The sequence below is a fragment of the Vitis vinifera genome, chromosome 18 (assembly GCF_030704535.1).
Source record: "Vitis vinifera cultivar Pinot Noir 40024 chromosome 18, ASM3070453v1".
In the NCBI taxonomy this organism is placed as follows: Eukaryota; Viridiplantae; Streptophyta; class Magnoliopsida; order Vitales; family Vitaceae; genus Vitis; species Vitis vinifera.
In genome coordinates, this window is record NC_081822.1 from 23,674,756 (window position 1) to 23,746,844 (window position 72,089).

The 72,089-nt window shown below is 30.7% G+C and overlaps 4 protein-coding genes across 4 annotated transcripts; all 4 read left to right on the top strand.

Moving 5' to 3' along the window:
* The first annotated feature begins 4,410 nt into the window (after positions 1 to 4,410).
* Positions 4,411 to 26,299, top strand: LOC100264082 (protein S-acyltransferase 8). The gene is made up of 5 exons (XM_010666859.3): positions 4,411 to 4,813; positions 16,045 to 16,230; positions 23,616 to 23,915; positions 24,057 to 24,290; positions 25,380 to 26,299. The coding sequence occupies exons 1-5, from the start codon at positions 4,775 to 4,777 to the stop codon at positions 25,902 to 25,904; spliced, it is 1,284 nt and encodes a 427-aa protein (XP_010665161.1). The 5' UTR covers positions 4,411 to 4,774; the 3' UTR covers positions 25,905 to 26,299.
* A 1,253-nt stretch (positions 26,300 to 27,552) lies between these two features.
* LOC104882694 (putative invertase inhibitor) lies at positions 27,553 to 28,098 on the top strand. Its single transcript, XM_010666880.1, has one exon. It carries the CDS (start codon positions 27,553 to 27,555, stop codon positions 28,096 to 28,098), a length of 546 nt encoding a protein of 181 aa, XP_010665182.1.
* Positions 28,099 to 34,072: 5,974 nt separating this feature from the next.
* On the top strand, positions 34,073 to 34,633 carry LOC100253768 (putative invertase inhibitor). The gene has a single exon (XM_002264390.1). The coding sequence runs from the start codon at positions 34,073 to 34,075 to the stop codon at positions 34,631 to 34,633; it is 561 nt and encodes a 186-aa protein (XP_002264426.1).
* Positions 34,634 to 46,162: 11,529 nt separating this feature from the next.
* LOC100265854 (putative invertase inhibitor-like) lies at positions 46,163 to 46,711 on the top strand. The gene has a single exon (XM_002264517.1). It carries the CDS (start codon positions 46,163 to 46,165, stop codon positions 46,709 to 46,711), a length of 549 nt encoding a protein of 182 aa, XP_002264553.1.
* Positions 46,712 to 72,089: the final 25,378 nt, after the last annotated feature.

The window sequence follows — 72,089 nt, forward strand, 5'->3', positions numbered from 1 at the left end:
AGGGGCATGTTAAGGAATATTATTATAATATGTGTTCCTAGGTTTGTGTAAATCAAATTCCAATGAAGGTGGGTGATGACTTTTGAGCCTTAGAAATAGGCATAATTGAATAACAAACATGTGTTTGTACTACTATTTACTTTCTTTAGATATTTGCTTCACTTGGGTAGCAAAAGATGTTCTTAAAGAATTATAGCCCAACAAACTATATTTGATGCAATATGAAAATTTAGGATGTGTTTGTTGATATTTTTTAAAAAAAAAATTCTCAAAAAATAGTTTTCGGAAAATAATTTAGGCTTTGTGGGAAGTGTTTTAAAAAATAATCCTAAAATACAAGTTTTAAAAAATGTTTTACGATATTTTGTAGAATAAGAGTCTATTCGATAAATAAAAACGTTTTTAACATGTTTTGATTCTTTTTAAATATGTTATAAAAATTATTTTTATTTATAATGTTTTATTTTTAATCATTCTTTCATTTTATAATTATTTTTAAAACAATGCTCAAATTTTATTTATTTTTATAGTTTTTAAGAATATAAACTTGTTTATATTTTTTTAGTGTCAACCGTGTTTTTATGTGTTCTTGTTATAAAGAACAGAAAATTGATTCAAAAAATTATTACTAAACAAAGTGTTATTTATTTGAATAATGCTATATGAAAATATTATATTTTTCATTTTTAAGAATTGAAAATCCTTGTTTTTTCTCAAACATATTTTCCTATTTTTCATTATAGAAAATAAAAAATAATTTTTTTTTTAAGAATAGAAAACAATTTTAAAAGTAATTCCTAATTAGGCTCTTAAGTTCTAAAACAAAGACCATAACAAAATCATGCTAAAACATCTGTAGACTCCCATTTGGGGCTCATCTTTTCTACAGCTCGTTTTTTTTTGCCAGGTGGAGCAATCTTGGAGGGGTGGATGGTTGTTGACGAATCAGATAGTGGAATTGAGAGGCAATGAAAGGTCGACATGTGGCAAGAGGATTCCAAAGAAAAGATGCAGGCCGTTGCAAGGGACCCGGGGGGGGATTCTGGCAGCTAGAGAAAGAGGTGCGTTTGGAGATGTTTCGGTTGGGGGGGAGACATTTTTTAAGGAGGAAGCCAGAGGGAAAGGAAGGAAAACGAGAGGAGATATTTTCTGGATTTTTTTTCTGTTGTTTGAAAAGGGGAGAACCAGAGTGAGAGGTACGGGGTTTACAGAAAAATATGGGGGTAGCTTGAGGAAAAAGGGAGCTAGGGGGAAGAAGAAGGTATCAGTGGGGGTAGTTCACGGATATTCTAGAGAATTTTTGGAGCCAAAACAGTGAGAAACCCATCACAAATTTGCTGGGGAGAAGCATTTTTCAAGTACATTTATTGCGTATTTCCCATCCACTTCAACTGGTATGTTTTTCTTCTCATTTTTCTGCTGATTCTGGGATGATGTTTGTTGGTTGGGAGTAGCATGTTCACATCTCTCCTCTTAATGGTTTTTGCTGCAAATCCGTTTGTCCTTGTCTCATTTTCCCCATGAGATATCTGTAACCTTGTTCTGTTTTTTTTTTATATAGTCATTTGATACCACCCACTCTCGTCTAAGCCTGTTGATTCAAATATGAAGCATGGCTTGTACGGGTTTTTTATTTTGTTCCTACCCTTTGCTCTCTATTTGTAGTTTTCTATATTCTTGGTGTTCATCCATGGTGTTAATGGGCTATGTTTATTTAATTAAAAAAATCAATGAGATTGGAGATCGAGTGGCAGCCATGGAGGATTGATCTGGTGACATGTTTGTTGTTGAATTAAAAATTCAAAGTGGCCGGTCATAGAAGTCAAATGGAATGTAGTTTTTGTTGTTAATATGGAATCTTGAAATCAATGCAATCGGTCATGAGTATGTGAAATATTAGTGCTTATTTATGTGAATAAAAAATTCAATGTAAAATGGGATTGGTAATGTTAGTGGTTGTTTGTCTTAATAAAAAGTCAATGTGAATATGTTATGAGAGAGAACAACACTTGCCATCATCAACCTCACAGTACAATGCCGTATGCACCCCCGGGGACCCACTTGTGTATGGTTTGCATTGGCCTCATTAGGCTACGTGTCATCTTCATTTTCTTCCTCTTTGATTTTAAAAATAATTTTTTTTTTCCGAATCCCATTTTTCAAATAATTCTTTAGATTTTAGTTTTTTTTTAAATAATTTCAAATCTCCCATTTTTCATCTTTAGCATTTTTCTTAGGTTTCGAAAATCCATTTTTCAATAAAATTTGCCGTCATTTTCTTCCCAACGAGCCTCATTTTCACATCTTCCATGTTTTTTTTTTTTTAAATGTTTTAAAATAAGCAAGAATCCAATTTCGTAATTCCAAGTGATGAAGTTATTGGAATTGATTCATGCAAAATAAAATGGGCTTTGATGGGGGGCCCACATCAGAGGAATAAAAATAAACCTGAGTGAAGTGCAAGATTTGTCATTGGTGACTTATTACACTATTTAGTGACACATGCGTGCTATATTTTATGTTTATTAATTGTGCACTAACCTTACTTCTTGATAGTGCATTGAGGATTCTCTGTGCATGTTCTGACTCTCATACGTGCATGATTGTTTTGGATATTAATTGATTTACTCATCAATTGTCATGATTGTTTCATTTTATTAGTAGAGACTCGACTTTAGGGACTTAGAAGGGTGCTACGGTCTTTACCGTACCTTCCCGATAAGTAACCTGACCTCCGAACCCGATCCGATTTTTCACATACCACATTTTATAGAATAAAGAGTCACACTTAGGGTTTACTTTCTTATTTTGTTTACCTTTTAAAAATAAAACAAAAATAAGTGGCGACTCCAAGTCATTTTCTAATAAATAAATTCATTTTAAAATAAAAATCGAGCTTGTCATCGAGTGGAAACGCATGAGCCGAAATACGGGATCCACAATATCATAATAACCGACACACAACAAATGAAATAAGAGAATATCTCCAGCAACTAGGCCCCTTAAACCCCAAAAAGGGATTCTTAAATTCTCATGGTGAGCCCTGTGCAACAAACCATACCTGATCTATATGATGAATAAGGGTTTACAAAAAGGTGGTCAAATGATTAATTTGACTATGAAGCACCATTAAGGGCTTATCATGTGGTGATCATCTTCAACAATGGAGGAGGGTGTGGGCCCTCCATAACCCAACAAGTTACCAATTTTGCTTCAACAATGCCGGTCATATCTTTATCCACACGTGGATTAAGCCTTATTATAAAACATGTAATAAAGTTTATGTTAAGTTCATATTATTTGAATCTAATCCAAATTGAGTTTGAGTTCAAAAAATTTAATACAAATCAACTTGAATATTGAAAATATTTACTCAACCCTTTCTAAACATTGGAGTCAGTTCATATTGGGTTAGACAAATCTGTTCAACTTGCACCTCGACAAAAAAAAAAAACTAAAACAATATAAAGTGAAATATTTTAAAAAAATTCTCATAAAATAAAGTTTAGAAATAACACATCCCTTTCTTATTTGGATCCACATTTTCTGTGTTTTTTTTTTCTAACTTTTATTTAAAATTTGATAAATTACATTATTAATCACATTTTTCTTAACAAATGAATTTGGGATTGCTTTTAGTTTTTTTTTTCTTATTGTTTCTAATAATCCATTTTCTTTTGGGGATGACCTAATATTTTTTTTTATTAATAAGTTAGTTCGAATGATCTATTATTTTTCTTAGCCATTATTTCTTATAGGTGCATACCTATTTTTGTTGAAATAGTGGTATACCTATTTCAAAAATAAAAAATAAAAAATAAAAAAATAAAAAAATAAAAAAATTTGAATAAGGTCAAATTGTTTTTGTGAATAGAATTTGAGAAAAGTCAAATTGGGTCTTTGAAAAATATTATTTGTAAAAATATAAATTAGTCTTTGCATTGACAAATCCAATTTATTTTTCATTTTTCATTTCCTTAAAATAATAAATGGAATTAATAGAAAAATAATTGAAATTTACTTAATTTTAGTTTTTCTTTTTAATAATAAAAAAAAAGATACATAATTTATTTTCAAATATTTTATAAAAATCTTATTACTAAAATTAGAATTCTATGGCATGTTTCAAAGGGTTGTCTTAAAGGTGTTTTTAATTTGATGGATTTAATATTTGAATATAAATAAAAATAGAAAAATAGTGTTTTGAACGTTATTTTTGGTAATTTCAAATATTTATTCTTACAAGGGAAGTGATATCACCCTCTCGAGGATCAATTTCTAAAAAGGCAATTAATGATGGGAATTAATCACGCAATTATTATTATTATTATTATTTTTAAATTTTGAAAAAGGGGCCCGTTGGTAAAAGTTAAGGAATAGAGGGCAAGGACGGCAAATTTGGAAGACGAATACAAACCAAAAATGAGATTCGAGATGTGACGTGGGAAAAGGGTAAGGAAGTTCAGTTTTCACTTTTCCCTTCACTATGTGTCCGTGTGAATAGTGGAACAATCCTTCCCAAAAACGTTCGTTTCATTTCCCACTGACACTCTTCCAAATTCCCAAAACATCAAACATCCCATTTCAGATCACCCCACCAGCCCAATGCCATTTTCTTCACCAAATCCTCCCACCCCACCACCAATTTCCCCGACTACCACCCACAATCGAGGGTGATTTCACTGAGATTTGGGGTTTTGAGGTTGAAATGAACGGCCACAAGTTCCAAATCTTCGATTCTGTTCCTGCCTAGTGAGAGCGCGTGGTTTCTCCCATGGCAAAGCGAGTCTATCAAGTGTGGCAAGGAAGCAATGTGAGTCTTTTTTTGTTTTCCCTCCTTCTGCTCGTGGTTGACAAATTTGAATATGTTGTTTGTTTTTGCCATCTGGGTTTGGTTTAGATTTGTTGGGTTTGTGTGAGAATTTAGTGGGTTTGTGTGAAAATTAGTGGGGTTTTCTTGTTTCAGTGTTTTTGTTTGTTTGGAGTCTGAATTAGGTACACTTTTGACCCAATGGTATTTATACTCTGTTTGGCTGCTGAGAGAACGAGCAAGGCATAAGAGAGCAAACTTTTCTGTCTTATTTCTGGGACATGTTTCTGCTGCTACTAGGAGCCCGTGGTATTCAAGTATGGGAAGGTTTTCTGGAAATTAATCGAGTGATGTGGCCATTTTTCCTATAAATGAAAAGGAGAAATGTTGGTCGGGTACTGGTAATATGGTTTTTCAGCATAGGTGGTTAGCTTATATAGACTTGTCTTTTCCTTTTTGGTTGGTTGTTTCCAAAGAAACCAGAAAATTGAACTCTGACTGACCAAAATGGTTGAATTGGGTGGAAGGTTATTGAACAAACAAATAAGTGAAGATGGTAGCATATTTCGTATTGGAAGAGAGAAATTTTCATTAAATCTGTGTTTTCTTGGCCTAGGGTTATCATGGGGGTTGATGATGTTTCTTTTCTAGACTCTTTTAGTTTCAATAGGGCTTAGGGTGGTGCTTTCTGTTGTGTAATGCATGTTTTCCTAGTTTGTTGGCTGTTGCACTTTGGTGCTCTTATATATGCGGCCTTGTTAATAAATTTTCCTTTATTATAAAAGAGAGCTAAATATATTTTTCCTGAAAAAGGAAATGGATAATTGAAATTTGGCATGTCTTTTGTGCCCCAATTAAATAAAGTTAGCAATTTCAGCAATATCTATCGAGAAGCTGGGTTGGATGGCTTGATGATGATCTTTATATTAGAAACATTCTACGGTATCATCTTTCTGCTTTGCACATAGAAAAGTAACAGAGACCTTGGGTGACAAAATAATGCTTCTCGGATGTAGTGGTGGAGAGAGTTTACTACAAGTTCTTCCCATCTAGAGATTGCATTTTGTTAAAGCATGGTTATTAGTGTGTTATTCATGTTTGTCCATTTTAAAGTTTTTTTTAGTTCTTTTTTTTAAGGGCACTTGATCTCCATGGCACTTCACTTAGCTTGGGATTGGAATGAGGGGATGAGCGTAGTTGGCTGCAGACTACACATTATTGGCTCATTTTCGTTATTTTTTGTCTCGTTTACTTAGGCAGTTCCTAACAATCAGCTGATGGTTTGAATGTGGAAAAATATATACCTCTTAACCAGAAAGTGTCAAACTAGTTTAGACCTCAAATAAGCATATGCGTATTTTTGCAAGTGTTCTGGTGCTGTTATACTGATTATTTTTAATATTCTTTTTAAGCTTCTTCCCCTTCCTTTTTTCCCCCAAACGTATAAAGTAAGTTCCGTGTATTCTACACTTTTTCATCATAATTGAAACTGAGTTGTTAGCAAATGTTTTAAATTGCACGCTGTTGAATTAATAAAGTGTTCTCTAATGATTTAAAATTAACTCTTATGGCATTGGGAATTACATGAAGTATTAGAATAGTAGGAACTTGCATTATTTTTTGCTAGGTTGCTTGTGTGTTGGGAGCTATGGTTGCATTACAATCTCTCTAGCATTGGAAATTTTGTGTGCTCATTGGATATGTATGGTACCAAATTCTGATAGGATATAGGATAGAGGACAAAGCTGCTTCTTCACAGTTCTTGATCAAGTTTGACATTCCACTTGATTAAGGTTGAGGAATGGTCTGAAGGAATACATGTGTTAGTCTCATTCTTAGACCAATCCTGTGTGTTAGTCTCATTCTTGGACCAATCCTGTTGTATGAAGAAAAAAATGTTTAATTTGCTTTGTCATCTGATATAGAGTAGATGTTTTACATGTTATCGATCAAAGAATGAGTCACAGTTATGTTGTTAAAAATGAAAGTTTAAGGTAAGGCCTTTTATTAACATGAAGCAATCAGTAACCCTTTTGATTTTATTATTTATAACTGGAAATGGTAAAAAAGAGAGGAAAATAACGAAAAAACCCGACTCTTTTTTTATGTTTTTTCAATTCCCACCACTTTTCTACTATTTTCCTCTAGAACTTGATAAAAGCAAGTAAACCTTTTTCCTTTTAATAGGCAGCCTTTTGTTGTTTTCTCTATTGAAATCTGGAACCTCCTGAGCTCCTACATCCGCACCCTAAACCTCTTGCCACTTGAGTTAGGCATTGAGTAAACCTTTTGGGATTTAATTCTTTGAAATAAAGCTTATTATAGGAAGCCTGTGAAGTGCATGAGCCTCACAAACTGAGGCCTTAAAATGCATAAATCTAAGATTGTAGTGATAAGGGTTTGGAGCTCCATGAACAGTAAAAGAGGTGCAAAGTACTGAACATTAGTTGTGCAGTTTGATGCCTACCGGGCCTGGCCTAGTGGTGAGGGCAAGTGCCAGGATGTGTAGTAGAGGCGCACGGTTTTGGATTCAGTTCCTGCTGTCGGGAATCCATAGATTACTGGAATCTAGTTGTGGTAGGTGCAGTTAGGCTCCCTGTGTTTGGGAACCCTGTGAGGGTCCGAAGGGCCTTGCCATGATGGGGTGTTGTGGTTATATATATATATAAGTTGTGTAGTTTGATACTTGGAAGAATTGCAATGATGGCCACGGTAATGTTTATGAGGTGGTGGCATTGTGATAGTAGAGTTGGGTGATGATTGTGGTTTTTGGGTTGCATTGGAGGTGATAGTAGGAGTGTTGGGATCAAATTGGTTATGATGGTGGTTGTAGTGGTGGCAGCAGTTGTACATGTAACGACTATGGCAGTGGTTGTACATATAAGGAATGTGGTAGCAGTGCAAGAATTAGGCCCTGGAACAAATTGAATCTTTAATAAGTTACTTAGTCCTTTTCTGGAGTGCCTCTAGAGTCCTGAATTCCTGTCAACTTCATACCAAAAAGGGAACTTGATTATATTTATGGTTATGTCATCAAGAATCTCAGGTACTAATGTTTAATTTAGGGTTCATTATGTTCTCCTTAACCTCTGATGTTTTCCTGGCTGCAACATTCCTGTTCATTAATTAATGGAGTGTTGGGCTTTTGTTCTACCATTAAGGACCTAAACTCATGTTTGCGTTATTTCCTTTTCTTTTTTTTGATGGATAAAGAAAATGTATTATAGAGGAAAGAGGGTATACACGATGTATGCAAAGCAACAAAAAAAGTGGTGCGAAGACACAAAAACCAGCAAACACGCCCTACAAAGAGCCTAACCAATCCACAAAATCTACCATTAACAAAGAACCATCCTTAATATACAATTTAACCCAATTCCAAAAAAGGTTCAAGAAAGAATTTTTAATTGTTTGGTCTAAGTTTTCACAATCAAAGTTTTACGAAAGCGTAAGACGAGACGTTTTTGTGTTTGTGAGGCGAGGCATAAGCCTCGAGGCGTTGAGGCGTAAGCTTTTTGAGCCTCACATTATATAATTAATTAATAATGTAAAATATATAAAATAAAATAAAATAAAATAGCATAAATAAAAACATGAAAACAATTCATTAGAATCATAAAAAAAAAAAAGCATACTAGTTCCCTACTTTCATAAAAAACCATAACAAAGTCATAAAATAGAAAATAGATTCAACTATACTAATAGTTTCAAACTTTAACAAAAAGCCATAACTAAGTCATGAAATAGACGAAGAAGTTCATGATTTTTTGTAAATGTTCTCATCAAGCTAAGAACCCAACTATGCCCACATATGAACTTCACTATTTGCCTAGCTCGAGAAAGTGTAGTAGCATGAACATTTAGCTTTCTAATATCCTCCAACATCAAATCAATACAATGAGCAGCACAAGGAGTCCACCACAATCTTCTCCTTTCCATAAGCCTCATTCCAACATTCATATAATTAGAGGCATTATTAGTGATGACTTGCACAATATTCTCCTCTCCAATTTCTTCAACCACCTCATCAAGATATTTAAACATTAATTCCCCATTTTTTTTATTGTATCAGAAGCATCAATTGATTTCATAAACCAAGTGCCAATAGGACTATTCACCAAAAAATTGATAAGACACCTATTCTTTTCATCTGTCAACCATCAGATATAATTGAACATTCATATTGTTTTCAAGCTTTTTTTTGATCTTCCATAATGATACTTAGGTCATTCACCTCTTCTTTAAGAATCCATGTCCTCAATTCGTACATAGATGGAGGCTTAAACCCGGGCCCAAAATTTGCAACAACATCCATCATAGGAAACCAATAAGGATCATTCATAGTGTTGAATGGGAGACCTTTTGAATACATAAACCTATCAATTTTTCTACACACTTCCTTCCTTTCTTCTTGCTTCCACTTTGAATTCAAAGTACTTTGTCTAGGTTGTGAAGTGGTAAATTTATTTATGGGTCCCCTAGGAATAGGTTCCCCACTCCCACTCCCTAATGTCCCTATTGTTTTAGACAAGACACTCTCATGCATTGAAGTTGGACCCATACCAATTTCTTGGAGCAATTCATTTCTTTTCGTTTTTTTATCCTTAAAATTGGTCAATGCCTCTTTGCATTCCAATCTAGCATCTTCACTAACTTTGTTGCATGGTTTCATACCATGATGAGTTCCGACTAAGTGATGCTTGAGTCTATTCACCCCTCCCGCGCATCTTTGATTGCAAAATTTACATCATAAATATTGCTCCCCGGAAACTTCAATAACATACTTCCACACAAAATCTTTTCTTGAATTTTTCGAATCAGAGGAACTCATTCTAAAAAAAAACACTATTAATAATATTCAAATTTCTATATAACAATATAATTGACTAAAAAATAATAACAAGACATAATTGAAAGGAATTTAAAAATGAAATATGGAATTTAATTGGTTTAAATTTAAAAAAACCAATATTTTTTTAGAGGATTTTAAAAATTATACACATAAATTTTAATTGGAATTTAATAATGAAATAAAGAAAATTTGGGTGGAAATTAAAATTAAACCAGAAATAAAAAAAATTTTAAACAGAATATTTAAACCAATTTAAAAAGAAAAAATGGATGAAGGGAGAAACAGATAACGACTTACTGGCTGAGAGCTCCAATTGGTCAAAATGATTTAAATAAATATATATATATATATATTTGATGAAGAGCCGATTGTCGAGAGAGAGAGACGAGCCTCTGTGTCGACTGCCGAGAGAGACGAAAGGGGAGAAAACCATGGGAGATGAAGCCGAGAGGGGGAAAGAGATGAAGAGATGAAGAGAGGGGAAAGCATGGGAGACAACGAGAGGGAGATCGCGAGCTCGCGACATACTTGGAGTTGAACGAGAGGGATCGCTGCCGGAGAAGATGCACTGCGGTTGGTCGTTGCTTGAGGTTGAGCACTCCGTCGCCGCTTGAGGTAGGGTTTTGTTTTGAGCTTTTCTCCCAATTTGTGTTTGCCAAAGTCTTCAATCGGGACTCGGGTTGCTGTTTCAAGGATTTTTTAGGGTTTTTTTTTTTTAATTTATGTTCATGGCCACATCAGCTCCCACAAAGCGTACGCCTTTTTCTTGGAGCGTAAAGGGCGCGATCAAAGTGCGCCTCAGTCACGCTTCATTGGAAAAGGCGTATGCCTTTCAGGAGTTGCGTTTTATTTCTTACGTCTTAAGGCGTTTTGGCCCCGCCTCGCCCTAAGGAGTGCCCGGGAAACGCCTTTAAAAACTTTGTTCACAATTATCAGAGGCTCTCTTATTTCTCTCCTTCCATAAGGTTTAGAACACGCATGGCAGAGCAACTTTCCAAACCTTTTTTCTTTTCTTCGAACAAAAGAACCAGGCTAGCTTGATAGAAATCCCCTAATTGAGAAGTGCATCACCCATTGAACATTGAACAAAGTAAAAACCAACTGCCACAAATTGTGTGCTTTCGTGCAATGAAGGAGAATATGATCCTCCATTTCTTCATTTTCTTTGCACATGTAACATCTGTCAAAGTTTTTAAAGGCGTTTCTTGGGCACACCTTGAAGCGCGCCTCAGGGCGAGGTGGGGCCAAAATGCCTTGAGGCGTAAGAAATAAAACGCAACTCCTGAAAGGCGTACGCCTTTTCTAGTGAGGCCTGACTGAGGTGCGCTTTGATCGTGCCTTTTATGCTCCAAGAAGGCGTATGCTTTGTGGGAACTGATGTGGCCATGAATAGAAATTAAAAAAAAAAACCCTAAGTAATCCTTGAAACAGCAACCTGAGTCCCGATTTAAAACTTTGGCGAACACAAATTGGGAGAAAAGCTCAAAACGAAACCCTACCTCAAGCGGCGACGGAGTGCTCAACCTCAGGCGGCGACCAACCGCAGTGCATCTTCTCTGGCGGCAATCCCTCTCGTTCATCTCCAGGTATGTCGCGAACTCGCGATCTTCCTCTCTTCGTCTCCCATGCTTTCCTCTCTCTTCATCTATTCATCTCTTTCCCCCTCTCGACTTCATCTCCCATGGTTTTCTCCCTCTTCGTCTCTCTTAGCAATCGACACAGAGGCTCGTCTCTCTCTCTCTGTAGTCGACTCTTCATCAATTTTTTATTTTATTTTATTTATTTTTATCAAATTAACTCTCAAACGGCCTCTTCATCCAATATATATATATTTAAATCATTTTGACTAATTGGAGCTCTCAGCCAATAAGCCGTTATCTGTTTCTCCCTTCATCCATTTTTTTTTTTTTTTAATATTTTGCTTTTTTTTTTTTTTTTTAATTTCTGGTTTAATTTTAATTTCCACCCAAATTTTATTTCTTTCATTATTAAATTCCAATTAAAATTTATGTGTATAATTTTTAAAATCCTCTAAAAAAATATTGGTTTTTTAAAATTTAAACCAATTAAATTCTGTATTTCATTTTTAAATTCCTTTCAATTATGTCTTGTTATTATTTTTTAGTCAATTATACTGTTATATAGAAATTTGAATATTATTATTGGTGTTTTTTTTTAGAATGAGTTCCTCCGATTCGAAAAATTCAAGAAAAGATTTTGTGGAAGTATGTTATTGAAGTTTCCGGGGAGCAATATTTAAGATGTAAATTTTGCAATCAAAGATGCATGGGATGGGTGAATAGACTCAAGCATCACTTAGTTGGAACTCATCATGGTATGAAACCATGCAACAAAGTTAGTGAAGATGCTAGATTGGAATGCAAAGAGACATTGACCAATTTTAAGGATAAAAAAAATGAAAAGAATGAATTGCTCCAAGAAATTGGTATGGGTCCAACTTCAATGCATGAGAGTGTCTTGTCTAAAACAATAGGGATATTAGGGAGTGGGAGTGGGGAACCTATTCCTAGGGGACCCATGAATAAATTTACCACTTCACAACCTAGACAAAGTACTTTGAATTCAAAAAATGGAAGCAAGAAGAAAGGAAGGAAGTGTGTAGAAAAGTTGATAGGTTTATGTATTCAAAAGGTCTCCCATTCAACACTGTGAATGATTCTTATTGGTTTCCTATGATGGATGTTATTGCAAATTTTGGGCCCGGGTTTAAGCCTCCATCTATGCACGAATTGAGGACATGGATTCTTAAAGAAGAGGTGAATGACCTAAGTATCATTATGGAAGATCACAAAAAAGCTTGAAAACAATATGGATGTTCAATTATGTCTGATGGTTGGACAAATGGAAAGAGTAGGTGTCTTATCAATTTTTTGGTGAATAGTCCTGTTGACACTTGGTTTATGAAATCAATTGATGCTTCTGATACAATAAAAAAAATGGGGAATTGATGTTTAAATATCTTGATGAGGTGGTTGAAGAAATTGGAGAGGAGAATGTTGTGCAAGTCATCACTGATAATGCCTCTAATTATGTGAATGCTGGAATGAGGCTTATGGAAAGAAGGAGAAGATTGTGGTGGACTCCTTGTGCTGCTCATTGTATTGATTTGATGTTGGAGGATATTGGAAAGCTAAATGTTCTTGATACTACACTTTCTTGAGCTAGGCAAGTAGTGAAGTTCATATATGGGCATAGTTGGGTTCTTAACTTGATGAGAACATTTACAAAAAATCATGAATTTCTTTGCCTATTTCATGACTTAGTTATAGCTTTTTGTTAAAGTTTGAAACTATTAGTATAGTTGAATCTATTTTCTATTTTATGACTTTGTTATGGTTTTTTGTGAAAGTAGGGAACTAGTATGCTTTTTTTTTATTTTTTTATTTTATGATTCTAATGAATTGTTTTCATGTTTTTATTTATGCTATTTTATTTTATTTTATATGTTTTAAAATATTAATTAATTATATAATGTGAGGCTCAAAAATCTTACGCCTCTATGCCTCGAGGCTTACGCCTAGCCTCACGATCACAAAAATGTCTCACCTTACACTTTCGCCTTTAAAAACTTTGACATCTATTAGGGATCCTCTAATCCCTCCTTTTGAGCTGATCCAAAATCAAAATCCTCAGCCGAATTAGCTTCCCAAGCAAAGAAGCTAACTCTCATTGGATCCAATAATTCCAAACTATACCATGAGGGAAAGACTCTTGTCTCCCACTAGCCAATGAGGAGTAGAAAGACTTAATCGAGAAGTTACCATTCTTTGACCCCAACCACACTATAGAATCCTCAAAGGCCAATCTAATGAAGTGATCATATAATCTCCTAAAAAAATGCATCAACCTCCTCTAGCTCTTAGTCATGCAGCTATTTAACGAACCTAGGGCCTCAGCTACCACCCAAGCATATTTCAAGGAGACTATAGAATAAATAGCTGGAAACGATTCCCTCAAAGGTGTGTCCCCACACCACTTGTCTATCTAGAACTTCACCATGTTGTCAAATCCAACCCTAAAGCCTATTTTGTCTTAGAGCGCCTCCCATCCATCTCTAATTGTCTTCCATACACCCACACCATACCCCTCTCTCACTTCTTTAATGTGCCACCCCCCTTCTTCTTGTCTGTGCTTTCTTGTAATTACTTGTTTCCAAAGGGGATTCATTTCACTCACAAATCATCAAGGCCATTTTCCCAACAATGCCGTATTAAGGATGGATAAGTTTCTTATGCCCTAACCCTCTTTTTGTTTTTCCATGCAACAAACAGACCCTCACCAAATGTGGCTTGTGAGTCAAAGCCTCCCTTTTTTATAAAAGATCTTTTTGAATCTTTTCCAATCTCATAGCTACCGTCTTTCGGATGGCAAAGAGGGACATGAAATAAACTGGTAAGTTGGACAAAGTGTTTTTTTATCTAAGTTTGTCTTCCACCCCTTCCCAAACCCTATGGGACTTGTGAAGGGCTCCCAAAGGTAAGCTTAAATAGGTGGTAGGAATAGTACCCTCCTTGCAACCTAAAGTCCTAGCAAGCTTCTCCATGTTAAAGACATTCCCAACAGGGATCAACTCACTTTTCTCCAAGTTGATCTTTAGCCCTGATATCGATTCAAACCACATAAAGATTCAGCTCAAGTACTCTAGATTCTCCTTGCTAGCATCACAAAGAATGAGTGTGTCGTTTGCAAATAAAAAATGGGATATCGCCACCCCCAAACCACTTCTACCCCTTACTAAGAAGCCATCAATAAAACCCCCTTCTTTAGCCTTAAGAAGAATGCGGGAGAGAGAGTCTCTGTTGCTTGAATGAGGGGTAAGGGGACAAAGGGTCTCCTTGTCTCAACCTCCTAGAGCTTTGGAAAAAACCCTTCGAGAAGAATGTGTTGTAGAGATACACTATTTAATCCAACTAATCCACTTGGGTCTAAAACCCATTTTCTCCAACAAAACAAGGACAAAACTCCACTCAACATGATTATAAGCTTTTTCAATGTCAAGTTTGCAGATGATTCTTGTCAAGTTGGCTTTAATTCTAGAATCAATGACTTCATTTGCTATCAAAACAACATTCAATATTTGTCTACCCACCACAAAAGCATGTTGGAAATCCAAGACTAAGTTACCCACCACTCTTTTAAGTCTGTTTGTAAGGATCTTAGCTAGAAGCATGAACAACCCTCCTACCAAGCTAATCGATCTAAAGTCTTTTAAATCTTTTGCCCCTCCTTTTTTGGAACAAGAACCAAAAAAAGTGGCATTTAAACTCTTTTGGAAAGACCCTATGTTCATGGAATTCCTTGGAGAACCCCATAACCTCTCTTTTCACAAATACCCAGCAGCACTGCTAGAAAGCCATGGTAAAGCAATCCGAACCTGGGGCTTTATCCCCACTTAAGCTGGACAAGGCAGCTAGGACCTCCTCCTCGGAGAAGGGGATCTCCAATGCTTCGGAGTCCACACTAGGCAAGGCGAAGACTTTATGCAGGTTATGCATGCGGCACTTGTTGTATTATAAAATGGAGGAGAAAAAGAGGTTTTCTTTGGATGGTAGTGAGATTCATCTTATAGTTCTCTTGAAGGATATCTCATTGTTCGCTGTAGTGATTTTTCCTTCCATCTAATAAAATGTTATTTTTTTTTCTCTTAAAAGAAGAAAAAGAAGGATATTGCATCATTATCTGTAGTAATTCTTCATTCCATCTACTGAAATTTTATTTTTGTCTAGAAGAAGAAGAAATCTAGTAGAGTGGAGAGAGATTCTTTGGCAGTGAGATTAGTTAGTAAAGGGTTGACGAGGAGGGGAAACTGATATTTAAAGCTAGATTTCAATAATTTAGTTAGGTCTCTATGCCTACAAATTTTAAGTGAATTGATGTTTCTCATGCAAGCAAAAACACACAGTGCAACATATAAAATTACCAAATTGAAACTTGTAATTTGGCTGGTTGTTTGTTTATTTTTAAAATAATTTTTTAGTTTTTTATTTATAATATCATTGTCCTAGATGCTATTATACTTGGCCAACTATTATACGTTCAATATTGGCTCATATCAGAAAAATGAAAAATGCTTTCTTAAACTCTACATTTGCTTATAACCCCTGAAATAATATTTTTATAGATGTGCGCACGCACAAATGTCTATCCACTCAAGTACACACAGATCCATAATTGTCATAAAATATATGCTACGAGATCTAAGGACCTATCTTCCATTTGTAATATGTATATTGTTTCTACCCAGGTACAGGGGGTTTTGTGTATTTATTTTATTGCTTATTTGTCAAACCATGATTGGTCTGAATCGATCTTGCTTTGTGGTCGATTCTGCAATTTAACTTCTTATTTTATCCTTTTGCAGAAGTTCTTTCTTCATGGGCGGTTCATCTTTGGGCCGGATGCTAAGTCATTGCTTGTCACTTTATTGCTGATCATTGTTCCAGTTACTATTTTTTGTGCACTTGTTGCAAGGCATCTTCGCCATGAATTTTCGCCATATAATGCGGGATATGCAGTTCTGGTGGCTGCAATTGCCTTTACCATCTATGTTAGTTTTCTTGATCCTTATTTTCTTTTTGTCTTTTTGATCAGAAACAGAAATTTATTGATGAAAATAAAAGTACAAGAGAAGGATGAGAAGTCCTTCCTTGAAAATACAAAACCTAATCAAAGGAGTGCTTACACCCCACTATACAAAAACTATACACGGAGGCTAATTTTTTATCCTTATTTTCTTTTGCAATTGGCATTTATATAATTTTATATTTTATATGAACTCTTTATGATGCTATGAGCTCTTTGATAACCATATAAAGTGCTGAAAACTAAAACAATATGTCGTTCCACTAACCAATGTGTTTGACAAGGGAAATTGTTTACCATTTAAAAGATTCATTGCACTTAAAATGGTCTATGATTTATAGTCGTACATACGCCACTAAACACTATTAGTGGAACTTTAATTTTTATACCTTTAAGATATCATCGTAGCACTTTTTTTTCCCTTTCAAAGCCAAACCTTTCTGCTCCTTTACTTATCCTTTAAATGAAAAACAAAAAATAAATTTTGATTTAGGATTTTGGTTACTTTTCCTCTTCCTTTCTGTGGTAATGAGAAATTTTTTGATTATGGGTTTATGAAAATGATTATATTTTGATTGGATTTGAATTTCTACAACTACTAAGGAGAATGTGTTGGCTGTATGTGGTGATTTGAGATTAAGGTTTGATTGTAATTAGTTTTGTGAATGAGTGCGGATTATTTGTGGATAATTACATTCTCTTCTTATCCCCCATTACTCCCTCCGTGCCAGGATTCTTTTGATAAAACCTCAATGAATACTTCTTAATAACAATTGTGTTTGTGTGAATGAGGGATTGATTAGTTTCCACTAGTCACTCCAAAATATTCCCACATGGTTTCAAGAGGAATATAAAAACTATTTGCTGTGAAATTCATTACAATCTGATGCCCTTTTTTTTTTTTTTGGTTTTGTTTTAATTTTATTTTTCTAATTTGATAAGATTTTATTTTTCTTATTTTATAAGATAACTATCTGTCATCTAAGACCTTGTTTGGAAATGGGGGTTTGTTTGGCCATTGTTTTCGAGAACAATTTTCCATTCTCCATAACAAAAAAACAAGAAAACATAAACTGACAACTAAATATTGTTTTATGTTTTCTATTTTTAAGAACAGAAAGGAGAGTGTTTTCAGAGAACATCTTTTAGTTGTTTTCACTTGTTTTTTGAGGGTTGTTTTAGAAAATAATCATATAAACATGTAGAATGATTAAAAATAAAGTACTAGATATAAAAATTATTTTTAAAACATATTTAAAAATATAAAAAACAAGTTAGAAATATATTAGGTTCCCGAACAGATTTTTGTTCCACAAAACATCAGAAAACAATTTTCAAAAACTATTATCAAAAATTGTTTTTAAGAACTGTTTTCGAAAATAGTTATGAAACAGGGCCTAGTTTTCTATTCTTAAAAATAAAAAATGAGGTGTTTTCAATGAACATCTTTTAGTTATATTTAGTTGTTTTTACTTGTTTTCTAAGAGTCGTTTTAAAAAATAATTACACAAATATGGATAATGATTAAAAATAAAGCATTATATATAAAAGTTATTTTTAAAATATTTAAAAACATAGTAAGCAAGTTAAGAACATTTTAGATTCGTAAACAGACTTTTGTTCTACAAAATATCAAAGAATAGTTTTCAAAAAATTGTTTTAAAAAATTGTTGTTTAGAACTATTTTCAAAAACACTTCCCAAACAAAGTTTTTCTTTTCTTATTATTTGACTATTTTCTTCCTTGGAGTTTCTAAAGAGGTTTCACTACTCAAGAATATCATCTCTGCATGTGGTTAAGAACCTATTATATCCTTATTGAAGATTTTTAAAAGGCCCATAGGAAAAGGATTTTATGACATATAAATGCTTTGAGATTTGATAAGAACATCTTTGAGGTGGAAAAGAGAAAGCATGGTTTGTTCGATGAAGATTTTGAGGTGGAAAAGGAGATCTTTGAGGTTAGGTTTGAAGGCTACCATGAGAGGAGTTGGATTTCTATTACTAAAAGGATTCAAGGTGTCGCTTTCTCTATGGCTTTTGAAAGAGAAGAGATTGGCTGGCTGTTGAAGCATTCGAAGAAGGCATTGGAGCCAGAGAGGCATTTGGGCTTCAACAAAAAGTTTAGAGAAGAAACAAGAACACATTTCCTGGAGATTTGTTTTAATAGTAGAGGTAGGTTCATCAAGTTGTTGAAATTTGCTACAAATTGAAGAAGCTCAACAATGATAATTCCTAAGGATGATAAAGGTAGAGGATGAGAATCCACAGGAAGGAGATATCTTTAGTAATGGAAATCCTGTTTTAGTGTTCCTTTGGTTAGACATAGAGGTGTCAAATGGGTCAGACCTCCTAGTTTGGGTTTGGACATGCTAAAAGAATGGCCTGCCCAATTACTGTAGCGGGTTGTGTTGGGCCTAAGGGCATGATCTGTTGTGCCATTATGTTGGCCCACCACCAACCCGTCGTGCTAGCCCATGGTACCCCATCGCCTGTTTTGTCGGCTCACTCTCATCCAAAGGCTATTTTTTGCTTTTTTTTTTTTTTTTTTTTTTTTTTTTAACTTTTTTCATGCCAAATGTTATCAATGCCCCTCCCAACAATTTTATAATAACTAGTTTGAGGGGTAAATGAGTAAATCAATCACTATTTTTTTTTAAAATTTTTCATGCTAAGTGCAATCTTACCTCTTTTTTTTTCATGTAATTTGTTGAAATCTTCAATAAAAAAGATTGTGTTTTCTATATCGCATCTTCTTTTGTGTTCCAACATTTTTAATTTATTATTGTTATGATCAACAATAAATTCACATATGTTTTTTTTTTTTTTCTATTTTTATGGAAAAAAAATTTAAACAAATTTTATAATTACAAACTTGATAAATATAAAAAATACAAAATGTAATTGTTTAAGATGTTTGAAGTAATAAAAACCAATTGCACTTAATAATAAATATATTCTAAGACAATAGAAATAACGGCACGATAAAGAGTGAGTTGTTCTTCCTACTTGTGGGGCTTCAGGAGGGGTTGTGATTATTTGGGACACATTCAAGTTTAGATGTTTAGAGATGGTTCTAAGGCTTTTTTCAATAACAATTAAGCTATATTTAGATAAAGAGTGGATTTTTTTAGCTCACCTTGGTTAATGGTCCTATTAATCCAATCTCAAGAAGGATTTTTGGATGGATCTACAATACATTTCTTGGTCTAACTTTTCTAAAATGGTGTGGTTGAGGGGTGGTGTTTGTTTAATGTCATAAGAAGAATCTTAGAAAAGTTGGGTTATTCTAGTTTAACCTTGACCATGAGGGATCGTAATGGATTTATAAGAGAAAGGGAATTAATGGACCCTCTTAGAAATGCATCTTTCACATGGTGAAACATGTAAGAATTTCTTGCAAGAGGTTGGATGAATTTTTATACTCAAATGAGTGGGAGCAAAGGTTCCCTCAAAGCCTCTAAGAAGTGCGTCCCAAATTGACCTCTGATCATTGTCTGATCATCCTAGACACTAATCCATTTAAGTGAGGACCAACTTAATTTAGGTTTGATAACATGTAGTTGCTACACCCAATTTTCAAGGAGAAATTTAGGCTTTGTTTGGGAAATGTTTTTGGAAACAATTCTGAAAAACAAGTTTTGAGAACATTTTTTGAAAACTGTTTTATAATCTTTTGAAGAACAAAAATCTGTTTGGGAGCCTAAAATGTTTTTAAATATGTTTTAAAATAACTTTTATATGTAGTGCTTTATTTTTAATTATTGTCCATATTTGTATAATTATTTTTTAAAACAACCATAATAAAACAAGTGAAAACAAGTAAAAACAAATAAAAGATGTTATTTGAAAACACCTTATTTTTTGGTTGTCGAATGTGTTTTCCTGTTTTTTTTTTTTTTGGATAACAAAAAATTATTTGAATAAACAATTGCCAAATGGGGCTTTAGTTTTTCGTGGAATATGTGCCATGTTGTAGGATGGGAAGGTCATAAATTCATGAAGCAATTATAGTTTGGCCTTAGGATGTTGGTAAGGCCTTAGCAATTACAGTCTTTCCCCATTCCTTTTCACCATTGCATCTGGTGTCTTAAGTAGAATGCCTTATACTAAGAGTAGAGGAGAGCGGTTTATTAAAGGGTTTCCTAGTGGGCAAAAGTAAGATTAGAGTTTCTCATTTATAATTTGTAGATAACACCATATTTTTTTCTAGAGCTTCTTTGGAAGATTTGCAAAACCTCAAGCTAAAATCATTGGTTTCTGGGCGCTTCTCAACACTTTAAAATCAATTTAAACAAGAGCACTCTTTGTACTATCAACACAAGTTAGGACATGATCTTGGCTTTGATGCTTGAATGTGCAATCTTTGATTGACCTTTCACTTACCTTGGTCTTCTATTAGGAGGGAACTCGAAAGCAAACACGTTTTAGGATCCGATGATTGATAGAATTTGAAAAGATTAAATGGGTAGAAAAAAGCCTTTTTGTCATTAAGGGGTAGAATAACTTTAATTTAGTCTTGCCTGTCTCACATCCTGAGCTATTTTTTTTATCCGTTTTTAATATTCCAACATCAGTAGCATTAAAGGTTGAGAAATTTCAAAGAAATTTTCTTTGGTCAAGGGTCATAAATGATAAAAAGGATCATCGTATTAATTGAGACTTAGTGTGTAAACTTAAGGAGTTTGGAGGTTTGGGGTTTGGGAAAATTTCTTTGGGGAATTATGTTCTATTAGGGAAGTGACTTTGGAGGTTCTCTAAGGAAAGTTATGTCCTTTAGCGTCATGTTATTTTGAGCATTTATGAAACATCCTAGTCAATGGAATGCCAATGTTTTAGTTAGATGGTCACATTGGTACCTTTGGAAGGCCATTGCATAGGTTTTCCAGTTTTCCCTACCCACGTTCGTTTTGTTGTGACTGATGAGGTGGGAATTCTTTTTTTGGAAAGATCAGCCTTTGTGTTCACCATTTTTAAGTCTTTATAGAGTTGTTACAAATTAGAAATCTCTCCATATCAACTACCCTTAGTAATGCCTCTTCTTTTTTCTGAGAATCTTAATTTGCATCACAATCTCATTGACTTGGAGATTGAGGACCTTGAAATATTCATGCTTCTCTAACTCATGTGCATTTGTTTCTATCCGTTCTAGATGCGAGAGCCTAGGCATTATCCTCTTTAGGCTTATTCTTAGTAAAATCATTCTTCTTGACTTTACCTAATATATCATATTCAATTTCTTTTTATCCAGCCAAATTTTTATGAAAATCTAAAGTCCCATCTAAGGTCAAGGTTTTTCCTTGGTTAGTGGCATACAAAAAAGGTAAATACCAATGACATGTGACAATTGAGAAGACTTTTCAAATCCCTTATTCTTGATTGGTGCATCTTGTATACAGGGAGTGGAGAGATGATTGGCCATCTCTTTCCACACTGTTTGATAGCTTTGGCATTATGGCAGTCTTTTCAAACATGCCAAGATGAATTGGTTTTAACCTAGGAGTATATGAGACATGATGATCATTTCATATTGGAGTTTGGAGATCTCCATTAGAGATAAGACCCTTCGAAAAATCGCTTGTTTCACTTTGCTTTGGATTGTGCGGTTAGGGAGAGATTTTAGAATCTCTGAGGATAAGTGGAAGATGTTAGAAATGTTGTCAAATCTACTTTACTTATAGACAATTTTATGGGCATTCCTCTTAATGTTATTCAATTCAATTGGCATTGGGTGTGTAGATCAAAAGGGTTGGATTAGCGATGAGAGAAGCTTAGCTCGGGTTTGAGGAGATGATATCTTTGTTCATTCTTATATGGTCTATTCCATTTTGTATAGATCTCCTTGTATAGTAGAGGAGTTCAATTATGTTTGGATCGGTTTTATGTATTTATTTGGGGGATTCCTCATCCTTCTCATGAACTCTTTATCCATGGTTAATAGATCTCTTGTTTCTAATATATATGTTACCTTAAAGTTTCTAAGAAGAATAAATTATAATTGCAGTACAACTAAATTGTACTCTATAATAGATTTTACCCTATAAATATCTAATGCTGATCAAATATTGAAGATTGTTTTGATTATGGTTTTAGTTATCACTCTTTCCCAAATTTAAGTTGAGGTTTTGTTGATTAATTAATTATTTAGTTTTTGTCCAACTTCTCATTTTTTTTTCTCCTTCCGTTCTTTTCTTTAAATCAACAGCTCTCTACAGAAATTGAGCTGCTGATTCCTGTGTACTAGGGTGTGCCCCCTTTGATAGGTGCTTTTTATTCAACATCTTATCATTTACCTATAAAGAAAATAAAAATAGCACTGCTGAAATGTGTGTTATATATTTAAAACTTTGTATGTAGATATCATTTGGAGGATGCCATCGGAAGTGTAATGGCAAATTGTAAATTAAGATCTTATATAAAAAGAAATTAAACTACAAAACTGTCATGTTTCATAATTTTTATTTAGCATCCAAATTCTACAATTGAATTGAATTTAGGACTGGAAATTTAGATGATACTGGTATATTTTTCACTTCTACAAATTCAGTTCTTAAAGCCTCAGTTCTAAAATTTTTAGTGATAAATTTCAATCTTATCAGACAGCTCTTTGTTCTTCTTAATATCCTATAAGGATACCTTAAAAAATTGGAAATTACATAATTTTCATTTTTCCAAATTTTTATTTACCACAAAAATTATACAATTCACTTGGAGGACCTACATGCCTTTTTTTTTTTTTTTTTTTTTTTTTCTAATAGGTAATTTTTTCCCCCCTTTTTTATCCCTGTTGGGATTAGAACCTGGAACCTTCCATAAACCCACCCCAATCATTTGCCACTTGAGCCAGGCCTCAAGGGTAGGACTAAAACATGCTTTTCACTTCTACAAATTCAACCCTTTAAGCATTTGTAATGAAATTTTTGTGATCTCAATATTCAAACACCTTTTAGGACTTTTTAGTCTCCAGTAAAGTTAAGGCACCATATTTGTGTATGTTAATTCTGTTTAGTGGACCTAGATCTACCAGTGACAAGGTTGTGAATTTGTTATGGTGAATAATTATGACAATGAGATGTATAACTAAATTTTGGGAGTGATGTGAACCTGTACAATTTACAATTCACAATTAATGTTCTGATTGTAAATTGAGATTGGATACTTCCAGAAGTTTCTAGTACTCATGTATAAGAGCTCCACCACCTTCTTTATGTCCTCTTTTGGTTTTTAGAAAATTTCATTTTATAGCTTTCTCATTTTGTAGGTTACCTTGGGAAAATCTCTTCTGTAATTTCCTATCTTTACGGGTCAGTTGTGGTGTGCCTTATTTTGATATCTTTATTGGTTTGGATAGGTTTTGCTGCTTCTTTTTCTTACTTCGGCCCGAGACCCAGGTATAATTCCACGTAATTCCCATCCACCTGAAGGAGAGATTCGATATGATTCTTCAGTTGAGGCTGGAGGAAGACATACACCAAGCCTACAATTCCCTCGAACAAAAGAAGTTATGGTCAATGGCATTGCTGTAAAGGTGAAGTATTGTGAGACGTGCATGATATATCGCCCTCCTCGATGCTCGCATTGCTCCATTTGCAACAATTGTGTAGAACGTTTTGATCACCACTGCCCTTGGGTAGGCCAGTGCGTTGGACTGGTATGCTGTTCAGTTTACAATTTATGGTAGTTGTTTCTATTTGTTCTTGTTCCATTCCTTCTGTCTGGAGCTGTTTTGTGTTCCCTTCTATTTGGGAAATGTTATATACAAATTCATCTAACTTCTTGTTTTTATGTGCAGCGCAATTACCGTTTCTTCTTTATGTTTGTTTCTTCTTCAACTCTTCTTTGCATATATGTCTTCGCCATGTCAGCTTTCTATATTAAGGTTCTGATGGATAATCAAAATGACACAGTTTGGAAGGCCATGAAAGAATCTCCTGCATCTGTGATACTCATGGTATATTGTTTTATTTCTCTGTGGTTTGTTGGTGGACTCACAGGCTTCCATTTGTACCTCATAAGCACAAACCAGGTCTGTTAACTTTCTTGTTTGTATATCTTTGGCTACAAGATGTATTGCAGTTGATTTTTAGCTATTCCAAATTTCATTGAGCTTGTTTCTCCCAGGTCTGGGAGAAACACATGGTTAAACTTCGATCATAGGTCCTACAATGAAAAAACAGCTCTTTTCGATGGCCTATCATTGTTAGTCAGGATTTTAGTTCCATGATCTGCATAATCAATGAGCATAACAATTTTGTTTATGAAAAAAAGAAGGTTATTGCATTCTTTGACCGGTTACCACTCACAGAGCACTGGTTGGCTGTTGCCGAAATTGCATGGACAAAATCAACCCCGAACTCACTAGAAAACATTAAACAAACCAATCAAGAACATAAGTGTGGCAAAATTTGTTATGCTTGCAGAATATAAAATTATCGTCAGCCCTGATAATGGGTACAAAATACTGTCCTGAAGATAACAAGGTTTATGTGGTTTTGTGTGCATACATTGAATGGAGATGATAAATCTTCATGATTGCTGTGATAACTGTTACAGAGAGGGCGTTCCTCCTGGTATTGTGGTTAAATGTGTCTTGGAGAATGGCCATTGACTAGATGCAATGCAGCTACAGAAACAGACTGCCTTTTGGTGTCACTTCACCAAGAACTGAGTGCTTATTTTAGTGATTCTCCTGCTTAGAATTGACTGAATTGGTGTTACTGTCTCCTTTCTTGGATTTGCAGCTTGTGATGAAAGACTATTTGCCAATTTCTATGGTTGTTAAATAAAAAAAGTGATATTGCAGAGAACATAACTAATCTAGGTATTTATTACTTTTTAGAGTTTTGATTGACATGGCTTTGCCTCCAATGCCTGGCATTTGTGATAAGGAGTTTGGTTGGGGATCAGGGTGTTCCAAATAAAAAAAATGAAAAGAAAAAATTAATAGGTGGTCCCTGAACCATGTATGGTGTGGGAATATTTGCAATTTACATACTTTCACAACCTTTGAGCATCTAATATTTATTGATGTTCTCTTCTAGTGAAATGTTTGGGTTTTGTTAATCCTTTGATTTTTTAACTCTTATCAGTTGAGTTAATGCTATATATTTTACAGACTACCTACGAGAATTTCCGGTACAGAGCTGACAACAGGATCAATGTGTATGACCGTGGGTGTGTGAATAATTTTCTTGAAGTATTCTGCTCAAAGATAAAACCCTCAAAGAACAAGTTCCGAGCTTATGTTGAAGAGGAGGTCCAGAGGCCTCCTTTAGCATCCACACATCAAGCAGCAGCAGCAGCAGCAGAAGAAGAAGATCTGAATGCAGATACACGTGAGAAAGTAGAAGATGATCTAGGGATAGGCGAAGACCTCTTGAAGATCTCCCAACGTCGTAATATTGAAGAAATTGATGGGGAATTATGTGACAGAGGGAGCAATGGGCCTCACCATAATTCTTCAGAGGTTGACTCTGTTTTGGATTCAGATTTTCGTTCTCTCACCATCCAAGCGGAGACTCGGCACCCAAGCTGGGGTAGGAGAAGCAGCAGCTGGGAAATTGCACCCGAGGTCCCTGCCACAAACTCCAGAGTTACCGAAAGCAGAAGCCATGTCACTGCAAGGGAAGCAAACCATTAGTTTAATATATTGGATCTTAGCTTGGGACTGCATGGGTGGTGGACTGTGAATATTTCAGTGTTCTTTTCCTCGTCTGAAATGGAAAATTCTGTTCATTAGAAAATAACATTTATGCAATGGGGAGTCAATTTCACTCCCCTTTTACGTCTAAATTTGTATCACCCACTTTTTTTTTTGGTGGAAATTACCAGCTTCAATTCCTTACTAGAAAGCAGTGAATAGGAATGCCTGTGTGTAATTGTTTGAGCAGATAAGGGGAGAGTCTGATTCTGTTTTCCATTCTTTTCTTTTGTCCTCTCCCTCTTGTGGGTTGTTGGATTGGATGTCTATTGCTGGATTTAGTCTGTGTAAAAACTGCCTGAAACTAGATGGACTTTCTCCATTTTCTCTTTCAAGTTGTGATGTCAAATTGAACTTTTCCTTACCTTCCCCTCCACCTAACAAATCTTAATTGCCCTTGTTCTGAATCTATTGTCATTTGTAGAAAGGGTAAGGAGGGGGACCTAAATAGTTAGATATTTTGACTTTTTCTATTCAATTAAAGTAGTATGTTGATATTAATCAATATAATTAAATTAAATCTATTAGTAACAAGTTCACTTTGATTGACATCAATAAGTCATCTTTAACGGAAAAAAAAGCTAAATGTTTTATAATCCTTTAATCAAATTCCTTTAATGAAAAAGTATTCTTATAAACCAAACAAATTCAGGTTAATTAGAATTCTAACAATTTTTATATTAAAAATTTAAAAATAAATAAAAATAATTATCATAATATACATATAAGGATATAAACTTAAAATTAAATAAATAACACAAAAAGTTAGACTTTTTATTTTTTTATTTATTTTATTTTAAATATATGAAACAAGAAATCTTGGAAATAAATTGAATAGAATATATTAGAATTTTAATTTTATTGTATTATGGAAATACAAATAAATAAAAATAATTATTTTAATATTTATATAATGACACAAAAATTCAAAAATAAATAATAAAAAAGTAATTCTTATAAATCAAATAAATAGAGATTATTTAGAATTTTATTTCATTTATTAAAGAATTAAAATGAATAAAATTAAAAGGTTTTATTTTAAAATAAATTCATTAGAATGGGTATTTTTAAATCTATTGAAATGGGTATTTTTAAAATTTGATTTTATTGTATTAAAGAATTGATAATAAAATATTTTAATTTAAAAGTGCAGTGAATTTGATTTAATATATAAAAATAATTTATCAACTTTAGATTATTATTTTATTTTATTTTTTCCTTTTATTAATGAATATATATATATATACATTTTATTATTTTTATTATATTTACAAAAAGAAAAAAAAAAAAAACCAAATTTGGAGAGATCACTTATGAAAGGAATCTAAGACTTGCCGAATTAATATTTGGGTTTAAAAGATGGGACCTACACAGCCAAGAACAGTTTCCCATATCAAACCACTTTGCGTAACTGAAGGAATTAACTACAAAGAGATAATTACTTTTGAACAAATTTTCTTACCCAATAAGTATGCCAAAATCTTGATAACATTCCTTCAATTTTCCCAAACCGGCCTGTTATTGTGGCTATAAAATCAACACCCTTAACCTATTCATAATCTTAATAATAATAATCAGTACTACTGCAATGGCAATGGCACACCCAATCCCTGTCTCCTTCTTCCTTGTGACCACCCTTCTGTTTTTCTTGAACCATTCTCTTTCTCCAGCCCATGCAGCATCAGAACTAGTGGAAGGAGTCTGCCATGAGTCCCAAAGCTATTCATTCTGCATTCAGGCTCTGGAGTCGGATCCCAAAACTCCTGCAACGAAGGACTACATGGATCTGGCCGTGATTGCCCTCAAATTGGGGATTTCAAATTCAACTGCCACTCGCTCTTACATTAGTCGCTTGTATAAGAACCCAAAGACGGATCCCAGAAAGAAGCCTGCTCTCAAGGGCTGCTTATCTGGTTATGATGAAGCGGTGGAATCCTTCAAAAGTGCTTTGGGGGAACTGAAGGAGGATCCTTTGACTGCAAACTATGATGCCAAGGTTGCTAGTGATGGTGCAGTGCTTTGTTCGGATTTCTTGGCTTCTGCTGGGATTAAGGATTCATCAATTTCTGATGGGAATCGTTTCACTTCATCTTTCAGTAATATTGCATTTGTGATTACAAACCATCTGGGCTAATTAATTAATAGCTGCTTCTGCTTCTGGTTTTTCTTTTTCCTTTTTCTTCTTTCCCTCTGCATAGGAGTTTATGCATTTCGATTAGGGCCATATTTTATGGTTACGATTCTATCATGTCTTTTTCATTCGGTTGAAGATCGATTTTATGTGCTTATGACCTCCAAGGCCATGAGAGCGCGCTTCTGAGAAGTGCAGTCACTTCAGTATACCAAATCACACACCATTTTAGAATATGCTTCACGTCAGAATCAGTCGTATCAGCGCTCCTCAGCTTGCTAGAGATGAGACTGGGTATGTGACACATTGGCAATACTCAACTCTTTTGCGATTCTGGACAGACTGGGGAGATTATAGGCTAATGGAGTTCTGGGGTCTGATTCAGAGTCTCCACACAAAATGTCCGGTCTGAAGTTTTGCTGCAGACCTTTTGGACCAATTCTAAAGAAATATGATGATTAGGAACAGTAGAAATGGAAGATGTTGTAGCCATTGTTGCAGTTGTGGTGAAGGAGAATGGGAAAGAAGACAAAGAAAAACAAGAAAATTGTTAGGAAAAGCAGAAGTATGGGAGAATACATGGAAATTAATGGGAATGGTTGTTGTAGAGGTTGTTTGGCATTTATTTATTTCCCTTTATAAAAGGGCCAACCGACGGACTGTCATTATGTTCATTGATTAACACTTAAAAATGGGCGTTTTTCAAAGTATAGAAATATCTTTTTGAATAACGTTATATATGCTAAACCCCAAATTCAGGACTAATATTTTATATCTAGCTAAAAGTGTAAGAAAAAAAATAGGAATTTTGATACATAAGGGTGGATTTCAATCCTATTTCAATGTGAGGGAGTTAATTCAGATATAGTGATTTTGGGGTGTTATTAGAATGGATTTCAATATTGGTCAATACACAAATTCGATGACAAGATGTCATTTCAATACAAGAAATACATTTCAATACCATTTTGATATTGTTAGCCCAATGATTCTCCTAAGCACATTTTGATGACGACAAATCATGGTTAGAGTATTCATGACTTAAAATCAAGATGAGTTTTAGTTTATATTTGAGAAATTCAAATAGAAATTCAAGATAATCATCAACGGATCAAAGGAGTGCAAGTTCAAGTATGTATGAAGACTGTTTAAGCCTAGGAATTATCTAAGGTGAATACATAGGTGCATTCGGGATTTTTATAGAAAATCATACATCAAATTCATATTTAATTAGTTTATACATTAAAGTTAAAATTTTATTAAAACCCAAACATTCTCTCATGAACCTTAAGCAAAAAGTTTTAACCTTAACCTATTAAAGTACTTATAAACCTTGCCTAAGTCTTAGAAGAAAAAGGAAATGCAAAATATAGGTTTTCAGAGAAAAGCTAATCGACTAATCCAATTGGGAATCTATCAAACTAATTCCCCTTTCCCAGTCAGGTCAAGGGGGTGCACCTACCTTCTTTCTTTTCTGGAAAGTTTGCTTTCCCTATCAAAGGGACCATTTTCCTGGTTAAGGTCCAATCAAGCTCCAACAATCACTTGTCATGCATTTAATGCTCAATGAGATTTAATTCTCACAATAGGATAAGAGTAACAAAATACAAGGAAATTTTAGAAATATATAATCATCATGAGATTAATATTGTAATGTGCTAATTTCTATTCAATGTCTTAGTAGCACTTCTTTTCATCATTAAATCTTCAGTCATAAATTGTACACGTAATCAATCAATTTAACACTTTTGTTTTTGAATTATCTCATATACAACAAAACCTTAACCCTATGTTCTCGATCATAGAATATTTGTTATTGAAAGAGAAGGGCTAATGAAATCCATTATTTTTAGCAACTTGGCAATAAAGTCAACAAATCCGAGTCCTAAAATAATATTCCTCAACTATAATTCATAATTTGTGACACATTATGCCACAATACATACTTTGATACAAGATTGTCATATCTTTACATAATATTGTTCCTTTACATTATCTTCAATTAATAGGAATAAATAACGAAAATAGACTTTCAACTATCATTCATCATAGTTGAATTTGAAAGTAAATAATTTTACGTGATAGTACTTATGAATAAAAAGCATGCAACATGAAGGTTCCTCTCTCGTAATACTTTTAATCCATTAGATATCTCAAAATCCATAAATATATATTTTATGCAACAATTTAACAATTTATGTAACTTTGCATAGGATATATTATCCCATCACATAATGTTATCTCTTTTATGTATTTTACCATAAAATTTTGAGATTTTATTTCATAACCTAATGTAATAAATAGAAATATAATAATAACTAGCAAGACATTATCAATATATAAAAAAAAGTTTTCTTCCACTGATTTTTGGATATTTTTACTAAATGATATTGGTTTTCTTAAATTCAAAGAACATTATGACATCATAGAGCTTAAGATATCACAAAAGAATATTAAGATTTGTATGTAGAGTTTAATTGACTATCAATAGTTGTTTTAATTGACAACAAGTTTATCTCTTAAATTTACTCAATCATTAAAATATGAGCCACTTAACGAACATATGATATTCTCCCAATTGGCTCACATTTTACATTAATTGAGAAACAAACTTGAAGTAACAAATAAAACTAGAAATCAAAATTTTCATGCTAAACTCTAACTCGAACGATCTTTATGTGGTTATAGAACCACATGACTAATACTTGGAATAATGTATATCTTTCTCTCTTATAAGATTTTTTATTTTAGTTTTATTTTTAATGTCATTCCTAATACATAAGATGTCTAATTAACTTCATTTAAGAGTGATTGATAATTTAATTGCTACTAACTAACTTTAACCCTTGTCAATAGTAAGCAACATCTTTAGAAGTTATAAAGTTAAAGACAACTTTACTATGACTCCTTAGGTGACCATATTTCATGGTACTTACCACTCCCACTAATATAAACATTCTTAATGAACCACATATTATTGGTTTTAACAAACGCTCATGATACTTTGGTTTGGTTGTAAATCTTATACCCTTTGAGGTAGAAAGAGATACTTGACATACTCCCAACTAAGTTGCATTGAATTACAATTATACTTGATATAACATAAGTATCAAGTGTATAGAGAGTTTAGTAGCAATTATATATAACATTTACCACCTTAAAACATAATTGACTAACTTCATACTTTGATTCTATTTGCTTTTGAATCTCATTTGTAATCATAAATGTAGTGATTTTTTTTTTCTAATTAAAACATGGTAAGCTTATATATATATATCATACTGATTTCAAGCTTAAACAAAAATGTTACATATTAAAAAAAATAAAATTCAAAACATAAATATTTTACATCATGTTGGAAACATAATTATTGGTATTAAAATCAATTCTTAAAAGGAAAATTTTAATTAAATATGATTTTAATCATACAAAAGAGCAAAACTTAATTATTCTTTTAAATTATAGTTTACAATTTGTGCAATCCTTCAACTAATCATAATTTTCCAATAAAGTGACACTCAACATTTTGAGTTTCCTTTTATGATTCTTGATAATTTAACAAAAATCATCTTTTTAATTGGTTCATTTATAACTCTTGTAGGCCTTAATCATTGACCTCTTATAAATTTCTTAAGTCTTCAAAGGAAATGAATTTTCATCTATTAATCTTGTTTCCTTTCAAATAAATATGTTGTGGAATTCAATCATAATACACTCATTCTTAATGGTGTTTAGGATCGGTTTGAATTAGTCTATATGAAAACAAGATTACATAATATGAAAATTCGTGAATTAGTCCCAAGATCTTTAGTTTTGTAGTTATACTATTTTGAATGACTCATTTCTTATGTATCATCAAATTTCATGATAATATTAGTTAGTTCTCAATCATGGATATTCTTTATTTAGAGGAATAATAATAAACTTAATATTGTAAAATAATTAGCAAATTTGGGGTCAATATTGTAACATAAAATGTCATGCTTTTTTATGAATAAACTTGATAAGCTATAAGCAAAAAACATAGATTCAAACAAATAATTTAGAAAAACAATACATATATACTACAACTCTCCTTTGGGTAGATATTACAATATATAATAACTTTATGATACTTTTATCCAATAATATATATATATATAGTTTGACTAACGCATATGATTTATCCTATCATATTCGTTATTCATAAAGTAGTTAATTTACCCTTGGGTAAATCCTTAAATATCTTAAGATTAATGTACTTCAATGTACTAATTCTACAGGTACTTAAATATGTTGCAAACATACATAAGTAATGAGTAATTGAATAATGTGAGTATGTATTACTCAATCAGAAATTCATGAAACACTCAAGTTCGACCACTTTTAAACTATTATCGAAGCATAAAAGACAATTTGCCAAAAAAGTAACTTATGATCCCAATTTTTACAATATCCATAAACAAAATCATACTTATGATTCAATCAAAATTGATAAATCGATTTAGTAAATTTCATGAATCAAGCAAACCATTTTATATATTAACCATTAAACATATACTATATATAACATATCGAAGATTGATAAAATCAAACTTTGATTATCATAAATTTCATCACAATAACATTAAAAGTATACATATCACTTAATCGTTAACATATATAAGTGGTATTATATGCTCACCAATGAAATCCATAATGTATATAATATCACTGATATATGTTAACGATTAAGTGACATGTATGCTTTTATGGTATTGTGATGAAGTTATCAAAATTTGATTTGATCAATTTTCAATATGTTATATATAGTGTATGTTCAATGACTAATATATAAAGTGAATGCCTTTCTTGATTCATGAAATTCACAAAATTGATTTATACATCAACTACTTTTGATTGAACCATAAGTATGATTTTGTTTATGGTATTGCATCTTCATCATTAATAGATATCCGTAGATATGTGAATTATGTATGTATGTTTATATTCTCCAATAGTAGTTATTCATAACAATTTGAATTCATTAAGAACTTTTGCAGAAAAAGATAAACAAATCAAACATGTTCAAAAACCTAAAAATCCCATCAAACAATGATTGTAATTCATATAATAACTTGAAGCCATCATAAATGATTTCAGAAAAAAATTGAATACAAAATATTAAGAAAACATTTTGATTGTAGTGAAAAAAATACAATCAATAAATTTAATTCTCTCATCATAAGTTCTTGAATTATCGCTTTGTTTCCATGTGTAATTCTTTAATTATGCAAATCAACTCCTAATTTTGCATAAATCATAATATGCAAGAATTTTAGAACAATATGATTTTCATAGTTCCATTATTGAGAAAAGACATACTTTTAATTCATAGAGAATTCTTGAAAAGACCAAACAATGAGCATAGTTATTATAAGGACGGCACTTTTCATCAAAGTGTCTTTGATTTAAGAAACTAACTTCACGAAAACTAACCAATAAAATTTTAGTTTTATTATTTAATAGACAATAATATTTATTCAAATTTATTTTGATATTTAAATAAATATCATATAATATACATGTGGGCTGCATAAAATTCTCACAAATTCCACTTTCTTTATTAATTTTTTTTTGGACTACATTCTCACGTGGCTTTGCAGCCATTCATATTTTTATTAGATTTACAATTACAAATTACCAAATTTTGACGGATATCTTAATATAAGGAAACCAAGATTTTCTGAATCATGAGGGCTTAAAAAATGGTAGGTCTGCATAGCCAAGAACAGACTGTCCATTCCCATATCAAACTGCTTCGCATAACTGAAGGAATAAACCAGGAATCATTAATATATAAGGACATAATAATTACTTTTGGCAAAACTTTCTAACTCCAAAATCTTAATACCATTCCTAAATCAATGCACATGAAAATTTTCCCAAACAGGCGTGTTCCTATGGCTATAAAATCAACACCCTTTTCCTTTTCATAATAATAATCAGTAGTACTGCAATGGCAATGGCAATGGCAATGGCACACCCATTAATCCCTGCCTTCTTCCTTCTGATTACCCCTTTGCTTTTCTTGACCCATTCTCTATCTCCTGCTCATGCAGCATCAGAGCTAGTGGACGGAGTCTGCCATGAGTCCCAAAACTATTCATTCTGCATTCAGGCTCTGGAGTCGGATCCCAAAACTCCTGCAGCAAAGGACTACATGGATCTAGCCGTGATTTCCCTCAATTTAGGGATTTCAAATACAACAGACACTCGTTCTTACATTAACGACCTGTATGAGAGCCCAGAGACGGATCCCAGTAAGAAGCCTGCCCTCAAGGGCTGCATATCTGGTTATGATGGAGCGGTTGGATCCTTCAAAAGTGCTTTGGGGGAACTGAAGGAGGATGCTTTGACTGCAAACTATGATGCCAAGGTTGCTGGTGATGGCGCAGTGAGTTGTGAGGATCAATTGGCTTCTGGTGGGGTTAAAGATTCTTCAATTTCTGCTAGGAATCAGTTCACTTTATCCTTGAGTAATATTGCAGATGTGATTACAACCCACTTGCTTCATTAATTTATGGTTTTGGTTTTTCTGCTTTTTCAATTTCCTTGTAGGAGTTATATTTAGGATGGGAATGAATTAAAACAGTTTTTTTTTTTTCTTTCTTGAATTTTAATAATACAAATGTTGTGATTTCCCCAAGCTAATAACTTAATGTGATTTAATAGCTTAATTTAAGTTATTAAGTAAATTAAGTATGATAAAATAACTTAATAGTATGACTTAAAAAATAATTTTAAATATAAGTAAAATAACATCTTTGTTTTACAATTTTTACCTTTTTACCTTCATTTACTTTAATTACCTCTACCATCTCTTTTACTACTTCATGATCTCCATTATTGATCTCCTATGATAAATATATCAATGTGATAGTTTAGAATAAATTTTAAATTAATTTTACCAAATAACCTTAATATTTAATTTAAAAATTAAATAATAAATTTTAAGTTAACAATTTAAGTAAAAATTAACTTAAAAATCAACTTAAGTTATTAAGTAAAAATATTAAATTTTACCAAACACCCTAATCCTAATCTTTTATCAATCTTGATCGCTCTAAGAAATTTATTAGTATCATTATTTATTTATTTTTATATAAATATGAAGAGTCTTTGTATTTACATCCATTAAGCATCTTTATATATATATCCACTTAAATTAATAATTTTTTTTTGGATAAAAATGACTTAATAAAATAAGTTTGAATTTATTATTTTATTTATATTCCACTTTCTTAAAGATTTTTCATACACTTTTTAATTTTTATTTAATTTTAAAACACTTTGAAATTATTCCTAATTTTTTTTAACTATCCTTGCAACAATTTTTTTATTAAAATTTATTTAATTCGTATAAATAAATAAATATATATATAAAATATTGGAATTAACTTTGAACTTATAAGATATCTCAAATAAAAGAATTTCTCTCAAGTTCAAGTATTCAATGATCACCATATATCTAATAGAATTCAAATTCAAAGATCTTTTATCTTCTTAGCATAAAGAATAAAATCTTAATGTTAAAATTACCTCTTTTCTTCAACCTCCCAACCCATTCATCAAAATCCTACTTCTATTTTATATCCTTTTCTCTCTCTTTTTTTTTCTTTCCCATTCATCTTTTTCCTCAAAATTTTGACATCAAGATTTAATAAATCATCAAATATAAATTAATAAATTAATTTCACTAATTTTGATTGTGACGCACCAAATTCTAAACTTGTATATCTCATAAAAGAGCAAATATGATTACAACCAAAAAAAAAAGAAAAACATTTACATCTTTGGGGATGTTTATCAAACTTTCTAGTATAGTTACTTTGGTGACTAAATACTATAAATGATATGAACTTCTACTTGATAAAATATCATATAAACATTACTTTGTGATAAATCAATAATTAACTATTATTATAAACACTAATTAAACATATAAGTTTATTGGAAAATCATAATATTACAACAAACATAATTAGAATTGTCAAACATAAAATAAATAAATAATGAGACTTCATAAATAGGGCAAATATCATAGACTTTCTATACACCAATAATAATTCAAAATTATAAACATGCAAGACATGTTACTATAACAAGAATCTAAGATTATATAAAAATTCTCACATAATTAGTTTCATCTATATTTATGTGAATTCTAATTCAACAGCTCATAAGTGTCAATATGCATTACATTGACAATAATATCCATAATGAATAATTCATATTAATAATTGCCCATAATAAAACCTTCTACCAAATGGTCTTAAACCCATAACAATTTAGTCATTCTTATGTGCCATTATAACATCTCATTTATAAACATTACATAATAAGTAACCAATAATAATATTATACAATTTGATAGACACGATTTTAAGATCTGGTCACTTTGGTGACTAACAAATTGTTCCTAAGCGAATTTCAGATTGTATAATATAAATAATTATGATATAATTTGATATTTAAAACAATAAAGTTTGGCCACTTTGGTGACTACAAACAAACATAATATAAATATCAAATTAAATAAAAATTTCAATGATGTTAAACCTTCATAAACTATTATCGAAGCATGAAAGACAATTTGCCAAAAATGTAACTTATGATCCCAATTTGTACAATATGCAATTCCTTCATAAAAGGATCGAGTTCATAGTATAAAGTCATAAAGAATTCAATTTATTCAAATCATATATTAATAGCAATAAAAAATTATATGGAAATTAGAAACAAATAATAATTGACACAAAATCATAGTTCACATACATATATGTTACATCAATTGTCATCAAGCATGCATATATATATATATATATATATATATATATATATATCATTAAAATATTACCACTGGAGATACAAAATTCATTATTAACATAAATATATATAGCATAATCTATATAAAATATATGCTTTTTATTAATGATGAAGGTGCAATACCATAAACAAAATCATACTTATGGTTCAATCAAAACTGGTTGATGTATAAATCGATTTAGTAAATTTCATGAATCAAGCAAGCCACTCACTTTATATATTAACCATTAAACATACACTATATATAACATATCGAAAATTAATAAAATCAAACTTTGATTATCATAAATTTCATCACAATAACATTAAAAGTATACATATCACTTAATCGTTAACATATATCAGTGGTATTATATGCTCACCAATGAAACCCATAATGTATATAATATCACTGATATATGTTAACGATTAAGTGACATGTATGCTTTTATGCTATTGTGATGAAGTTTATGATAATCAAAGTTTGATTTTATCAATTTTCAATATGTTATATATAGTGTATGTTTAATGACTAATATATAAAGTGAATGCCTTTCTTGATTCATGAAATTCACAAAATCGATTTATACATCAACCACTTTTGATTGAACCATAAGTATGATTTTGTTTATGGTATTACATCTTCATCATTAATAGATATTGTAGATAAGTGAATTGTGTATGTATGTTTATATCCTCCAATAGTTATTCATGACAATTTGAATTCATTAAGAATTTTTGTAGAAAAAGATAAACAAATCAAACATATTCAAAAACCTAAAAATCCCATCAAACAATGATCATAATTCATATAATAACTTGAAGCCACCATAAATGATTTTAGAAAAAATTTGAATACAAAATATCAAGAAAATATTTCAATTGTAGTGGAAAAAATACAATCAATAAATTTAATTCTCTCATCAAAATTTGATAACATAAGAGAGAAACATAGAATAGTCTTGAGAGGAAAATCATAAGTTCTTGAATTATCGCTTTGTTACCATGTGTAATTCTTTAATTATGCAAATCAACTCCTAATTTTGCATAAATCATATTAGCTAAGGATTTTAGAACAATATGATTTTCATAATTCTATTGTTGAGAAAAGACATACTTCTAATTCATAGAGAATTCTTGAAAAGACCAAACAATGAGCATAGTTGTAACCTTATTTCTCTCCTTAACTCCACCTTTAGGTTTTCTCTTATGCATATTGTTGATGGAATAGAACGTTTAATTTATAAATACTGCACTTTTCATCAAAGTGTCTTTGATTTAAGAAACTAACTTCATGAAAACTAACCAATAAAATTTTAGTTTTATTATTTAATAGACAATAATATTTATTCAAATTTATTTTGATATTTAAATAAATATCATATAATAATATACATGTGGGCTGCATAAAATTCTCACAAATTCCACTTTCTTTATTAATTTTTTTTTGGACTACATGTAGAATATTTACATAATTACATAAATTAATCATACATGATTAAAGGATACTAACAATAGAAAATCATTATAAAGAACATACCTGTTTGAGCCATCACAAAAAAACAAGTGATTGATTGTTGCAACCAAGTCTTCCTCTCTATGATCTTGATAACAGCTATGGTGGCTTTATGGGAAAACAGAAAGACCCTTTATCTAGATTAGAGAGGAGACTTAGCATAACTCAATATTGGGTTCTCATTGGGCCCTCCCATAATGGGCTTCAATGAGACCCATAGCCTACACTTGCCATTCAACTGAGCTTCTACTCAAAAGATGCAAAACCCAATCCAAATATGATCACTAGTTAATTGGGCTCATTATATAATAAACTATCCATTAACCCCTTTTTTTTTTTGCAAATACAAATTATTTAATTAATGTTAGCCCATATAAAAATTTACCAACATTCTCCCACTTGGGCTACATTAATTGTTTTTTGAGGATTGATTAAATTCATTTTGAAAATAAGACTCTCAGGTTCAGTACAGAAAAGTTTATTTTGTGTGGCTACACTTTTTTTTTTTTTAAAGAATGATAGTCTATAAGTAGCATCTTGATAAACTTATTCAGTCCAACATGGTCTTAATATTGGACTATGATGGTCTATATGTTAATCTCAACAAACATAATGCCCCTTATAGTCACGAATATTTACAACCATATCGACATGGATCGTAAACCCAGTAATGTAGTAAGAAATCAATGCCAACATGTGATCATCATCTATATGCATTGTTTCTTATCAGTCCTCATTACAATTTACTACCAAAATGAAATTGTAATTGAAATTTCTCAACAAAATGAAATTGCTTGACTTTAATAAGTCATATATCACCAACAGTGCACCACAAGATCTCAAAATAGTGGTATTTGTGACATCCAATAGTATACAATTGTAATTCTTAAGGTTCAATATCTTAAGATACCATGTTGTATGTAATTCAATTATGACATGCTATAATATAATACTTAATAATGATGATCATAATAAAAAAAAATTAATTTTGCAAGTTGCATAACAATAATGATCAATGTTTACGCAAAACAATAATTGAAATAAGGGAAATCACAAAATCTCCCACTAAACCAAAGAATCAAAAGACTTAATGACACCCATATTCACAACATGTTCCTTGAACATTATGGGCTTTAAACCTTTGGTTAGAGGATCAACTCGCATGAACTCAGTTCTTATGTGCTCAATCACAATATCTCATTTCTTCACTAAGTCCTTGACTGTAAGGTACTTGATTTCTATATGCTTAGAACCCATACTGATCTTATTGTTCTTGGAGTAGAACACAACTGCATTATTGTCACAATAAATCACAATGGGTCGAAATATGGAATCAACAACTTGAACTCTGAAATAAGATTTCTTAGCCAAACAACTTGAGATGATGCACCATAACAAGCTACAAACTCAACATACATGGTCGAGGATGCAATTAGGCTATGTTTGACACTTTTCCATGAAATGACTCCACCAGCTAACATAAAAATGTATCCTAAAGTAGATTTGCGATCGTCAGAACAACCACCAAAATCAGAATCTGAGTATCCAACTACCTCGAGATTATCCACCCTTCTATACACAAACATAAAATCCTTCGTTCTTTGTAGATATCTTATGACTTTCTTTGCAGCAACCTAATGATTATGTCCAGGGTTCAATAAAGATCTACCAAGAACATTAACAATGAAGGCAATATCAGGTCTTGTACATACTTGTGCATACATCAGGCTACCAACGACACTAGCATAAGGAATAGTCTTCATGACATCCTTTTCCAAATCATTCTTTGGACACTGTTCATTACTAATTTTATCTCCCTTCACAATAGGTACATCACCAGTTTTGCACATTTGCATATTGAATCTTTTAAGCACATGATTGATATAGGCTCTTTGAGATAGCCCAAGGAGGTTTCGAGATCTATCACGATAAATCTCAATACCCAGCACAAAAGATGCTTCTTTGAAATCCTTCATGTTAAAATTAGCAGATAAAATGTGTTTGGTATCATTCTAGAGATTCACATTACTACTAGCAAGTAGAATGTCATTGATATAGAGAACCATGAAAATGTACTTGCTTCCATTGACTTTCATGTAAACGCACTGATCAAACTTGTTCTCTATAAAACCAAAAGACGTCACAATTTTGTCAAATTTCAAGTACCACTAATGAGAAGCTTGCTTGAGACCATAAATTGACCTCTTCAATCTGCATACCATGTTCTCTTTCCCATTTGCCTCAAATCCTTCAGGTTGTGACATGTAGACCTCCTCACTCAAATCACCATTGAGAAAAGTTGTCTTGACATTTATCTGATGAAACTCTAAGTCAAAATGAGATACCGACACCATAATTAGCCTAAAGGAATCTTTGGTAGAGACTGGTGAGAAAGTCTCTGTGAAATCAATGTCCTCTCACTGTGTATACCCTTTAGAAACCAACCGAGCCTTGTATCTTTCAACATTTCCTTTGTTGTCTCTTTTGGTCTTGATTACCCATTTGCATCCAATGAGTTTATATCCTTTAGGAAGATCAACAAGTTCCCAAACATCATTTTATGACATAGATTGCATCTTATCTCTCATGGAAATCAACCATTCATTTGCCTTATCATTACTGAGAGCTTCACGATAAGTAGTAGGGTCCACTTCTTCTTCAATGTCATACTCTCCATTTCCAAGGTAAACATAATAATCGTTAGAAAAGGAAAGTCTTCTAGTTCTTTGAGATCTCCTCATTTCCACAGTAGGAATCTCATCTACAATAGGGGTTATTTCGATAGTGGGGAAATTGACAGTAGCAACTCCTTGCTGAATCCGAGAATCAAAAGCTCCAACGTTAAGGTTGACGTCTGAGACTGGCAAAGGTAAAAAAATAATATCCATGGGTTCCACTCTTTCATTGGATTGAGAGGGTATACTATCAACAACATCCAAATCTAAAAACTTTGCCACTTGAGACTCAACAACTCTAGTGCCACGAGTCGAACAATAAAACTTGTATCCTTTTGAATGACTAGGATACCCAATAAAGTAGCACCTAGTAGTTCTCGAATCTGTCTTCTTTAAAGAAGGATCATAGATTTTCACCTCAGCTGGACATCCTCATACTTTAAAATTATTTAAACTGGGTTTTCTGCTTGTCCATAGTTCAAACGGTGTTTTAGGCACAAACTTACTAGGAACACAATTTAAAATGTAGGTTGCTGTTTTAATGGCTTCACCCCATAAGTATTCTGGCAAATTTGATCTACTCATCATGCTCCTCTTCATTTCCATAAGAGTGCGGTTGCGCCTTTCTGCCACACCATTCTGTTCAGGACTACCAGGCATAGTATACTAAGCAACAATACCATTATCTTGTAAGTACCTTGCAAAAGGTCCTTTTTGTTGTCCAACTTCACCATGCTTCCCATAATACTCACCATCTCGATCAGATCTTACAATCTTTATGACTTTCCCCAATTGTTTCTCAACTTCAGTTTGGAAGACTTTGAACATTTCAAGAGCATCCACATTTTCTTTGATCAAATATACATAGCCATATCGGGAGAAATCATCAATGAATGTAATGAAGTACTTGTTGCCACACAAGGTCGTGGAGTAAAGCCCACTAATGTCTATATGAACAATCTCCAACAAATTTTGACTACGAGTTGCACCATTTTTCTTAGTCTTTATCAATTTTCCTTTCACACAATCAACACAAATTTCTAAGTCATCAGAATCAAGGCGAGGAAGAATCCTAAAACTAATTAAGCATTCTACTCGTTCTTTAGAAATGTGCCCCAAACGCTTATGCCATAACAATGAAAATCTTTCCTTAGTTAAAGGTCTTTTAGCAACACTGTATTCAACATTGTAAGAACAAGCAGATAACAATGACAATCTATAAAGCCTGTCAGACAAAACACAATTGCCAATCACTTTAGAGTCATAAATCACCTCAACTCTTTTATTTGCAAAAGGGAAACTATATCCAGCTTTGTCAAGTACTGAAAGGGAAATTAAATTCCTTTTAAATAAAGGTACACAAAAAACATTGTGCAAAACAAGTTGAAAACCATAGTCTAATTCTAAAACAACAATCCCAATATGCTCAACATCAATCCCGATGTCACTGTCAACTTTAAGCTTTGACTCTTTTTCACTTGGATTCCTCAAATTTCTTATCCCCTGTAAAGAAGTTACAACATGAACAATAGCACCACTATCAAGCCACCATGAATCTAAAGGAACATTAACTAAATTAGATTCAAAACAGACATAGGCAGATAACATACCATGTTCCTTCTTTTTCTTCTCTAGCCAATTCCTAAACTTAAAGCAATTAACCCTCTTGTGACATTTTTTGTTGCAGTGATAACACTTAAGGTTTGTGTTCTTGGCATTTCCATTTCCATTATTCTGCTTCTCACTCCCACTCTTCTTGAAATTCTTGCTTTTCTTATGACTGTGAAAGTTGAGCTTTCTAGCATTTTCAACTCTCTCTAATTATTCAGTTTTCCAAGAGCAACGAGATGAGCAAATTCATTTTTTTTTTCTTTTTTCAACTTTTCTTCCTCAGCCACACACTTAGTGATCGGGTCATTCACACCTTAAGACTAATTCAGGGTGTTGTATGCAGTCTTGATTTCGCTGAAAGAAGATGGTAGAGTATTGAGGGCTTGATGAACAATAAACTTATCAGGAATGGGAATGTCTAGTGCTTTCAATCTAGTCTGAAGATACACCATTTTTAGGATATACTCACGAACCCCTTTCATATCATTATACCTCATATTCATCAATTCATCCATAAAATACCCAGCTTTGGCATTGTCAGATGTCTAGTATCTATTTCCCACAACAATGAGAAATTCCTTAGCATTGTTGCTCTTAGATATTCCTCCAAGGAGATGCTCAACAATGGACCTCTTGATTGAAATGAGACTCAAACAGTTCAATCTTTCCCATTTCACATAATGAGCTCTCATAGCTTCAGTGCTTTCATTAGTAGGCTTAGGAGGTTCATCTTCATGTAGAGCCATGTCCAAGTCCATTATTCCTAAAACAAACTCTATGTCTAATCTCCATCTCTTATAGTTCGACCCACTTAGAATTTCAATTGTAGCATTATTATTGTTCATAGCAAAGGAAACCGATTGACTAAAAATTTGCAATTAGATCAATTATGGGCAATAGGTAAAATGCTTAAATAAGGATAAACAATACAATACAAGAATCAATTGTATTATCATAAACTCCCATTTGGGTAGAGTCCATAATAAACAACTATTCTTTAAGCATGAAGATCAACAAATAATTCATTAAAATTTATTTCCTTTGGGCAAATTTTTTTATCAAATTATTTATCTCATTCAATATCCTAATGTTGTTAAATTAATTTGCACAATAACCCCATTTGGGCAGGTGATTGTACAAATTAATCTAAAATTTTCCCCATCAACAAAATAAGAACTCATAAACTTGCAAATTTTAATGGTTAAATCACTTTGGTGAAATAACCTCAATAATTCACATGCAACGTTCCAAAATTGGGTAAATTAAAAAAACAATATTGCCCAACAATAATAGTGCATATTAGTGATATATATGCATATGATCAAACAAGATGAAGTACATCACAAAATGTACTTTCAATGATCAATGACCAATTATAGTTGCAAGAATTTGAACAACAAATTTTTTATTTATTTATTACATTTTAAACTAATTATTTAACTAGTTTGTGTGATTTAGACCAAGTAGAAGAGTATGCTTGAAAAAGTTTCAATCTGGAGAGAGTGAGTACTACACTCCTATTCCATATATATTAGCATAATTTCTGGTAAATTCTCAATAGAAAATTATATCAAAGAATAATTTTAAGCTAATTAAATCACATAAATAAGTAATAATTATTTAATAAATATTTTTGACCCCCAAAAAATAAAATAATATATCCATAAAAATAGATGACAAAAAAACGAGAGCACAAGAAAAAACGGGGCTCAAAACAGACACTGGATGCGGTTACATGCACCTCACACACTTGACCCGCGAGTAGGGAATGTGCGGCACATGTGGCATGTGCTGGAGGTTATCTTCAACCTCCAGTAGCGGGTAAAAAATCCTACAATTTGAGTTAAATGACCCAGTTGCTACCCGACTTACAAACAATTGAAAAAAGAATGTTTTTCAATCGGGATCTTGAGGGGTTTTAAATTTTAGGTTGTTTCTAACAATTCTAAGTCATTTAATAATCAAAAAACAACTTAAAGATCTCTATAATTGATTTACAAATTCAGTTTTTATACCTCCATAGCCAAAATCGAAAAATTCTATTTTAACACCTATTTCGGCCTCATTTTACATGTATTTTTACCTTAACAATATAAGAAATCTCTATACAACAATTAATTAAACAAAAAACTTCTCAATCTTGCTCAATTTTTACAAAATATAAAACGAATTTTCTAGGATTCATACCCATATTTTCGAATTTTCAAATTTCACCAAATTGAGCCAAAAAACCGAAATTGATGCTATATATCAACTATAATATATGTAAACAACAAAATCCAAGATTTCAATTTGAGTAAAACACAATAATTTGAACAAATAAAATTTTTCTTAAATCTTTAAACAAGAAAATTCCAAAAATTTAAAAGCTTAATTACTCCTAATTTAAACAACGAAATTGCATACATAATATATCAATTTGAAGCTTGTGACAAGAGGAACAAAATGCCTAAAGTTTTACAATAAAAAGAAACCAAAAAACCATACACAATCACGGATAGCAGATTCGGCTCCGAAAATAAAATAAAATAAAATAAGAAACTAAAAATTTTATTTTCGATTTCCAATTATAAATCCTAAATCATGTAAATCTAACTTTGATACCACATGTAGAATATTTACATAATCACATAAATTAAACATACATGATTAAAGGATACTAACAATAGAAAATCACTATAAAGAACATACTTCTTTGAGCCATTACAAAAAAATAAGTGATTAATTGTTGCAATCAAGTCTTCCTCTCTATGATCTTGAAAACATCTATGGTGGCTCTATAGGAAAACAGAAAGACCCTTTATCTAGATTAGAGAGGGGACTTAACATAACTCAATATTGGGTTCTCATTGGGCCCTCCCATAATGGGCTTCAATGAAACCCATAGCCTACACTTGCCACTCAACTGAACTTCTACTCAAAAGATACAAAACCCAATCCAAATATGATCACTAGTTAATTGGACTCATTCTATAATAAACTATCCATTAACCCCTTTTTTTGCAAATATAAATTATTCAATTAATGTTAGTCCATATAAAAATTTTCCAACACTACATTCTCACATGGCTTTGCAGCCATTCATATTTTTATTAGATTTACAATTACAAAATATCAAATTTGGAAAGATATCTTATATAAGGAAACCAAAATTTTCTGAATTATGTGTGCTTAAAAAATAGTAGGTCTGCGTAGCCAAAAACAGACTATCCATTCCCATATCAAACTGCTTCGCATAACTGAAGGAATAAACCAGGAATCATTAATATATAAGGACATAATAATTACTTTTGGCCAAACTTTCTAACTTTAAAAATTGCCAAAATCTTAATAACATTCCTAAATCAATACACATGAAAAATTTCCCAATCTGGCGTGTTCCTATGGCTATAAAATCAACACCCTTTTCCTTTTCATAATAATAATCAGTAGTACTGCAATGGCAATGACACACCCATTAATCCCTGCCTTCTTCCTTCTGATTACCCCTTTGCTTTTCCTGACCCATTCTCTATCTCCTGCTCATGCAGCATCAGAGCTAGTGGAAGGAGTCTGCCATGAGTCCCAAAACTATGCATTCTGCATTCAGGCTCTGGAGTCGGATCCCAAGACTCCTGCAGCAAAGGACTACATGGATCTAGCCGTGATTTCCCTCAACTTGGGGATTTCAAATGCAACAGACACTCGTTCTTACATTAACGACATGTATGAGAGCCCAGGGACGGATCCCAGTAAGAAGCCTGCCCTCAAGGGCTGCATATCTGGTTATGATGGAGCGGTTGGATCCTTCAAAAGTGCTTTGGGGGAACTGAAGCAGGATCCTTTGACTGCAAACTATGATGCCAAGGTTGCTGGTGATGGCGCAGTGAGTTGTGAGGATCAGTTGGCTTCTGGTGGGGTTAAAGATTCTTCAATTTCTGCTAGGAATCAGTTCACTTTATCCTTGAGTAATATTGCAGATGTGATTACAACCCACTTGCTTCATTAATTTATGGTTTTGGTTTTTCTGTGTTTTCAATTTCTTTGTAGGAGTCATGTTTAGGATGGGAATGAATTAAAACAGTTTTTTTTTTTCCTGAATTTTAATAATACAAATGTTGTGATTTTCCGAAGTTAATAACTTAAAATGTGATTTAATAATACAAATCCTTTTTACTATTCCATGAACTCCATTATTGCTCGATCTTTTAGGATAAATATATCAATGTGATAATTTAGAATAAATTTTAAATTAATTTTACAAAATAACCTTAATATTTAATACTTAAAGTACAAATTAAATAATAAGTTTTAAGTTAACAATTTAAGTAAATATTAACTAAAATGTCAACTTAAATTATTAAGTAAAAGTATTAAGTTTTACCAAACATTTTAATCTTTTATCAATCTTGGTCTCTCTCGGATCACTCCAAGAAATTTATTAGTATCATTATTTATTTATTTATTTATTTTTATTTATTTATATATAAATATGAGGAGTCTTTGTATTTACATCCACTAACCATCTTTATATATCCACTTAAATTAAGAATTTTTTTTGGATAAAAATGACTTAATAAAATAAGTCTGAAATTATTATTTTATTTATATTCCACTTTCTTAAAGAATTTTCACACACTTTTTAATTTTAAAACACTTTGAAATTATTCCTAATTTTTTAAACTATCTCTGCAACATTTTTTTTATTAAAATTTATTTAAATCGTATGCCCTAAAACATATAAATATTATATTAATATGTGAATTAAAAATATATATAAAATAATATTGGCATTAACTTTGAACTTATAAATTATATCAAAGAAAAGAATTTCTCTCAAGTTCAAGTATTCAATGATCACCTTATATCTAATAGGATTCAAATTCAAAGATCTTTTATCTTCTTAGCATAAAGAATAAAATCTCAATGATAAAATTACTCTTTTCTTCAACCTCCCAACCCATTCATCAAAATCCTACTTCTATTTTATATCCTTCTCTCTTTTTTTTTCTTTCCCAATCATCTTTTTCCTCAAAATTTTGACATCAAGATTTATGAAAAAAAGTTATAAGGAAAAAAAAAAGATAATAGGGTTAGAAAAAAAATCATCAAATATAAATTAATAAATTAATAAACTAATTTCACTAATTTTGATTGTGACCACCAAATTCTAAACTTGTATATCTCATAAAAGAGCATATATGATTACAACCAAAAATAAAATAAAAAATTAAAAAACAGAAAAGGAAAAAAATCATAGCCCTATTACAAATTTACAATCATAATCCCTCGATTGTAGAGAAAAATGCAATATCAAGAAGATAATCGGAGAATTGGTTTCCAGTCAAAATCCATGAATCCAGGACCCCGCCATAATCCATGTTGCTTTCACAATAGCCCATATACTCACCTGCAGTATAAATATTTTGATGTGCAGACTTGATATCTACCTCCAAGGCCGTGACAGCACTTCGGAGAAGTGCAATCACTTCAGTATACCAAGTCACACACCATTTTAGTGTATGCTTCACGTCAGGATCAGTCGTATCACCTCTCAGCTTGCTGGCGATGAGAGCCTGGGTATCTGACACATTGGCAATGCTCAACTCTATAGCAATTCTGGCTAGACTGGGGAGATTGTAGGCTGATGGAGTTCTTGGGTCCGACTCAAGAGTCTCCACACAAAACGTCCGGTTTGAAGTTTTGCTGCAGACCTTCTGGATCAGTTCCTTCTGGACCAATTTCAGAGAAATTTGATTAGGAAAAGTGGAAGTGGAATATGTTGCGGCCACTGTTGAAGTTGTGGGTGAAGAAGAAGGGGGGAAGAAAAGAAAGAAAAACAAGAAAATTGTTAGGAAAAGCAGTAGAGGTATGAGAGAATTCATGGCGATCGATGAGAATAGTTGCTTGGTGTTCAGTTATGTCGCTTTATATGAAGGCCAACTGTCATTATGGTCATGGACTCATCATGAGAATGGGACTTTATCTAAAAGATTTTTGGTATTTTTTTCCTACTAGTTGTATTGCAATTTTTTAATAACCGGTTTTGTAGTGATTGTATGTATTAAAAAGTTATTAATGTTCATCCACTATAAGAAGTTTTTTAGTATACATTGAATACAAGAGATAAAATTAATCGTGTGCAACTAAAATTTTCATTTTTTTTCTTAATATTATCAAATAGTAATTGATAAGAATCTTATTTTAATATAATACTATTATCGAGTTGCGTAGATTTTTTTTTTTTAATCATATTATATGAGTCCATTTAAATTGGTGCATAGAATATAAAATTTTAAGTCTTTTTTTCCCATTCACTTAAGGTATGTTTGATAACCGTTTTCCAAAATAGTTATGAAAAATAATTTTTGAGAATAATTTTTGAAATTTTTTTTATGATGTAGTATAAAATAAAAATTTATTTAGAAATTTGAATGTTTTTAATTTATTTTTAATATTCTTAAATATGTTTTAAAAATAATTGTTATATTTAATGCTTTATTTTTAGGATTATTTGATTAAAAGGGTTATTAAAAATCCAATTTTGGAAATTTAACCCTCCATCCTCTTTTTATCAGACAAAAATATCATAATTCTTTTCTTATAAAAATAACATTTTCTTTTGAAACCTATATATAAATACTTGAAATAGTTAAGGACATTTATGTCAAAAATGAACTATTCTTCAAATAAAAACATGAAAAATATTAAATTTACAAATATGATGATTATTTCATCGCTTTTAACCGATTAATTCTTATTTTTAATTATTTTACATGTTGTATATATGTTTTTTAAAACAATTTTTAAAAAATAAGTTAAAACAATTAAAAGATATTATCTTAAAACATCACATTTTTTTATTAATCTTTAAGAATATAAAATAGAAAATAGGTTTTTAATTGTTAAACATGTTTAGAAAATAATTGTCAAACATATCCTTATTTTTTCCTTTCACATTTTTTACTTTCAGTCCTCTAAAAAAAAATTGAAAGATGAGAACCGAGACTCAAAATTAAATTTATCTTTACAAATTTGAAAATATTTAGAATTCTATGTACTATCATAGTATTTCCTAATACGGTGTCCCAAAATACCTAAGATGATAGCAAGTGAATGAACTCTTCTTCTCTCTATTTTACTCTCCGTAAATAGAGAATGAGGAGAGAGAAAAAGAGAGTACAAATGGTTGGGATCCTTTCTCATCCATAGAGAGATTTAAGATTTTTTATTATTCTTATAAGACTATGTTATATGACAAATTCTTAAATTTAATATTTAAAAAAATATACTTATTATTTACTAAATCATTATTACATGATATTTTAGTATTTACAATTCAAATAACATATAAAAACATGAATTTTAACCTAAATATTATTTAATGTAAATTTAATAAGTATTAAAAATTATATTTATCTTAAATTTAAATTTTATTTTGAAAATTAATTTATTTTCTTCTTTTTTAAAATAATAAATTAATTTAATTTTCTATTTTTTCTTTTTATTAAGATTTTTTTTTTTTGTAATTAGTAAATAAAAAGATTAAATTTGAAGATAAAGAGTAAACATTTTTTTTAATTAAAAGTTTATTTGAAAAAATAAAACATTTAAATAAAGAATAATTTTTTTTAAATGTTTAAGTTTTATTTAATAAATAATTCTACATATTTTTATTGTTAGAAATTTGAGGCTTATCCAAACTATGGTAATCATCTTGGGGGGGGTGTAAATAGGGTGATGGTCTCTTTTTCACAAATTTAAACTATGCAAAAATAAGAGACTTCCTCACAAAATAAACACAATTGCATATAATTTAAAAGAGTTAGGGAAGAGAGAGTGCAAATACTAGAGTTTATAGTGGTTCGACACTTCCTTGCCTACATCCATTCTCCTCAACCTCCTAACCGAGTGAGGGTTCCATTATCTTGAAGTTTCAACCAAACTTCCAATCTCTTTACAATTGGATTATGGTTTCAATTCACCCTCTTCGATTTTTAGCTTCAAGCACCCTTTACACTTCTTCAAGAGATATCCCTCTCTTGAATAACCTCTCAAGTGATACCCCTCACTTGAGAAAATTCCTCACAAAGATATACAAATAATGATCTCACAAAAATCCTAGTAATAGAACTTTAGGCTCAAAGATACAAGAAAAACTAGGATTGAATGGTGCACTAAAGATATGCAAGTTATGAAACAATGGTGCACTCAAAAACACTCTTCCAAGGCTCAAATATAATCAAGAATGATTTGGGAAGGTAAAACTTATGAAACAATGAAGATTGAAGCCTTTTTATAGAAGAAAAAGTCAAACTAGCCGTTGGGGGTTTGACCGGTCGAGTTAGGGGTCGACTGGTTGACTAGCCATTAGGAAAAGTGACCGTTGGGCCTCAACTGGACCTCGATCGGACCTCAACCAGTTGAGGTTCAACCTTGATCGGGAAGAGAAGGTCACTGGGAGAGAGAGAAACTTTTTGGCCTCCCTCAACCGGTCCTCGACCGGACGAGTACAACCGGTCGACCGATTGAACCGGTTGAGCCATTTTTTTTGGCTCAACACTCAACCTTTTTCAAGTTAAAACCTTTTAACACAAGTTTGAAAATCATTTAACACAAGGTTTTAGTTGAAAACATGAAATCATCCAATTCTTAAGATATTTAAAACAATATTACTCTTGGATGATTTTGGTGCATAAATAAAGAATGAGATGCATGAAAGTCCTAGTGCACCAACAACCTTATAAAGAGATCTTAAGAAGCTTTGGTCTTGAAAAACTCTTCTCTTTGAGGTGGTTTTCTTCTTCATGATTTCTCCTTGACTTGATTTGTCTTTGGATTGCCACTTTGAAAGTCGTCTTGCCTAATCACACTTGAAATATGATCATGAGTTTTAAACCTTGTTTTGTTATCATTAAAATCAAGATTAACCAAACCTTGGTTTCACATTTATGTTTATTGATTTTTTTAAAAAAAAAATTAAAAAAAATAGGATTGATTTTAGTCACTCCTCTAAGATTTTCGTTAAATACACCTAACCCTAATGGTTTGAAATTTCATTCAGTGGATGATGTTAATACACTAATATGATATGTTTATCCTCAATAACATATGGAAAAGGTATTTCTAATACTATTATTTTGTTATAAAATATAGGTATGAAAAATATATATTATATTTATAATATAAATATTACAATATATTACAACAAAACCTAATTAAAAACATTTTAAACTTTTTTTTTTTTTTTTTGTGAAATTAACCGTTTTATATTTCCGAACATACTTATTTTATGAATCATCTTTGAAACCAAATGCATTATCTAATTTGAATTCACAAAGCTTGTAATTTTTTTTTATATAAAAATAATTAAGCAATTTCATTACATTTGGTGAATGACATTAACACAAATGCAATATATATATACTAACATTACGCATAATCTAATTTAGAAAAATTTAATTTATTTCATATATTATACTACCAGGTGAATATTTATGTATTATTAAATCGATGAGTACTCATGAAAAATAATTATTCATTATATCTAATAAAAAAAGGTTTAAAGTTTGTTATTACATGCATAAAATAATACAGTAACCTTAGCGTTTGGTTTTTTTATTCAAAAGTGATTGAAAATTAAATTTAGGATAAAAATGAATCTTAATAAAATAAGTCTGAATAGTACTTCTATCTTGACATTCTTAAGTGTTTGATTGCCAATATTATTATTATTATTATTTTATTTATATTCCACTTCCTTAAAGATTTTTCATCCACTTTTTAATTTTTTAATGTTTTTACTTTTAAAATACTTTGAAATTATTCCTGCATCAATTTTTTTTTTAAATTTATTTAAACCGTATGTCCTTAAATATATAAATATAATATTAATATATGAATTTAAAAAATGTATAAAAAATATTGGAATTAACTTTTTTCAGAATTTAATTAATTTGAGATCATTTCAAATAAAAAAAAATTCTCTCAAGTTCAAGTATTCAATGATCACCTTATAATTAATAGGATTCAAAGATCTTTTTATCTTCTTGAATTTTCCCTCTCTTTTTTTTCCTTCCTTTTCTTGTCTTCCCATTCATCCTTTTTCCCAAAATTTTGTCATTAAGATTTATGGAGAAAAAAAAAATGAAAGATAATAGGGGTTAGAAAGATTGTTGCTGGGATGTTTAACAATTTTCTTAATTGATATTCACACCAAAAATCATCAAATTAATAAATTAATAAACTAATTTCACTAATTTTGACTGTAATGCACAAAATTCGACACTCTCGAAGTCCAAATCGTCACATGAAGAAACTTGTATATCTCATAAAAGAGCATATATGATTACAACCTAAAACTAAAAATAACGAAACAAAAAGAAAAAAAAATCGTAATCCTAGTCTTCAATATCAAGAAGATAGTCGGAGCATTGGTTTCCAGTCAAAATCCATGAATCCAGGACCCCATGATAATCCATGTTGCTTTCACAATAGCCCATATACTCACCTGCAGCATAAATATTTTGATGTGCAGACTTGATATCTACCTCCAAGGCCATGACAGCACTTCTGAGAAGTGTAATCACTTCGGTATACCAATTCACACACCATTTCAGAGTATGCTTCACGTCAGGATCAGTCGTATCACCGCTCCTCAGCTTGCTGGCGATGAGAGCCTGGGTATGTGACACATTGGCAATGCTCAACTCTATAGCAATTCTGGCCAGACTGGCGAGATTGTAGGCTAATGGAGTTCTGGGGTCCGACTCAAGAGTCTCCACACAAAACGTCCGGTTTGAAGTTTTGCCGCAGACCTTCTGGATCAGTTCCTTCTGGACTCAGAGAAATTTGATTAGGAAAAGTGGAAGTGGAATATGTTGCCGCCATTGTTGAAGTTGTGGGTGAAGAAAGAAAGGAGGAAGGAAAGAAAGAAAAACAAGAAGATTGTTAGGAAAAGAGTAGATGTAAAACCCCAAAATAAACTTTAGGTGCAAAATAGTAAATTATAAATTAATTAATTAATTAAAGGTAAAAAAGTCCTTTTATAATTAATTATCTTTGGTATAAATTAGATTTTTTCTCTTGCTTTCTTTATTCAGAAAAATCTATTAACCAAAAATCAGATAATTGGAGAACGGTTAAAGATTTGAAGGTCTAAAGTTAAGTTCAGATTTTTTTCAGGTAAGATTCTAACCCTAAATTAATATATTATATTCGTTAATTAGTTTTGAATACATTAAATATTCTTTAAAAAATTTTAATTTAGATTAGGGTTAGTTTAGTTAATTTATTTTAAGATCAAAAAATTGAAATTATGAATATAAGTTGTTTCATTGATGAAAATTGGGAAATTCAAATTTTTTTTAGATTAATAGATCTGAACAATGAAATTTTAAAAATTAAATTAGCAAATAAATATATGATTAGATGTGGCTTAAGGGATTGGAAAATAATAAGAAGAAGAATTGCATGTTTCTGGATTTTGGATTTGAGGCACTGTGTTGGGTGACAAAAAGAAAAAAGAAAAAAATTAATATGTAACCGTGAAAGGGTGGTAGTGGAATAAATTAAAATAATAATAATGAGTAGAGTTGGTGGGGTTATTAAAAGTACATGGGGTATTTTGTTGAGTAAGAGGAGACATTAGGATTAATAAGAATAATGATAATAATAATAATAATAATAATAATAATAATAGTAAGAATTATGTGATTTGGATGCTTGTGAGTGATGTACAATACGGCTATTTGGATGTTGCAGGATATAAAAAAATATAGTAATAATAATAGTAATTGTTTTTAATAAATTTTTTAATTTATGTAAGTATACAAAAGAAATAAATGGTTAGAATAAGATTCGGAAGAAATGTGAGTTTATAAAAAATTTGGAAATTCATTAAATTATATTATTATTGTTTAAGAAGTTGAAAATAATATTGGGTAGTAATAATATTAACATGAGAAAATAATTAGGATCCCTAATACTAAATAAAATATTTTTAGGATTGTCAAATTTTTACCTTTAGATAATTGTGTATGATATTATGTTAGATGAGGAATAAATTCGTCAAGCTAAATACTTCAAGTTTTATAGCGCTTCTTCAAGGTAAGAGAAATTAATGTAGATTTTTATAAAAGAAAATATTTTTATTTTTATATTGTATTTTGAAATGTGTAAAATTATTATTTTTATCTTTACGCATGGATTAAAAATGTGTTTTGTATGGAAAGTATATTTGAGAATTTTCTTTGTTTATGAAAAATGAAAAATTGAGGAGATATGATATTTTGTTTCGTAAGTTTGAATTAATGAAATAAAGTTTTTGATTCTGAATTATATGACCCTAGTCAACGAGTTATAATAATTGATATTATATGACCCTAATTAACGGGTTATAATTGTTGACATTTGGTTTTTTTCTCCTTAAATGGAACAAATTTGAAACCAATTATTCAATTATGAAGTCCCACCTAATTGGGCACCATTTGTCATACGATAACCAGAGTAAAGATATTTTGAATGTATTCGATTTGGCTTTGACGAGAAATTGTTTTGAAATGAATATGAGAAAGTTTTGTTGAAAAGTTTTAATGTATTAGTATTTTGAATTCAAAAGTTTTTATGAAAATAAGTATATGTTATATCTTATATTTGCAAGCATGATTGAAAATGTTTGATCCATGACACTGTATTAATGTTCCTTATTGGGCTTTGAGCTCATCCCTCTTTATTCATAATCTTTCAAGTAACCTTAGTTCAGGTGAGGAGTGACCGTTAAGAGGGAAATTTAGTTTTATTAGGATATTTGTTTAAACTCGCTTTATTTTGGACATTGTTTAGATGTTAAAACTTAATTCTCGTTTGAATTATTTTGAGTTTGGAGTTATTTGGATAATAATACTTTGGTTGATGTATTATTTTTTTTTTTAAAGTTGATACTTGGAGATTTTAAAATTTTGTCCTACTATTTTGAACATGAATTTGGTAATTGGTAAATTTTTAGTTACAATACGAATGTTTATGTCATTTTCACTTTGAAATGACCGTCATACCAATAGAACTCTGAGAGAATCCATGGAGATCAATGAGAATGGTTGTTTGGTGTTTAGTTATGTCGCTTTATATAAAGGCTAACTGTCATTATGGTCATGGACTGATCATGAGATGCCAATAGATGATAGGACTTTATCTAATAGAATTTTGGTATTTTTGCGATTAGTTTATTGCAATTTTTTAATAACGGGTTTTGTGGTGATTGGATGTATTAAAAAGTTGTTGATGTTCTTCCACTATAAGAAGATTTTGAGTATACATTGAATACAAGAGATAAAATTAATAGTGTGCAACTAAAATTTTCATTTTTTTTTCTTAATATTATCAAATAGTAATAGATAAGAATCTTATTTGAAATATAATAATATTATCGATAGAATTTTAAAAAAAAAAAAAAATTATATGAGTCTTTTAAATTATTTCAAATAATTTAAAATTTTAAGTTTTTTTTTTCCAATAACTTAGGGTATGTTTGATAAATGTTTTTCAATAACAGTTTTAAAAAACAATTTTTGAAAATTATTTTCTAAATTCCTAATCCACTAAAAAATTCTCTTATTTATCCATTTTTTTCCTATAACCTATTGCCTTATACAATTATTAGATAAAGTATCATTTGATCACTTTTCCATTTTTGTTGATTACAAACCCAAAGGAACAATAGAAGTAAAATGGGAAAAAAAATCTTATAAACTCCCTAGAATAAAAGTCTATTTGGAAAGTTGAGATGTTTTAAATTTATTTTTAATATTTTAAAATATGTTTTAAAAATAATTTTTATATTAATGTTTTATTTTTAATCATTTTACATGTTTGTATTTAAAAAAAATATAAGTAAAAACAATTAAAATATATTATTTGAAAATATAATGTTTTTTATTGTTTAAGAATATAAAATAGAAAATAGTTTTCTGATGATCATGTTTATTATTTTCGAAAACAGTTGTCAAATAAGTCCTTATTTTTTCCTCTCATATTTTTTATTTTCATTATCTTGAGAAGTTTCTTTTGATACCACCCTCTAAAAAAAAATTTGAAAGATAAGAACTGTTAAAAAAAACCTTCAGATTACCTTTTTAACAAAAATCCAAGATCCAATAAAATTGTTTCACTGTTCAAATCTTCAACCCAGGTCTTGAATGGAACCATAGTTAAATTGAGAACCACCTAGTTTCATAGCATAAAAACCTTTCACCTACTCTTCAGAGAACTTTTCTTCTGATGTTTTCTCTATTTTTTTTTTAAGAAAAAAAAATGCGAGAGTTAAAGAGTCAGAAATAGATTAAGTCAAAGAGAGAGAGTTTGATTACATATATATATATATATATATATCTTTAGTGGGGAGGTTTCTGGGTAGTTTTTGACAGTTCCAACTCCCAGAAATCGCTCTCCCCAGATCTCTGACATATTGGATCAGGTTGGGTTAGCCTAACTTGGGCACCCACCCAATTCCAACATCTCCCACTTGCACAAGATGATACAACCGATCAATAATCATCCAAGTCCATTCTCTCAGCCTTTTGAAGGTGATTGATATAGGTAAATAGGTCATGTGACCATGCGAGCACATCTACGATTTGGAAGCTTATAAAGTTTTGTACCTGTTAGGGATGCATAATAGCTTAACCCCAAAATTATGAGTGAACAGTTATAATCATATCTCGCTATACCCCAGATTATTTAGTCACATTTTAATGTATACACTTAATCCCTCAAAGTTGTATACTACATAACAATATAAATGTATTTACAATTATATTAGCTACAAAAGCAATATAACTGGTTGACTGTGAATACATCTTTATTAATGTAACTCAAAAAAATCTTTCTTTTAGGTTCATGTCTTTTATATTCAAATTAATCACTTGCCCAATATGTCCCATAAGGATAAATTATTTTATTTCCATCGAAAACATACCAAAGTAGCCGCATTAATTTGTCACCTCAAAACATAACCAAAAATACAAAGAGTACAATAGTGGGTTATTATAATTGTAATAAGCCTTAGGGATCTCACATAGTGAGGATGCAAGGATTAATCACTCACTTTCCTTATCAGTCACATTCAAACACATGTAGTATGAAATACATATTATGGTGGTTTCTCTTCACTTAAAGAGTGTATGTCAAACTACCACCATATAGACCTCAACTAAGAGCTTTACACTAGTAGCTTGTTTGAGTTTTGCATCTATGGTTTTCCTTAAACCTTATATGTTAAAACTCAAGTCTGGTTCAAACAGGAAAATTTAATTATGGGCGATTACATTCGGTCAAGATGTCATCTATTATAAACCTCATCTTGATACTTAATCAAGGTGACACTCATCATCTTTTGTATACTTTTCACTAATTTATCATCATTAGTATACTATGTCTCATCCCAACTCATAAACATATTGATTGGGGCGGTTGCTCATGTGAGAGAGCCAACCTCTGCCCATTGACATACATTTAAGAGCATATATGTATAAGTACTATTTACAAATTCAATGATATGAATAACAAATATTCATATCATTTGATCATTTACAGAGTATCTTATATCCAATCAATAATGATCTATGTCATATAATCAACATAAATTATAACATATGCAGTCTTAATGACTTTACATGTATAGAAAAAATATATCTCCAAATGGATTTTGTGAATGTGTTACGACCCGCTCCCAATTGTGTAGATATTGTTCGCTTTGGACCCAAATGGGCTCTCACGACTTTAAAACACATCTACAGGATTATGAGGAGTTATCTACATGGTTGGGAGTGGGTCGTCTCAAATGTTATCAGAGCCGATCCCCAACCTCGGTATGGGGTTTGTTTAGCCCCATAAGGGTGTTTGTCTTTTTGGTCTCGCAATCCCGTGGGGCACAACTAGGACGTTGTGTGTGCATGGGGGGTGTTTGTGACATCCCACATCGAATAAGGGGGAAAGTTCTTGGCACTATATAAGTATGAACTTCTCTTAACCCTGTAGACTTATTTTAAAGCTGTGAGGGCCCATTTGGGTCCAAAGCAGACAATATCTACACGGTTGGGAGCGGGTCGTAACAAATGGATCAACAACCATCTCACGTGTAGGTAAATATTTTAGGATCACTTCATTTCGTGCAATAATATCTCTTATAAAATTATTCTTGGTATCTATGTGCTTAGTTCTTCCATGATATTTTGGGTCCTTTACATAAGCAATCGCAGTTTGATTGTCACTATAGAATGTTGTTGGCCCCAAAACATCCTTAACTATTCCCAGACTTTGCAAAAATCTTCTCAACCATATAACTTCTTGTACTGTAGCTGAACAGGCAATAAATTCGACTTCCATGGTTGACAAAGCAATACAAGTCTGTTTCTTGCTTCTCCATGAGATAGCACCATTGTTAAGCAAGAATGTATATCCAAATGTTGATTTGCGCTTATCTAGATCACTTGTCCAATTGGCTTATGAATAACCCACCAAACACAATTCTTTGTCTTGATAACAAAGGGAATAATCCTTTGTGTCTTTTAGATACCTAAGAATTCTCTTTACTGCTTTCCAATGCATCATTCCAAGATTTGCTTGGTAACGACTAATCATCCCAACAAGATAGCAGATGTCTGGTCTTGTGCACATCGTAGCATACATTAGACTCCCAACAACATTGGAGTAGGGAATATTACTCATTTTTTTCTTTTCTTCTGGAGTCTTTGGACTCATTTCTTTGCTTAAGTTTTCACCTCTTGCAAATGGAGTATCAATAGGATTGCAATCTTGCATATTAAATCGTTCAAGGATTTTCTTCATATAGTGTTCTTGTGAAAAAACCACTAATCTTTTAGAATGATCTCTATGGATCTTGACTCTAAGAATATAAAATACTTCTCCCATATCTTTCATTTGAAAAGTAAATGATAACCATCTTTTAATGGTTTGAACAAACTCCAAATTATTTCCAACTATAAGTATATCATCCACGTATAAAGATAATAACGCATATTTATCTCAATGTTGTTTAATGTAAACACAATAGTCCTCATTAATCATTATGAAATTGTATGAAGTTATTACACAATGAAATCTCAAGTACCACTGTCTAGATGATTGCTTAAGGCCATAAATCGATCGATTTAACCTACACACTCTACGTTCTTGGCCTTGGATAATGAAATCTACTGGTTGTTCCATATAGATTTCTTCATTCAACTCTCCATTAAGGAAAGTTGTCTTAACATCCATTTGGTGTAGCTCTAAATCCATGTGAGCTACTATAGCTAGAATGAGGCGAATTGAGGCAAACCTAACAATTAGAGAGAAAGTTTCCTCATATTCTATACCCTCTTGTTGGGTAGAGCCTTTAGCAACTAATCAAGCTTTATAATTTTCAATGGATCCAACTTCTTTCGTTTTATTTTAAGAACCCATTTGTTCCCAATAGCTTTTCGATTTGAAGGCAGATCAACCAAGTCCCAAATTTGATTCTTTTGCATTGACTCCAATTCCTCTTTCATAGTTTTTCTCCATTCATCCTTAGTTAGACAAGTTAGAGCCTCCTGAACCAACTTAGGCTCAACATCATCATATTGAGTAACAATATGAACTTCCCTTTCAATCTCAAATTGTCATCGAGGAATAATTTGTCGAGAACTTTTTCTCAATATTGACTTTTTTACTGTACTTGTTATAGGTACCAATTCACTCCCACTAGGTTCAAACATCAATTTTTGTTTGGGTGTAGATCTTATGTCAGGATCCATCATTTCATAAAGATGTAAATCCCTATCAATCTCACCTATACGTGGGAAGTCGTCCTCTAAGAATGTGTCATCTTCTGATTCTAATTCAGTTATTGTTCCATCGTCATGCTCACCTATGAACACATATTCTTTGGACTCAAATCGTCCTCTAAGACCTAATTTTCCATATTTATGAAAATGAATGTGAATATAAGTTGTTGACCCCCATGGTCGCAAATTGCTTAGATCACACTTGCGATTATTCTATAACTCATATGGAGTGAATGCAACAGTCTTTGAGGGTACTCGATTAAGTACATAAGTAGTAGTCAACTATATATCTCCCCAATATGAAATGGGAAGATTTCCTTAAGCCATCATTGACCTAACCATATCTAACAATGTTCTATTCCTTATTTTAGTAACACCATTTTGTTGTGGAGTCCCTAGAATAGTCAGTTGTCTACTAATACCCTTTTCATCACATAAATCTTTAAATTGTTCTAATATATATTCTCTACCCCGGTCTCTTCTTAATGTTTTAATCTTTTTATCCAATTGATTCTCAACTAAATTAATGTAGTGTTTGAAGCAATCTAATACTTCTGACTTATGAGAAATCAAATAAACATGACCGTAACAAGTAAAGTCATCTATAAATGTGATGAAATATAAGGCGTCATGCCTTGCTCTAACACTTATAGGACCACAAATGTCAATTCTAGTTCCTTTTCTGATTGGTTTTCTTGTTGTCTTACCAGCTAGGAAATATTCACAAGTTGACATATCAATTTTAGTGAATTGACCTAGTAGATTTTCTCTAGCTAGTCTATTCATTCTTTCTTGTCCAATTTATCCAAGTCTAGCATGCCATATGATCACATTATCACATGTATTTCTAGAAGTAGTCATCAATGAATAATAACTATCATTAGTATTAGACAATACACAATTATCAATGTCAAGAACCATAAAACCATTTAGAATAAATCCAGAGCCATGGTATGTTGTTCCCAAATATAACTCCATTACCGAATCATGAAAAATCAAATTGAAACCTAAACCAAGAAGGATTAACATAAAGACCAAATTTTGTCGAATATTCGGAGCATAAGGAACATCATATAGGAATAGGGTACGTCCTCTGCGTAACTCCAATTTACATGTTCCAATGCCCTTAACTTCAACTTTGGAGTTCTTTCCTACATAGATCCATTTTGTGCAGGAACTAATTCGTCAAAACTCTACATATGTTCCTCGGTCTCTAACTATATGGTCTGTGGCAATTGAGTCTACAATCCACAAAGGAATAGATTCAGTTAATATTACACAACTAGAAACATGAGCACATGAGTTATTTGAACAGGACCTTACTCGTTTCGGCTCAGTGCACTCACGAGCAAAATGACCTTTATTGCCACAATTATAGCATTTCAATTTGCTCTTGTCCTTCTTAACACTCTTGAACTTCTTGTGTGCCATGATTTTTCCTTTCTTTAAAGCATCATCAGATTTCTTATTCTTCTTAAAGAATTTTCTATTTCACTTAAAGTTGGAAGTTTTGCGTGAACTAGATTCAACTACATAAGTTTGTTCATTAGGCCTAGCAACCACAAGTCGCTTGACTTCCAATTCAAGATGGCGAACCATATCATCAAAGATCTTGACACTCTCATTATGTGTTGAAGGGAATTAAGCCGAATTCCCAACCTGTGAGAAACAAAAAAATAGAGAAAAACACACGCCAAAGAAAAACAATCACACGCACAAGACAATATTTACGTGATTCGACAATTTGCCTACATCCACAAAATTGTAGGGATATCACTATTATCAGGGAAGAATACAGAGTACAACTTTCGACTACAATCTTTTCTCTCTATATATAACACATCAACCACACCACACTAAAAAACCCTAATTACAAAAAACGGTTCCACAATGGGCTAAACGGGCCCAAAAAAATTTCTCAGGTCAGGTCATCAAACCAGATCAAACAAAACTAGGCTCCACAAAGCCCGACATGTGCCATGTTCACCACCATGTGTTTCCAGCTCTTTGGTAGAGATCTGATGATTGTCTCAGCCTGTTGCTCATCAGTGAGGACATGTTCGGATGTCTTAAGCTATCTTATCATTCTTTTCATCTCCCTGATATGTTGTTTCATTGTGTAGTTCAGTCGCATCTTGTAATTTCCAAATTTCATTACAAGTTTTCTCAGCTTCGTAGTTGAAAGTCCACCATAATTTTCTTTTAAAGTTTCCCACATCTCATGAGCAATTTGGTATACCTCATAATCAATCAAGAGATTATCTTGCATACAACTTAACAACGTAATGCGAGCTAAAGAATTCTTTTTTCTTCTAGGCCACATAAGCCTCCTGATCTCTTCTATGTTGGGCAGAATTCCCTTGTTCAGGTTCTTGCATAATATGATTCTGTGTTTCAAGAGTCTTTTGCTCTTCAAAGATATGCCGAACCTTGTGACGCCAAATCTCGTAATTATCACCATTCAAATTTTCACCCTTATTTAATTCTGCTATGATGTTTTTAGTTGCAATCGACATATTCAACTACATAGAGATATTGCACAAATCTTATTAGTTGGTACTTTTACAGGATATCGATACTCATACTTGCTTTAATTATCTTCTAATATGTAATAACTTTAATTATAATAGAAACGACAGTTCACTATGTTCCTAATCGGTTTCTATATACAATTTTAATTATTACGAATTAGAAATAATCTATACAAGTATTACCATATATATATTTTATATTTTAGGCAATAAATTACATAAATTTCCTTTAACCTAAAACTTCCCACTCCATGAAATAATATTGTACATCTAGCATATATATATATATATATATAAAGAACTAAAGACATGAGAATAAAAAAGATATACTAATTCATCAACAAGATAAATATACATGTCATGTCTTGCATATCAAAATATTTACATTTTATGTACAAAGCATAAAAGAAAATATAATAGATAGAAGAAAAACTAATATTCTCCCTTGAAACTAAAAGGAACAATGTTAAGATTATACACAGTGTCTTCTATAACTCTAGAAGTGGTTTTCAATAATCATAACCCTCTAAGATTATTATGCCTAATAGAATTTGAAAAACTTGCATTTCGCAAATTATGATAAATAGAAAGCATTGTTGTTTGTCTAATGCCATTCTTCACAAAGCATATTTTCCAATGTTCCTTGAAAAGAGCTACTAAGTCATCAAAAGACCTATTTGTCAAACCATGAGGCCCTTCTTGAATGAATTCCCATATATTTTCTAAAACTTTATCCTCAAGTTCCGTTAATGACATTTGTAAAATTTTCTTTTTATGGTTTGACTGAAAAATATATTCCACTTCTAAACGTTTGATCATATTAACCACATGATTCACATGTTCATTTATAGAATGGCTAGGGTCCCTTTTGTAATTCATAAGCGTATCCAAAACCGGCCAAGGTCCTCTACCCCTTAGTACTCTCCTAATTCCCTTCATTCGTACCATTTTGCACTTGACCAAAAGAATTTAATTTAATTTTAATGAGGAACAATTAAATATTTCAACAAATCAAAATTTAATTAGAAAGACACAATTATTAAAAAAAAATGTCTTTTATTGTCCCTCAAATTTTTATTATTATTTTATACACAAGTCAACATTCATCATTTGAAATAAACAATGTAATACCAATAAATGGTATTTTATGTCATATGAAGTGTTGGTACTTTAGTGGTAATAAATAACTCTTTTAGAATGATAGACTTAGGTTTGAATCCTGGGTGTTAAATTATTTTTTTATTTTATTTTTTTACTTCTACAGGATTGTAGTGTTGCAGTATCATATATATCCTGTAATTTATTTATTTAGTTTATTCTAATATCCAATTTCCACTATTGGATATTATCTACATTTTATTTATTTTTTATTTTTTTGGATATATCTGAATTATCTATAATAGGGTGAGTCTACAGGATTGCAGTGTCATCCTATCATTAATTTTTTTTAATTATAATATCCAATTTCCATTTTATAAGATTTTTTTGCATTACCGGATATTACCAATAAACTTCATTATTGGATGTTATCCTCTTTCCATTTCCTTGCAGATATCCAGTGCATCCCTTACATCCATCATTTTTATTATTATCCTCTTTCCAATTATTAAAAAAAATGTCTTTTATTGTCCCTCAAATTTTTATTATTATTTTATACACAAGTCCACATTCGTCATTTGAAATAAACAATGTAATACCAATAAATGGTATTTTATGTCATATCAAGTGTTGGTACTTTAGTTGTAATAAATGACTCTTTTAGAATGATAGACTTAGGTTTGAATCCTGGGTGTTGAATTATTATTATTATTATTATTATTATTTTTACTTCTATAGGATTGCAGTGTTGTAGTATCCTATATATCCTGTAATTTATTTATTTATTTTATTCTAATATCCAATTTCCACTATTGGATATTATCTACATTTTATTTATTTTTTATTTTTTGGATGTATCTTGATTATCTATAATAGGGTGAGTCTACAGGATTGTAGTGTCATCCCATCATTAATTTTTTTAAATTATAATATCCAATTTCCATTTTATAGGATATTTTTTGCATTATTGGATATTACCAATAAACTTCATTATTGGATGTTATCCTCTTTCCATTTCCCTGCAGATATCCAGTGCATCCCTTTCATCCGTCATTTTTATTATTATCCTTTTTCCAATTATTAAAAAAATGTTGTTTATTGTCCCTCAAATTTTTATTATTATTTTATACACAAGTCAACATTCATCATTTGAAATAAACAGTGTAATACTAATAAATGGTATTTTATGTCATATCAAGTGTTGGTACTTTAGTGGTAATAAATGATTTTTTTAGAATGACAGACTTAGGTTTGAATCCTGATTGTTGCATTATTATTTTTATTTATTTTTTACTTCTACCAGGATTGCAATGTTGCAATATCATATATATATATCCTATAATTTATTTATTTATTTTATTCTAATATCCAATTTCCACTATGGGATATTATCTACATTTTATTTATTTGGATATATCTAAATTATCTACAATAGGGTGAGTCTATAGGATTGCAGTGTCATCTCATCATTAATTTTTTTTTTAATTATAATATCCAATTTCCATTTTATAGGATATTTTTGCATTATCGGATATTACTAATAAACTTCGTTATTGGATGTTATCATTTTTCCATTTCCCTGTAGATATCCAGTGCATCTCTTACATCCATCATTTTTATTATTATCCTCTTTCCAATTATTAAAAAAAAATGTCTTTTATTGTCCCTCAAATTTTTAAGATTATTTTATACACAAGCCAACATTCATAATTTGAAATAAACAATGTAATACCCATAAATGGTATTTTATGTCATATCAAGTGTTGGTACTTTAGTGGTAATAAATGACTCTTTTAAAATGACAGACTTAGGTTTGAATCCTGGTGTTGCATTATTATTATTTTGTTTTTTTTACTTCTACAGGATTGCAGTGTTGCAGTATCATATATATCTTGTAATTTATTTATTTATTTTATTCTAATATCCAATTTCCACTATTGGATATCACCTATATTTTATTTATTTTGGTGAGTCTATAGGATTTCAGTGCCATCCCATCATTAATTTTTTTAAATTATAATATCCAATTTCCATTTTATAGGATATTTTTGCATTATTGGATATTACCAATAAACTTCATTATTGGATGTTATCCTCTTTCCATTTCCTTGCAGATGTCCAGTGCATCCCTTACATCCATCATTTTTATTATTATCCTCTTTCCAATTATTAAAAAAATGTCTTTTATTGTCCCTCAAATTTTTAAGATTATTTTATACACAAGTCAACATTCATCATTTGAAATAAACAATGTAATACCAATAAATGGTATTTTATGTCATATCAAGTGTTGGTACTTTAGTGGTAATAAATGATTTTTTTTAGAATGACAGAGTTAGGTTTGAATTCTGGGTGTTGCATTATTTATTTTATTTTATTTTTACTTCTACATGATTGCAGTGTTGCAGTATCATATATATATATATATATATATCCTATAATTTATTTATTTATTTAATTCTAATATCCAATTTGGATATTATCTACATTTTATTTATTTTTTTATTTAGATATATCTGGATTATCTACAATAGGGTTAGTCTACAGGAATGCAGTGTCATCCCATCATTATTTTTTTTTTTAATTATAATATCCCATTTCCATTTTATAGGATATTTTTGCATTATCAGATATTACTAATAAACTTCATGTTATGTTTTTTCCATTTCCCTGCAGATATCCAGTGCATCCCTTGCATCCATCATTTTTATTATTATCCTCTTTCCAATTATTAAAAAAATGTCTTTTATTGTCCCTCAAATTTTTAAGATTATTTTATACACAAGTCAACATTCATCATTTGAAATAAACAATGTAATACCAATAAATGGTATTTTATGTCATATCGAGTGTTGGTACTTTAGTGGTAATAAATGACTCTTTTAGAATGACAGACTTAGGTTTGAATCCTGGATTGCAGTGTTGCAGTATCATATATATCTTGTAATTTATTTATTTATTTTATTCTAATATCCAATTTCCGATATTATCTACATTTTATTTATTTTTTATTTTTTGGATATATCTGGATTATCTACAATAGGGTGAGTCCCATCATTCTTTTTAAATGTCTTTTACTGTCCCTCCAATTTTTATTATTATTTTATACACAAGTCAACATTCATCATTTTTTTTTTACTTCTACAGGATTGTAGTGTTGTAGTATTATATATATCCTGTAATTTATTTATTTATTTTATTCTAATATCCAATTTCCACCATTGGATATTATCTACATTTTATTTATTTATTTATTTATTTGGATATATCTGGATTATCTACAATAGGGTGAGTCTACAACAGTGTCATCCCATCAATTTTTTTTTAATTATAATATCCAATTTCCATGGATATTTTTGCAATATTACCAATAAACTTCATTATTGGATGTTATCCTCTTTCCATTTCCCTGTAGATATCCAATGTATACCTTGCATCCATCATTTTTATTATTATCCTCTTTCCAATTATTAAAAAAAATGTCTTTTATTGTCCCTCAAATTTTTATTATTGCATTATTATTATTATTATTATTATTATTTACTTCTACTATAATGTTGCAGTATCATATATATCCTGTAATTTATTTATTTATTTATTTTATTCTAATATCCAATTTCCACTATTGGATATTATCTACATTTTATTTCTTTTATATATATATATATATATATATATATATATATCTATGAATGGAACATAGACGGTATGACCGAGTATAACATACTCACTAAGCTTTAAGAAATGACCATGGTTAGTACAGCCTATAAATTAAACAATAGACTGCCAGATCATACTGTAGCTCAGACCATTGTTGCTGGGTTTACAGGACAGCTTAAGGGTTGGTGAGATATATATATATATCTAGATATTTTTTTTGATATATTTGGATTATTTGCAATAGGGTGAGCATATAGGATTACAGTGTCATCCCATCATTCGATTTTTTATTTTTTTTCCATTTCCCTACATTACATGCATCGAACCACCTGGTTTCACAGCACAAAAACCTTTCACCTACTCTTTAGAGAACTTTTCTTCTGAAGTTCTCTCTATGCTTTTTTTTAAGAAAAAAATGGGAGAGTCAAAGAGCCAGAGAGAGATTGAGTTAGAGAAAGAGTCTGATATATATATATATATATATATATATATCTTTCTAGGCAATTTTTAAAAGTTCCAACTCCCAGAATCTGCTCATCCCAAATCTCTGACATATTGGATCGGGTTAGGTCAACCCAACTTGGGCACCCACCCAATTCCAACAAGAACCGAAACTCAAAATTAAATTTATCTTTACAAATTTGAAAATATTTCGGTATGCATTATCTTATCATTTCCTAATGTTTCCCAAAATACCTAAGGTAATAGCAAGTGAATGGACTCTTCTTCTCTCTATTTTACTCTCCGAATCATCCCTATCTGTAAATACCTCTCTTTTAATACCCTAAAACAATTGGTTGAGAATGAGAAGGAGAGAGAAAAATAGGGAAAAATTGGTTGGGATCCTCTCTCATCCATGGAGAGATTTAAGATCTTTTATTCTTCTTATAAGGCTACGTTATGTGACAAATTCTTAAATTTACTATTTTTAAAAAATATTATTTTTTTTTTACTAAATATTTATTTCATAAAATTTTGCTATTTACAATTCAATTAACAAATAAAACATGAATTTTAATATCAATACTATTTTTTGTAAATTTGATAAGCATTAAAAAAAATTATATTTCTCTTGAATTTTAATTTTATCTTGAAAATTAATATTAACTATTTTTTAAAACAATAAATTAATTTATTTTTTATTTTCTCTTTTAACTAAGAAAAGTTTTTCTAATTAATAAATGAAAAGAATAAATTTTAATAAAAAGACTAAACATTTTTTTAATTTAAGGTTTATTTGAAAAAAAAAATAAAACATTTAAATAAATAATAAACATTTTGTTTTTAAAATTTATTTAATAAATAATTATACATATTTAATTTTTATGTTTATTGATTTTTTTTAAAAAAAATTGAAATTATGATTGATTTCAGTCATCTCTTCTAAAATCTTCATTAAATATACCTAACCCTATTGGTTTGAAATTTGATCAAATTTCATATTTAATATAATTTCAAAGGGAAAATTGTTTGGTAAAGTGTGTTAGAGGTGATAATGACAAGAATAAAACAAAAAGGGAAAATTTCATTAAAGGTCACTTAGCAAAATAATAACCTAAAGTTCCATAAATATCCTTGAATTTAAAGCCATGAATTTTTTGTAGAGCATTTTAATTGCATGAAATTTTATTTTTTAGGCATTTAAGGTAGTGACCCCCGCATTTATTGTAATCAATAAACACTTAATTTTATACCAAAATTTTGGCTTTTAACCATTAGAAATTGAAAGGTATGATGATGATATAATTTGGTATTTAAAATCAAAATACTTTTATACTTCTAAAAATATTTTGAAAACAACATTTAATGTGTTTTTGAACATATTGTTAATTTAACTATAATTTTTTACTTTTATTTTTTAAAAAAGGTCCATAATTATGTAATAAGAATAATAATTTTTAATAAAAAAAATTCTAATTTTAAATTGATAAATAATGTTTTTATTGAGTTTGAGGAGGACAATCTTTAATTTTCCATTGTAATTTTTTATAATAAATATTTAAAAAATATATATATATTTTTTAAAAATAAATATTTATTTTAATTTTTTTTATACAATCAATTAAAATAAATATTTTTAAATTTGTGATTTAATTGTATCAAAAAATTAATAGAAAAAAAAATAAAAGAAAGAAACACCTTATGATAATAGTTTCTATGCATAATATATTTTATATTTGATTATTAGTTTCATTTATAGTTAATAATTATGAAGATAATCAAATAATAAAAATGATTTTAAAATTTATATATTTTAAATTTTTACTGTGGACCCCGCATTTTTCACATGCGTTCCCACTCAACGGCGATACTTGTTTTTTATTTGGTGAAAATTTGATTTTTTTTTTAAAAGACTTAAGTCGCCACTTAATTTTTTTTTTTTTTTTAAAGAAAAACAAAATAAGAAAGAAAACTCTATGTGACTCCATATTTAGAAAAGACATATCTATAAAAACCGAATCTGGATCCGGGGTCAAATTACCTATTGGGAAGGTACGGTAGTGAGCCGTGACACCCTTCTAAGCCCATATATATATAGTCTCTACTAAACAAATTAAGGAAATTGTGGCAATTTATTAATTAATCATGGACACCAGGATTTAAGGAATGAAACAATATACACAAAGATGATGACAAAATAAAATTACAAGAATGTACAAAACAAATGACAATAGAATTATGCAAATTGATTTATTGAACTAATTAGAAAAAAAAATATTTAAAAGAATTAGTTTTCAAGAAATTTCAAATGATTTTAGTAAAAACAATTTTGAATCGGTGATTTCAATTTATTTATTTACAAAAAGAAAGTTTCAATTTATTTTTATTAATGATTTGATTCAATTTCATTTGTATTTAATTTTTTTTAAAAAAAAAGTTATTTACACTTATTGTATCAAAAGAATTTATTACAAAATTTTAATTTAGGTACAAATTATTTTTACTTGCTTTTACTAGGAAAGAATGAATTTTTACAATTTTATTTACAAAAGTATTTCAATTTGTTTTCATTTAAGAAAAGTGACTTATACAAATTATTAATAAAATATAACTTTATTTGCAAAATAATTTTTAATTAAAAATTAATTTTTGGGACAAATTTATTTACAAAACAATTTTTCAACAATTATAATTAAAGAAAGAAAATTGGACAATTATTATTAAAAACAATTTTTCAAATTTTATTAAAAACATTTTTTTTTTTTGGATTTTTCTAAATGCATTTTTTTGAATTGTTATTAATTAAAAAAACTTTCTTTTATTAAGAAAAATATTTTGAAATTATTATTTTATTAAAAAATATTTACTGAATTATTCATCTTATTTAAACAAATTACTGATTTGTTCAATATTCAATTCTATACATAACAAGTAAATATACACAAATAAATATTTACAAAAATCAATAAAAATAAAACGGAAATCAAATATGTACCCAAACAAGCTTACAACAAGTTCAATGTCTTCATACAATTTTTTTATTCTCACTTTTTTCCATGAAATTCCATATGCCACGTGTCATAAATTCATACTCGGCCAATAGAATTACAGAATGGATCCATGCAAAACTAAAAATAACCCAAAATGAAAATATCCAGAGATGTACAAAATCTCAAACAAATATTCAAACCCAAATTCAAATTTCAAATTAGTCCAATAAATTTCGTCAAGTAAAATGAGCCTAAATTACTATAGGTCTTAACCCAAAATATCCAAATTAATAACCAAAATACAAACACAATCAACCAAACCTAAAATTGGATAAATTAAAATAAATTCTACTAGGCTTAAATTTAATATCTTATAATCCAAGCTTAATTTAATATACACCACAATTATCCCACGTCCAAATTAAATAGTTCAAATTGGCCAAGCTCATATCAAATATTCAAGTCATCCAATAAATTTTACCCACATTGTGGGCCCAAAATTCATATCAATTAACAAGCCAACATTAATAATACACATGACCAAATGAAATAATGTCTCAAACCTAATCCAATAAACCCAAATAAATAACCAATAAGCAATAGGCCCAAGTCCAAATCAATTATTATGCAAACCAAAATAAAAAAAATGAAAATAAAATAAAGTAAAAAGGAAATTTACCTTTTTTTTTTTTTAAGAACTATGGATGGTCGAATTGCTTGCCGGCAGTGACTGGCTGATAGTAGCGTGCAATGGCTGGTGGAGAGAGAATGTGTATAGTGAGAGGAGAGTACAAAATAATAATAATAATAATAATAGTAAAAAGAAATGAAAGAAAAGAAAA

Excerpts from the sequence above, each read along its gene's own strand:
- LOC100253768 (XM_002264390.1), top strand. The coding sequence starts at position 34,073 with ATGGCAATGGCAATGGCAATGGCACACCCATTAATCCCTGCCTTCTTC.
- LOC104882694 (XM_010666880.1), top strand. The coding sequence starts at position 27,553 with ATGGCAATGGCACACCCAATCCCTGTCTCCTTCTTCCTTGTGACCACC.
- LOC100265854 (XM_002264517.1), top strand. The coding sequence starts at position 46,163 with ATGGCAATGACACACCCATTAATCCCTGCCTTCTTCCTTCTGATTACC.
- LOC100264082 (XM_010666859.3), top strand. The coding sequence starts at position 4,775 with ATGGCAAAGCGAGTCTATCAAGTGTGGCAAGGAAGCAAT. Across the intron at positions 16,231-23,615 it reads CAATTGCCTTTACCATCTAT|GTTTTGCTGCTTCTTTTTCT; the intron begins GTTAGTTTTCTT and ends TGGTTTGGATAG. Across the intron at positions 24,291-25,379 it reads ACCTCATAAGCACAAACCAG|ACTACCTACGAGAATTTCCG; the intron begins GTCTGTTAACTT and ends TATATTTTACAG.